Consider the following 72089-nt stretch of genomic DNA (forward strand, 5'->3'; position numbering starts at 1 on the left):
TTTTAGTAGTCAAAAGTGATGTACTTGAAAACAATACTATTGTTGAAACAAAAAATGCTGAATTTTTTGAAAATATTTTTCCTTTAAAAATTGAGAAAATTTCTGATACTCCTATTATTCCAAGTGATAATATTTCACATGTTCCAACTGTTCAAAATGATTTTGAAAGTGAGGATTTAAGAAGAAGCAAAAGACCAAGGAAAGAAAAATCTTTTGGTAATGATTTTTATACTTATATCATGGATAATGATCCTTTAACATATTCTGAAGCTATTTCTTCATGAGATGCCTCATTTTGGAAAGAAGCTATTAATGTAGAATTAAATTCAATTTTACAAAATAAAATTTGGATTTTAGTTGATTTACCTCTGGGAGCTAAATCCATTGGTTGTAAATGGATTTTTAAGAAGAAACTCAATCCGGATGGTTCCATTAATAAATACAAAGCTAGACTTGTTGCAAAAGGTTTTACCCAAAAGCAAAATGTTGATTATTTTGATACTTATGCTCTGGTAACTAGAATTTCCTCAATTCGTATTTTACTTGCCTTGGTTTCTATTTATAAACTTTTTATTCACCAAATGGATGTTAAAACTGTATTTTTAAATGATGATTTGGAAGAAGAATTTACATGGAGCAACTTGAGAATTGTATAGTGTCTGGCCAAGAAAATAAAGTATGTAAATTGCTAAAATCTTTTTATGGTTTAAAGCAAGCACCTAAATAGTGACATGAAAAATTTGATCAAGTATTGATTAATGATGGTTTTTCATCAACTGAAGTAGATAAATGTGTTTATACAAAATGTGTAGATGGTACATGTGTTATTATTTGCCTTTATGTAGATGACATGCTTATTTTTAGTTCTAGCATTGATTTGGTACATAAAACTAAATTTTTCTTGTCTTCTAATTTTGAGATGAAAGACATGAGAGAAGCTAGTGTTATTTTAGTCATGAAAATCATAAGAGATGGCAATAGTTTGATGTTGACTCAAAAATATTATGTTGAAAGAATTCTTAAAAAATTTCATAATTTTGATTTGGTACCTGTAAGCACTCCTTATGATGCTAGTAGTCAATTAAAAAAGAATAAGGGAGATGCTATAGATCAAAATAAATATGCTCAAGTTATTGGTAGTCTAATGCATTTGATGAATTTTACTAGACCTGATATTGCATATGTTGTGTGTAGATTGAGTAAATATACTCAAAACCCGAGTCATGGTCATTGGAATGCATTAGTAAGAGTAATGAAATATTTGAGAGGTACCATGAACTATAGTATTAAATATAGTGGATTTCCCACTGTACTAGAAGGATACAGTGATGCTATCTGGATCTCGGGTTCAGATGAGACAAAATCCACTAGTGGTTATGTGTGCACCCTCGGTGGGGGTGTTGTGACATGGAAATCAGCTAAACAAACAATAATAGCTACATCTACCGTGGAATCTGAGTTTGCGTCATTGGAATTGGCTGGCAATGAGACCAAGTGGTTAAAGAACCTTTTGGTAAGTATTCCACTAGGAATAAAACCAACACCTTCTGTGTTGATGCATTGTGATTGCCAAGCTGCAATAGCTATTGCAAAAAATAAATCTTTTAATGGGAAGAGTAGACGTATCCGATTGAGACATAATGTGATAACGCAGCTGCTGAAAGATGGAATTATTTCCATAGATTATATGAAGTCAGAAGTGAATTTGGCCGATCCTCTTACTAAACCTTTGGGAAGAAAATTAATATCTGAAACATTGAGGGGAATGGGACTTTTGCCAATTTGAGTTATATCACCAGTGATGGTAACCTAATCTATGTGATTGGAGATCCCATGAAGTAGATTCATATGGGTAATAACAAGTCATTAGTTGATCAAATGTGCATTATTAAATTATGTCCCTTCCTATGGTGTGTGTGTATATATAGTGCAAAACTGCAAGGAATACAAGGTTGAGTTAAACTCTTAATATAATAATCCATAGCCTTTGATAGGTGGTGTATTGTGCTGCAGAATACACTTGATGGATGGACCTATATGAGTGTGGAGTGGGGCCTCTCCTATGAAATTTGTGGCCAAATTTCTAAAGCACTCATGAAAACCAGGCGCGCGCATGGCCTATTAGCGCAAAACAGCGTCAAACAACAAAGTGTGTACGGGTATAATGTGATAGATAAGACACTAAATTTACAAAAGAATTCTTGGTTCATAGAAGTTTTAAACTTCACCAATTGTTCTGTAAGTTTAATCTTATTTTATCTAGGTCTGGTTCATAGTCCAAGAGACACCAGATTCGACGCATTATGCTCATTTGTGAAAACCCAACAAGTTATTTTTTTTTTATTTTTTAATATTCTTTTTGAGATATGTGGGGGATTGATAGAAAAATATTTTTGATATCTCAAAAAGAAATATTCTAAAACTATGTCTGGATTTATTTTCTTACTATTATATTAATGAGTCTTTATTATAGTAATTATTTTAAATATATTTGTAACAGAAATTAGTTTAATGTTGAATTTAATTTGGGACAAATAATCTGACCATGAATGTGAAACGTTTCAATTTTTTAAGAGCCTTAATGGCCTTAATTCTTGAACAGTTATGCCAACAATCTGAAGCGTACATTTTTGTATTCAATTTGGATTATAACGTTTGTATATGTTTAATTTTTAACGTTCTTGAAGCTTACGTTTCTAAAGCTTTAAAAAGCCTTTATGGCTTGGACAATTTCATATCAGAAAGTGCATTTCCTTTGCACTATATATATACGTCTTTGGTTTTACTTTAAAAAGGGTGTCTATGAAGTTAAAAAATTTCTTTCTTATTTTGTTTTGAGCTGGATTTAGTTTTTAATCTTTGTTGTTTCTGCTCCTAGTTATACTAGAAGAGCTTGTTGAATCCTTGGGGATACGCTCAATAATATTAATCTCAGTGTGAGCGAAATATCCTTAAGAACAATGTCTTTGACACGCCTCAAGCTAACCTTTTATTCTCCATAATCATCCAATTTTTCCAACAACTACTGCTTCTACTTAAATGCAAGTATGTATAGTTATCTGCAAGGTAGTATGTTAATGGAATTTTTTTAAAAATGATAATATACAAAAGATAAACTCATTTAATATCCATTATAGTTTTGAGTTTTGGTAAAGAAATTCTTTTTTGTTCAGAGTTTTTTTTTCTTTAATATCCTTTTTACGGCATAAATTTAAATTAATCGGACCGATAAATTCTAAATTACTGATAAAGAAAAGTCCTCCATGCTATCTAACTGAACTCGATATGTAGACTATATTACTGTTTCGGAAGATATTTTGCGGATAAGAAGTTTGATATTTGTAGTGTATGTTAGTTTCCTTATCCATTAGTATACAACTCCCTAAGTCGCTATTCTTTTTGTATAGTTTATCTTCAATTTTTATTTCTTTGTTCAAGAAGAATAAACATTTCATTTTTAGAGGACATTTGAATTAAAAGAAAAAGAAAATAAGAAGAAGACTTAGCATTTCAACATAATATTTGTATATTTGAAAGTCACAAACAATGAATTAAGTAGTGAAAACTTTTTTTAGATGACAAATTTAAAGAAGAAAACTCCTTTAAATTCCCTGTATTATCAATTTATCATTTCGTTGATCATTCTTACCTGTTCTTTGAGTGCCTCAAAACTATGTTACGTACCAAAAAATGGCTGGTTTTTGGAATTAATTTATCCTTCTCTAACAAATTTGTTTATACATTTAAAGACTTTTTTTCTCTTAATAATTTAAAAGGCGCAAAATTGCAATGTACATTACAATCTCTAATTTTAGTTAAATTGCATGAAAAAAGTGAAAAGTGGCATAATATGAGGGCATACGAAATATATTTCAGGTTTCATCGTGTAAATCGGGGTTTATTATTCAGATTTATTTTAGCAAAAATCAATGGAGATCATATACTGTAATTTAACAAAAAATTGAAGACCTTCAATTTTTATGACTGAAGGTTAATAGTTATCGGGAAAGAAAAAAGGACTTGCACATGGTGTTTATCGACCTTGAAAAAGCGTACGATAAAGTGCCGAGGAAAGTTTTGTGGAGATGTCTGGAGGTTAGCGGCATTCCGATAGCGTACACTAGGGTGATTAAGGATACGTACGATGGTGCTAAGACTCGAGTGAGGACTGTAGGAGGGGACTTAGAGCACTTTCTAGTTGTGATATAGCTACACCAGAGATCGACTCTTAGCCCGTTTTTATTTACCTCGACGATAGACGTGCTGACACAACACATATAAGGTAAAGTGCCATGCTGCATGCTATTTGCCGATGATATAGTGTTGATCGATGAGACGCGAAGCGGGGTCAACGCAAGGTTGGAGGTTTGGAGGCAGACCTTGGAGTCTAAAGGTTTTAAGTTGAGCGGGACTAAGACTACTACTTAGAGCGCAAATTCAGTGACGGGGCTCATAAGTCACACGTGGATGTGAAGCTTGATAATCAAGTTATCCCCAAGAAAGGTATTTTCAAGTATCTCGGGTCTATTATCCAGGATAATGGAGAGATTGACGAGGATGTCGCACATTGTATTGAAGCGGGATGGATGAAATGGAGGCTTGCATCCGGCATCTTATGTGATAAGAATGTGCCGCCAAGACTTAAAGGTAAATTCTACAGAATGTTAGTTCGACCAACTATGCTTGATGGGGTAGAGTGTTGGCAAATTAAGAACTCACATGTACAGAAGATGAAAGTAGCAGAAATGAGGATGTTGAGATGGATTAGTGGGTATACCAGGAGAGATAAGATTAGGAATGAAGCTATTCGGGACAAAGTGGGAGTGGCCTCCGTGGAGGACAAGATGCAGGAATCGAGGCTGAGATGGTTTGGGCATGTAAAGAGGAGAAGCATTGATGCTCCTATTAGGAAGTGTGAGAGGTTGACCATGGCAGGTTTGAGAAGAGGTCGAGGTAGGCCAAGGAAGTATTGAGGAGAGGTGATTAGACATGATATGACGCGATTTCAACTTACTGAGGACATGACCCTTGATAGGAAGGTATGGAGGTCGAAGATTACAGTAGAAGGAGTAGGTAGTTGTAAGTTCTCCTTTTCCTACCAGTTTCTTTAGCAGCACTCAGGTTTCTATATATGCTTCAGTAAATCGTTACTCCGTCATGTGATTTAGTTCGCCTCCACTATCGTATTCCCTATTTTTAGTGTTTAGTACTACTAATTCCCCTCCCCCATTTATTTTTTTCATTTTTATTTTATCTATTATTATTATTATTATTATTTCCTTTTTTACCTCGTCTTCTTCCTCTTCTCACTCTTTCTAAGCCGATGGTCTATTGAAAACAACCTCTTTATATTCACTAGGTAGGGGTAAGGTCTGTGTATGCACTATCCTCTTCAGATCCCACTTATGTAAATATACTGGGTTTTTTGTTGTTGTTGTACCCTTATCTCCAACAAAAAAAAATCAGTGTATCCCATAAATATGGGGGTCTGGGGAGGGTATTATGTACGCAACCTTACATATACTTTATGCAGGTAGAGAGGCTGTTTAAAGTAGACCCTCAGCACCAAACAAGCATGCAAGTCACAACGGTATAGAGATAAAAATACAGTAGTGTAAAAGTCAGGAAAGCATTGACAATAGCGAGGAACTAGAGCAACCAAAATGCATGCGATACCAGGTAATAATAGAATTTTAATCATATGAAAAATACTAAAATACGCAACCACTAGTGAAAGAAAAATGGGAACGTGCACTGTCTACTAGCTTTCTACCCTGACCTCACCCTCCACGTAAACCTATTACGGGTCATGTCCTCGGTGAGCTGAAGATACTCCATGTATTGTCTAATCACCTCATCCCAATAATTCTCCGGCATATCTCTACTTTTTCTCAGACCCGTCATCGCCAATCTCTCACACCTTCTCACTGGAGCGTCCGAGTACCTCCTCATCACATGCCTGAACCATCTCAACCTTGCTTTCCGCATCTTTTCATCAACGGATACTACGCCAACCTTTTCCCAAATATCTCCATTCCTAATCATGTATCTCCCAGTATGCCCAGACATCCATCTCAGCATCATCAGGTCATCACTTGATTTTCGAGTCAATTCTGTGTTTCGAGGTCCGAGCGTATGTCCGGAAAGCTTTTATGTGAAAATTTGATAAAAATATCAATTATGCCTTTAAAATTGAATTTAAGTTGACTTGGTCAATATTTTAGGTAAACGGATCTGGACCCGTAATTTAACAGTCCCAGAGGGTTCGTAGAAAAATATGGGACTCGGTCGTATGCCCGGAATCGAATTCCGAGGTTCCAAGCCCGAGAAATGAATCTTTGAAGAAAATTGGTTAACTGAAATTTTAAGAGTTTTTTGAAATTTAAATGTATTTGAAATTGATGGTATCGAATCCGTATTTTGGTTTCGGAGTCCGGTACAGGTCTTATATGGTATTTAGGTTGAGCCTATAAAATTTAGTAAGAAATGGACTTGATATGACGTGAATCGAACTCTTGGTTGTTAAAATTTGAACATAGGAGTTATGGAGATTTTTCTTTGATTTTGATGCTAAACTCGTAGTTCGAGGTATTATTTTGGCGATTTGATCGCACGAGTAAGTCCGTATGATATTTTTAGGTTAGTTTGCATGCTTGGTTTGGAGCCCCGAGGGCTCGGGTGAGTTTCAGATAGGCCACGAGATGTTTTTACACTTAGGAAAAGTTGCAGATTTGCTGCTTCTGGTGCACAGACCTTTTGTGCATCGCGATCGCGAAAGGGAAATTGGGACTGGGTTGGATTTGTTCTACGCGAACGCATAGCCTGAATCGTGAACGCAGAGCACTGGGAGGGCTGCTCTACGCGAACACGACCTATTGCACGCGAACGCGTATGGTAAATTGGAGGTCGGCTGGGAAGTTGTCGTTCTTCAGCGCGAACGCGTACGCAGGTCTGCGAACCCGAAGGCCAGAGGGGCCAACCCTTCGCGAACGCGTAGGAGAACTCGTGATCGCGTAAGTCCTCAACCGGTAGCCCTTCACGAATGCGACAGGCCCATCGCGAATGCGATGAAGGCCTGCCCAGTCTTTTAAAAACAGTAGCAAATAACGGGCAGAACTCATTTACTCCATATTTTCGAACTCCCAAGACTTAGAGGCGATTTTCTTCATACAAATTCATCCCCAAAATGTTGGTATTCAATTCTAAACCTTACTCTTTCAATTACCCAACTATTTTCATCACTTTTTAATCAAAAATCAAGAATTTTCATCATAGAAATTAGGAATTTGGGTAGAGTTAGGGCTCTTTGAATAATTGGAATTTAGACCTCGTTTGGGGTCGGATTTTGAAACTAATTGCATATTCGGGCTCGTGGGTGATGGGTGATCGGGTTTTGGTCCGAACCTTGAGTTTTGACCAAGCGGGCCCAGGGTCGATTTTTGACTTTTTGGAAAAAATGATAGAAAACCTATAATTAAACATTGAGTATGAATTCTTTAGCATTTATTGATGTTGTTAAATTAATCTGGGCTAGATACAATTAAACTGAAGGCGAATCTAAAGGAAAAGCGGTGTTTGAGGCTTGAGTTGGCTGTGGAAGTTCGAGGTAGGTGTTTGGTCTAACCTTAGCTTGAGGGAATAGGTATTGTGCTTTATTTGCTATGTGCTAGTGTAGTGTACGACGTATAGGTGTGGTGACGAGTATCTATACGTCGGTGTCAAACATGCCCGTGAGTCTTAAGTTGTAATCGTTGTGTTTCTTAATAAGTACTACAATTGCCTAAATTGTTGATTCTCCGTGTTGAGCAAGACCTATGATTATCTTGTGGTATTTGGTTATTGTTGAGCATTGGCTCCAGTTGAGGTTTTGTTTGTGAAGTTAAGTGTTGGTACAAGTTTGGTTATAGTTGATTCCCTTGCCAGGATGTTGTTGTTGCTATTGTTTGGGTGAGGAAAGAGAGATAAAGCACGAAGGGTGATACCGTGCACATTCATAATTATGCATATCGTGAGAAAAGAGTGATAAAGCATGAAGGGTGATGCCGTGTACATTTTTAGTGATGTTGATGCATATGGTGAGGAAGAGAGATTAGGCACGAAGGGTGATGTCGTGCACACTTATAATACTTACATGGTGAGGAAGAGAGATAAAGCACGAAGGGTGATGTCGTGCACATTTTCATTACTTAATTGTATTGGTGAGGATTGAGAGTAAAAGCACGAAGCGTGATGTCGTGCACTTATTGCCTGTTCATTTTGATTTCTTGCTGTTTTCGGTTCAATTACCTTAATTGTCTTATTCCACTATTACTGTGATTCTTTACGTTGGTATTTTCCCCATATATTACCCATCCCCCGTTACTTTTGAATTGCTTCTATTATTATTATTATTATTATTATTATTATTATTATTATTATTATTATTATTATTATTATTATTATTATTATTATTATTATTATTATTATTATTATTCTGCTATGTACTATTTAACTGCAGGTTATGTTAATTGTTGTGTCCTAGCCTCATCACTACTTCGCCGAGGTTAGGCTCGACACTTACCAACATATGGGGTCGGTTGTGCTGATACTACACTCTGCACTCTTTTGTGCAGATTCCGGTACTGGAGCATACGGACCTTAGCTAGGGGTTGCTGTCTTCAGTCCATCAGGAGACCCGAGGTAGTCCTGCAGGCGTCCGCAGGCCTTGGCGTCCCTGCCCTATCTAGTTTTCTTCTGTTATTTACTATTTTAGAGACAGACATGTATTTATTTTGTTCGAACCCTATTTGTAGTATTCCTAGATAGTCTGTGAGTTTGTGACACCAGTTCTGGTTGGTTATGTTTATGGATTCATCTTGGTATTAGCTTAAATTGTTAAATTTCTTCCTTCGGCATTGTTATTTTTCGCTGTTTATGATATGTTGACTTAAAATTGTTAAGAGGTTAAAAATAAAAAGGGTAAATAAATAGGAATAGTTGGCTTGCCTAGCTTTCACCAGTAGGGCGCCATCACGACTCCCGAGGGTGAAAAATCCGGGTCGTGACACTTTATCTCCGTAACCTTCATCTTTTGGACATGAGAATTCTTGACTGGCCAACACTCTGCCCCATACAATACAGTTGGTCTAACCACCACCTTGTAGAACTTAGTTTTAAGTTTTGCTGTCACAATTTTTTCACACAAAACACCGGATGCATACCTCCATTTCATCCACGCAGCTCCAACACGGTGTGTGACATCATCGTCGATCTCCGCATTGGCTTAGATTACTGACCCAAGGTACTTGAAGCTGCCTCTCTTAGGGATGACTTGTAATCCAGTCTCACTTCCACGTCAGCTTCTTGCTTCCTGGGAGATATCGTTGAACTTGCACTTCAAGTACTCTGTCTTAGTCCTGCTCAACTTGAAACTTTTAGACTCCAGGGTCTGTCTCCAAACCTCCAACCTAGTGTTGACCCCACCTCATGTCTCGTCAATTAGTACTATATCACCTGTAAATAATATGCACCACGACACCTCCCTTTGGATGTGGTGCAGCAATACATCGATCACCAAGGCAAATAAAAATGGGCGAATAGCTGAACCCTGGAGTAACCCTATCACGACAGGAAAGTGTCCCGAGTCACCTCTTACTGTCCTAACCCAGTTATTGGCTCCATCACACATGTTCTTAATCACACTAATATATGCTACATCTACACTTTTCGCCGCCAAACATTTCCATAAAAACCTCTCTAGGGATTTTGTAATATGTTTTTTCTAGGTCAATAAACACCATATGCAAATCCTTCTTCCTCCCCCTATACTGCTCCACTAATTTCCTCATCAGATGAATGGCTTTCATGGTCGATCACCCCGACATGAATCCAAATTGGTTAATTAATGAAACTAGCTACGCCAATAGATATCAAAAAGCTAAACTATTCATCTTAAATCTACTCAAGTTCACTTCCGGTTGTAAGCTAAGATACATAAACTTTAAAGGGGTCGTTTAGTTTGTAAAATAATTAGTTATCTCATGATTGTTATTCCATGTAGAATATCGTATAAAAATAATATCACAATTATATCAAACGTGGCATAACAGAAAGATTATATCCCTTATAACACGAACTAAAACGACACACTTTAAAGGATAAAATTTAATTAGAGTGAGGGAGCTCTACATGATGATGACCTGGAAGTTCTTTTCAGTACTCCATAAGGCTAAGGATTTTCATTAATTTTTGCTCTTGATCGATCTGTTATATCTACTATGGATTAATTTAATTAAAATAAAACTTGAAAGTGTCATAACGACTAACGTTCAACAATTTTGAACAATTACTTGAAAATTTTGAATCCTAAGAAGTAAAAGGAAGCATGATTATTGATGAAAGTGTCATAACGACTAACGTTCAACAATTACAATACTTAATATTCAAAATTAAGAAAAGACTTATCTAATGAGAAGCATAGATATCATTTTATTTTTGGAAAAAGAGTACTACTGCTCTTTGTGGTACATGCATTAATCTTTTTACTTGGCAAAGTGCATCAATTAGTCATCAATTAGTCATCAGGCAAACGTTCAAGTAGTGCTTGACTAGTTGACTTGTCTCACCCCTTAACAATTTGTGAAAAAATAGAGTTAAGTTATATGAATCGTCATATATAAAATATATTTACAATATCAAAAACATATTACAATTAAGCCTTTATATGTAAATTCGTAATTTTAAAAATAAGATAAATTTTATTATATTAATTACCTTATAAATGAACTAATTTTATAAATTACACTATTAATGCATATACGTTGAACTCCTTATAAAATTAAAATATTCTATTTAAGTTAAATGAACACATTTAATACGCAAGTAAGTTGATAATCATTATTTTTATCTCAGTAGCTTGTTACCTGCTCTCTTTCAAAAATATTTTCGCAAATAATTGTCACTATAGGTATTCAAGTAAACTTATTAATTGATTCCCACTATCACCAGTAATATTAAGAAAATAATATTTTTTCTAATATTATTAAGAAAATAATAGTACCACTTTTAAAAGATCAAGAGGAGTTCCATTGCAATTAAAAACAAACAAACTAACCAAGATAACTTTCCAATTACGTTTCTTTCTTTTCTCAATAATCATGATTAACAAGAGCCAATTAAAATAAAATAATCCAATAAAAAACAACGCAATGAATCATGAGGAGCGAGAAAAGGAAAAAAAAAGAAAGAAAAATATGGAAATCGCCGTCGTCGTTTTATAAAATTGTTTCAGACCTCTCCTTCTTTTTTCTTCTTCTTATTATTCATTCTCCTGTAAATTTTCGTCCCTATATAAACTAGCAATTTCTCAAGCAAAAATCAAAAGAAGAATACAAAAAAAAAAGCTGAGGTTTTGAAACTATGGGGGAATCGGTAGAACTTCCGAGTCGTTTAGCGATTCTTCCATTCAGGAACAAAGTGTTGTTGCCTGGTGCGATTATTCGAATTCGTTGCACTTCTCCTAGCAGGTAAATTTCTCTACTGTGGTAATTTACTGTTTTTCTGATATATATTGTTTTTTAAATTATCTGAGCATGTATTTAGCTGGAATGATTTGTTTGAGTGTACTAGAGATGTGAAAGGTAGTTACTTTTTTGTGAATTGGCGCGAGGATTAGCAGGTTTCGTTGACTTTGCTATGTAGTTGACCTTTTTGAAGTTGTAGAATTTGAGGATTGTTGTTTTTAGGTTTGACTTGTTGTGTTTTGCTGTATTTTGTTTTTATTTTTATAGTTTTGATTCCTTTCAAGTTGTTAACTTTAGCAGATAGGATGGCTGGAATTGATCGAGTGAAGAATTACAGTTCTCAGCTACTCTGTGACACACTTTCCTTTTTAGTGCGTCCCAAAATGAATGATATCTTTCTATTTTTGGAAACCATTTAACTTTGAACATATCATGTTTATCCTTAATGGGAGTCTATGGCTTGTTTTAGAAACCCCATGCCCAGTCTAACATCACTATATAAATTGGGATGGAGGGAGTATTATATGTGGAAAGATTACTCGCTTAATTTTACTTAATTGTTTGGATGTCATACACTATAACCACTTGGTTAGTAGAGTATTATTTTAAGCTGATATTGCGCAGCACATTGTGTAAATGATTGTGGCGAAGAGAAAAGATCAATGTATAGGGAGTAATGTTTCTATTTTTCTTAATTATAAATATGTGTGTGTTCCAGTGTAAAATTGGTGGAGCAGGAGTTATGGCAGAGGGAAGAGAAGGGATTGATTGGAATATTACCAGTTAGAGATTCAGCTGCGACAGCCACTTCGGGTACTGCAACATCTTCAGGTGATCTTGCTTATCCTGAATGTTATTGTCTATGTCCCAAATTAGGAAGAAAAAGAAAGGAAGAAAAAGCCTCTTGCTCTAAGAATTCTTATAACGAGACATATATTTGACATTATTGTCAAATATATTTCTTGGCTACTGAAAGCTTAGCAAATTCAGCCTTAGAGTTTACTCTTTTGGTTATTTTTGTTGATCTAGCTCTAGAGTCAAATTGATCTAGTTGTACATATTGATTACTTTGTTGAAAAAAATATATTTCCTTTTGACAAAAAAAACTGTTATTTTGTAAAATGGTAAAGAGGGTAGAAAAAGGTGTCCCGGGAATGCAAAAGTAAATTAAAGTAGTAATTTTGAGGTGGAAACATTGGTTTTGTGTTGAAATGGGTCAAACAAATTAGGATGGAGTAGAAAGGGCAGTTGTACGAGTAAATTGGATGGAAACTGGAAAGAATAGTATAGTTATTTCCTGTTGAATTTACTTGTTGCAAATACTGCAGGTGCGGGTGTAGAATCAGCTGAACGAGGCTTGAAAAATCAGACTGGTATATCAGATACTCACAAGCATGATTCAAAAAATCAACAGGAAGTTATTCACTGGCATAATAGGTACACACATCATGATGCATTCCTTTGTCGTTGCATTGACATAGATGCCCTGGCCTGTTCTGTGCCATTTGATGTAGATTTGGTGATATAACGTTTAGCAGCGTGGGTATTGACTATTATGTTTTGATGAATAGTTCACTCAGTTATGTCACCAATTAGTATGTTCACTATCAGTTCTTTTTTACATGTTTATTAAGGCATTTGTGAAGTTTATCATTTTATCTCAACTCAGGGGAGTCGCAGCCCGAGCTTTACATCTCTCAAGAGGAGTTGAGAAACCAAGTGGCAGAGTTACATACATAGTTGTACTAGAGGGCTTATGCCGATTCAATGTGCAGGAGCTCAGTACCAGAGGAACATATTATACAGCACGGATCACGTCTCTTGATATGACCAAGGCTGGTAAGAGTTCTGTTATTCTTCTTTAGATGATTGGACATACGTAGGATCTGGATGGGTAAAATCATAGCCCTTTTCCTCTTATTTTTTACCCCAGTGTATGAGGGGGAGAGGGGGTGGGGATGGGTGTGTGGATACCAAGAAAATAGGGGTGGAGGTTGGTGCTTAATGTTGAAAATAATAACATATGAGGACCTTGTCAAGACTTCTGAATTGCTAGAATTTTTATTGTCATGATCAGAGATGGAGTTAATTGAGCAAGACCAAGAATTCATAGCATTGTCTCGTCAGTTTAAAGCCACTGCGATGGAGCTCATTTCCATTCTTGAGCAGGTGAAGTTTGAGGCTAACTTTTCTTTACGATGACTTCTCTGCTTTGCTCAATTTCCTTGTTGCACAATTACCTCTTTGTAATGGCTAAAAAGTCTTTAATAATTTCCCAGCGCTTACTGTTGGGAAATGATTTTTATTTTGGGTGGATTAGAAGATGTGTAATTCTGCTTCTGTTACATGTAACAGGGGATAGAGCCTGCATCCAATGTTTCTTCCCCTTATTTTGTTCTTCTTCCCCAACCCCTGATAATAAACATATTAGCAAAACCGGATTAACTATAGAAAACTCGCTGCATCCCGAGAAACAAGATGATTTGTTGCAAGTACGTTGTACATTCCTCTAATAAAGTAGAAATATGTATTATTATCTGTGTGGCATGTGAAAACTGTTACTGTTTGTTATTATAAGCTAGAAACTACTTCTTTTCCATGAAAGGTTTATGCGCGATGGATGATTCTCTAAACCTAAAATGTGAATGAAGTCTTCTTGATGTCGGTAAAATTTTAAGAATGAATATTACCACAATTTTCAAGGATGTTCTCTCTATCTTTTAGATGGCTGATGCATCTACTAATATAAAAGGGAAGCCCGGTACACTAAGCTCCCGCTATGTGCGAGGTTCGGGAAAGGGTCGGACCACAAAGGTCTATCATACGCAGCCTTACCTTGCATTTCTGCAAGAGGTTGTTTTCATGCCTCGAACCCGTCACCTCCTGGTCACATGGCAACAACTTTACCAATTACGCCAAGGGCCGGACCACAAGGGTCTATCGTACGTAACCTTACCCTGCATTTCTGCAAGAGGCTGTTTCCACGCCTCGAACCCGTGACCTCCTGGTCACATGGCAGCAACTTTACCAATTACACCAAGGCTCCCCTTCAATGCATCTACTTATATAATAGCATGAAAAATATTTGAATGAGTTCTATTGACATGGAAGGAAACTGCAACCAGTTTTTGTGTCTAAGTTGAAAAGCAGGGTAGCTGATGATCCATCTAATCTTAGTAATTATGTTTGTCTGATCTTTCTTCAACAGAAACAGAAGACTGGTGGAAGAACAAAGGTTCTTCTGGAGACGGTTCCTGTCCATAAATTGGCTGATATTTTTGTAGCTAGTTTTGAGATTAGCTTTGAGGAGCAGTTATCCATGCTGGATTCTGTTGATGTTAAAGTAAGGCTTTCAAAAGCTAGTGAGCTAGTTGATAGGCATTTACAGGTACCTACTTGGCTGGCATTTGTGTTTGATGGTGTTGCTTTTGATTTCACGTACTTGAGTCATCTTATCTACCTTTTTTGCTTGTCTAGTCGATTCGGGTGGCAGAGAAGATTACCCAAAAGGTTGAGGGGCAGTTATCAAAGTCTCAGAAAGAATTTCTGTTGCGACAGCAGGTTTCTTTATCTGTGTTTTTTGATATTTTCTTTGATATTTTGAAATTTGAATATAAGCTTTTCCCCATTTTGCTACATGATAAGGGACACTGTCGGAATAGTGGGAGTGTTTGCTGTCGACACCTTATTAAATTGTCAACACCAGAGGACTTTAGCATTGGGTTATGGGGCTGGTTGAAAGTTATTGTGTTACTTTCCTAAAACTTTAAAGCAAGGATACGAAGAATACCTTTCAAAGCCTAAGGGCTGTCTGTTTACTCCATGCTTGTTCCCCTTTGCTCTGCCAGTGCTACCGGAGTTTCTTGCGAATTTTACGTTATGTGCTACTATGCCTGCTGACATACTATTAGATTAGGTCTTAATATGCTTATTCTTTTTGTCGTTTTTTCTTCTGTATCCCTTGTCATATTGGCTCAAAGATTGGTTCATCTTCCTCGATACATTGAGGTCTATATGATCGAAGTCTTTCTCCTAACCCTTTGAGAACAGGAATAAATGGTTCTTATGGAAACTGATCTCCTCTTGTTACTTATGTTGCTTCTATTTTGTAATTCTTACTCATCTTACAGATGAAGGCCATAAAGGAGGAACTTGGTGACAATGATGATGAAGAAGATGATTTGGTTGCCTTGGAAAGGAAGATGCAAGGAGCAGGAATGCCTGCAAGTATCTGGAAGCATGCTGTGAGAGAACTAAGGTACAATATTTGAAACTCAAAATGCCTTCCATGAGATTTACACATGTGGGGACCATCCTTATTGCTTTGTCAAAATAAGGAAAAAGGAGAGTGAATAAAATAGCAAAGTAGGAAACGGCGGAAAAGGAGAGAGAAGAGAAAGAAAATGAAAGGGAAAGAGGAAGGAGGACAAGAAGTGCGAAGTAAAGAAGGGCAGGTCCTCACCCACATGTAAGAGTGGATTTGCGGAGGAAATCTGTGTACTATGGATTACCTTGGAGGAGGAGGATGCTATCTTCTTGTGAATAAAATCCTCATTTTTCCCCCCATATGTGGCGATCGTCATTTTTGTCCAGCAAAAGTAGCTTTCATTAAGGGAGTTTTGGTAAGAAAATATTTATGTGGGGAATCACTTGCTAATTATTCACCGGAGAGAATGAATTTTGTGATGTAAATTTTTTTTTGGTGATGCCTTCCGCAGTTATTAGATTGTTGACTCAGATTCTATGAAGTCTTTTTACCATCTTTGAAATAGAAGGTTGCTCACCTCTACTCATGGACCTAGGTTTAATTGACCTAAGTATGTCAAATATTTGTGTTTCCTTTTGGTATCTCTCTTTTATCTCCTGAGATGCTGTCATTAATGTGTCTGTTTTGTAAAACCCGTGCTACACTTGGACTCTGATCAAAACAACTCATTTGATAATGATCCTAATCATGGCTGATAGTATCAGCGATATACTCTGACAAATGGCCAACTGATTGGTGATAGACAGAAGTGTTTACTTCATGAAGTAAGTATGTTTGCGGCTGGCTCCACTTCAATGGATGCTTCATTGAGACTAATTTATGTTGTACTGGAGGTTATGCTTCATTACTTTTTTCTCTGTCAAGATATTTTTGTTGCTGTCTCTAACTAGCACTGCCATCTTGGCACATATTAGGTGTTGCTTAATTTGTTTTTTCTTTTCGCAATTAACTTGTGTTGTTAACTGCTTGATCTTTTAGAATTGTTTTGTGCTTAATTATAATTAACCCGGTGTAGCAGATCATGTTGAGTGCTTGGGTTCTTGGTGGAGTGGTCCATTTAATTTCTAATCTTTAATGTATACTCAAAATTCTTATAACAGGAGACTGAAGAAAATGCAGCCTCAGCAACCTGGATATAATAGCTCCCGCGTCTATCTGGAGCTACTTGCTGATCTTCCATGGGAGAACGCCAGTCAAGAACTTGAATTGGACTTAAAAGCTGCAAAGGAGCGTCTTGATGCTGACCATTATGGTTTATTGAAGGTCAAGCAACGGATAATCGAATATCTAGCTGTTCGGAAGGTTGGGCTCTTTTCTGGTCTTTTCATCATGTTAAAATCTGCCTGATTATTAAAATAATCTGATGCAATTGAACATTAAATGCAGCTCAAACCAGATGCGAGAGGTCCAGTGTTGTGCTTTGTTGGCCCACCAGGTGTTGGGAAGACATCTTTGGCTTCATCTATTGCTGCTGCTTTAGGCCGAAAGTTTATACGCATCTCCCTTGGTGGTGTCAAGGATGAGGCCGATATCAGAGGGCATAGGAGGACATATATTGGTAGCATGCCGGGGCGTCTAATTGATGGCTTAAAGGTGCAGACTTAAGCTTCTGCGAGTTTTGATGATCTCTTTCTGTCATTTCATCTTGTATCTACTGCTTGCCATATCTTGAATACAGTTTAAACTAACAACAGTTTTAGGGTAAGCCATGTTGCTTGAATACGTGGGTGTTCGATATGGGTGTATCGTGTGGATCCAGAAGGATTCGTTATCACCTAAATCTTAGGATTTGGGGATACGGATAGGAATAAAATTTGAATACACGCACACAATTATAGTTAATTGTAAAGTCATTGAATCGAAACTTCAGTAAATAGATTTTGTAAGTACCTGATATTTTATTTAATTAAGTTGTCTTACAGAATAGCATTTATAAAAGAAGAGTTGTCTTATAGAATAGTAAAAGTTTCTAACACAGTCATGTGTGTATAAACACATATATTTAAGCCCAAACTCTAAACAATCTATGCTTCTTGTCCATAGTTGTAGTCTATGCACCCTTAGTGAATTGAACAACTGGTGCGTATTCCACAATGGCACTAAATTGTGTCTGATCGATACGGGCCCCACAGGGTTTTGTTGAAGGATCTGTCTAGCATAGGAAATAAATGATGTCTTTTGCGTTTGACTTTCTTCTGTTACAGTTAGGCTTAGTTGCCTAGACTTAAATCCTATTGTATGCTCCTTCTTAGTTGTCAAGGAATTGCCTGTTCCATCTAGAGCTGGAGTTGTGTTAGTTTCAGTGTATAAGGAACAGTGTCTATAATTAGTGAACCCTAACAAGCTTAGGCTTTGGTTCTGATGTCCAGGACTTTCATGTTAACTTTTGGCCCCTAAATACTGAAGCTGCTTCTCTTGACTGCTGCATTCGTACAAATCCCCTGTATTCTGTCCTGCAACTTCTCTGTTCTTAACAAGATAACAAAGTAACTAGCTTCTTGCTCTTTGGTACTTTACTGAGAGTTTGAAAGCAGCGAAAATATGATGTACTTTAGCTGAAAAAGTGTTTCATGGTAAAGCTATATCTCTACTCTACACTAATTTGGTATAAGAGATACATTGTCTTTCTACTCTTAGAACACGAGAGCTGAAGGATAGTTACTGGCTTCTCTCTGTTGAAGAGTAATTTAAGGTTTTAACTTTCAGAGAGTAGGTGTTCGCAATCCAGTTATGCTGCTGGATGAGATTGATAAGACTGGATCTGATGTGAGGGGAGATCCTGCTTCAGCACTACTGGAGGTTCTTGATCCCGAACAGAATAAAGCATTCAATGATCAGTATCCTTTTCATATTTGTTATTGTATTTTCTTTGTTATTTATTTGGATCCAAATGGTTGTGGCTATGATACATTTGTGTTTTCACTTCTCTTCTCTTTCAAGCATCTTTTGAATTTTGTCTAAGTAATGCATTTTCCAGTAAGTATCATGGTTAGGATTAAGTTGGTCCTTGGAATCTTCTTTTGCCTGTTAATTAGCAACCACAGATATCGATGGCTAATCTTTCCTGGTTATCATCACATTTCTTCTTTCGTATTTGATAAGTTTCGTATGAAGCTACTTACTGTCAGTCTTACCAACTGCTGAAAACGCTGTTGCGTAGGTATTTGCTAATCGATTCATTAGTTTAATAATATCACAAACTTGAGATTACATGTGTGTTTGAAGTGATTCCTTAATTCAAATTTAGCTATTTGAACGTTCCGTTCGACCTATCAAAGGTTATTTTTGTTGCAACCGCAAACAGAGCGCAGCCAATTCCTCCCCCACTCTTGGACAGAATGGAAGTCATCGAGTTGCCTGGATATACACCAGAAGAAAAGCTTAAGATAGCAATTAGGCATTTAATTCCTCGAGTTCTTGATCAGCATGGTCTAAGTTCTGACTTCCTTCAAATACCTGAGGTACTGAAATTGTGAGAAACATTGTCGTGGCATGCTTTTTGTTTCTTTAACTGCATCTAATGATTGCGTACTGGTTTCAACTAGCATGGAATAGTAGTAAATATTTGTAAAGGAAATGTCTGCATATGATATCTTAGATGGTCTTGTTTAATAAAAAACAGTTATTTACATCTTTGTTGTTAGATCATATTAAGGTCATATTTTGTTTGTTAAATCTATACTATCCAAACAAAATGCTAATATATTGACTATTACAAAGATTATGGCATGGGTGGCTTTAAGGATATTTTTCTGTGGCCATATTTTTTCATTTCTCAATTGTCCAATGCGCTTACATCTTTTTAGCATGATGATCTTCCACAAAGGTTTACAAAATTTACGCTCTTCACAGGACGTCAGTCATGTAGTAATGTGTATATGGAAAACTATACAATAACAGAATGCGGTGAAATGATTGCCATTTCCTGTGATCTTTGTTCTTTTTTGTGTGTTTCGGTAGTCGAGGGCTTTCCTTGTCTATCTTCTATACCCTCAGCCACGTGCTCATTATCTTGAGAGATTTTTCTTTCTTTTCTATCTTTTTTGGAGGGAGGTGGGGTTTGACCCACATATTCTGCATAACCTTTTTCTTGTAAACCTGACAACTTGCATGATTTTTGTATTGGTTTATGGTTATCGTAGGCTATGGTGAAACTTGTAATCCAAAGGTACACAAGAGAAGCAGGTGTACGTAATCTAGAAAGGAATTTATCTGCCTTAGCACGTGCAGCGGCTGTAAAAGTTGCAGAACAAGAACATGTAGTGCCCTTTGCCAAAGATGTGCAGCGGCTTTCTTCACCACTGCTGGATGGCAAACTTGCTGAGAGCGCTGAGGTTGAAATGGAAGTTATCCCTATGGGTGTCAATAATCATGATATCTCCAATGAGTTTAGGGTTTCCTCACCTATGGTAGTTGATGAACCTATGCTGGAAAAGGTGCTTGGTGTAAGTATTCTTTTCAGTCCCTCTTAGTTATTTAAATGTAATGATATCTGCAGTATCTCTCTAGTCCAACATTGGTAGAGGAAATGGTTTATTGTTTTCTTATACGATCTTGGACAATCCTCACATCATAAGCTAGCCTTTGGGATCGAGTCAGTCCCGAGGTCCATCTTCTTGTCATGGTATCAGAGCCAGACCTATCCTTATTCGTGGTTTCACCAATGTTATATTGTCCATGCTCTAGGTTTCTAGTCTTGGGCTAGCGCAGGGGAGTTAAGTCTCCCACATTGATAGACGAAATGATTTGTTGTCTCATTGTATGGTTTTGGACAATCCTCAGGCTTCACCTCATAAGCTAGTTTTTGTAATTGAGCTAGGCCTAAAGTTCATTTCTTTAACAGTAATTATAAAGCCGTTTTATGATTAAGTGCTGCTTGAAATACTTGGACACACATTACCTCTAATGTGGCCCATCATGACCATAAATGTTTCTCCATTACTTCATACCTAATTGAAACCAGAAATTATGTCTTTGGATATATGAGATTAACCTAGTGATTTGTGGTGCAGCCACCTAGGTATGATGACAGAGAAACAGCAGAACGAGTTGCCAATCCTGGTGTATCTGTTGGCCTGGTGTGGACACAATTTGGTGGGGAGGTTCAATTTGTTGAGGCCACAGCAATGGTGGGAAAAGGTGATCTTCATCTCACTGGCCAACTTGGGGATGTTATCAAAGAATCTGCTCAGATTGCATTGACATGGGTAATTTTCTCTCCCGCTCTTTGTTTTGTTGAGGAAACTAAATAATACAAGGAACTTGGTGTTGTGCATCCTTTTCATGATTACCTTTGAGAATAAAATGATTAATGTCTTTGTCCATATTATATGATCTTACTGAACTTCATTGCACAAGTTGAAACTTCGTTAAAGAACTTGCTCCAGAACATAATGGAGGACTCTAGTCCTTCACTTGAATGGAACAGACTGATACTGTTATTCAAATATCGTGAAGAAGGAAAAATTATCTTGAATTGATTCATTCTTTAAAAAAAATATATATCTTGAATTGAGTACATAATAATTTGCATGTTTTAGTTTTTCTCTCTCCCCAGATCCCACTGGTGGGATTACATTGGGTATGTTGTTATTGTTGTAGTTTTTCTCTCCTTTTTTCTCTCTGAAGAGATGCATATCACCTTTCACTGATATTTTGTTCCAGCATTGACAAATAGGAATCTTGGTACCAAACTAATATATATTCTTCGTTTCCATGATCCGGAAGAAATTCTTACTTCCAAGAAACATAGTGTAGATTTTGAGAAGAAGAAAAGGCTTGTATTTCCGTGTATATTTACATCCCATGAGCAAGCAATTTATACAAAGCTCCTATGCTAATTACGTAAATAAAATAAATCTGTACAATCAATCCAGCTATCAAATCAAATTAGATCTCCTAAATATAATCAAATCTCCTGAAATCATGCTAATCAATACTTCTAAATCAAGTCTCCTTGAATCATGCTAATCTAACACATAGTTTTACCATTAATACCATTTTTCGTTAACTTTACATGTTCTATGCCTGCAAAGCTAACAAGAAAAATGTTTTCCCAAATCTATTATTGCATTAATGGTTACGCTTGATTCTTCACCATGGTGTGGAGTCAAACTTGGATATTATCCTTTGGATGAAATCAGGATTAAGGTTCTTCTCTTTGCTGCCCGAAAAATTGGAAATAGGTGATAGAGAGAGGGGGTTCATGTTAAATCTGACCTGATCCCCAAAGTTTCCGATCCATCTATTTTAGGTTTGTTTTACAAGGGTAACTTTCTAGCATGTGGTACATGGGTTTGGCTATCAAGGAGTGTAATTCCTCATACATCTGCTTGGACGTTACAGTTAATTGAATCGGTTAAAAACTTTATAGTTGTAGTCTTGTAGATCTAAGCAGTTCTTACTCCCTTTTTGAATGAAATCTTCTGTTTCTATTTATAGGTACGTGCAAGAGCCACAGAACTAAAATTAGCTATTTCTGAAGAAACAAATCTTCTAGAGGGCCGGGATATTCACATTCATTTTCCCGCTGGAGCTGTACCTAAGGACGGACCTTCAGCTGGTGTAACCCTGGTTACATCACTGGTTTCATTGTTCAGTAAAAGAAGAGTAAGAGCAGACACAGCAATGACCGGAGAGATGACTCTCAGGGGTATGGTCTTGCCTGTTGGTGGCGTCAAGGATAAGGTATGCTAACACTTTTGCACACTATTTTTCCACCCAAACTCCAAATATTAGTGGATTTCTTATCGGTGCTTTTGCTCCACCACAATCACCATTTTTGGTGCTCGTGGAGTTAAATATCTTTTGACTGTGTCTGAGAACACCCACATGTCTGCAGCAGACCTAACTGCTACTGGTAAAGAGGAAAAAAAATTGAAAATTACACAACGTGATGAATTCATTGAAGCAAGCATTAAATATGGATAGATATTGAGAAAGAGCGCCAATAATCGTCTTTGTGATTCCATAGAGGCGTGAAGCAATTGATAACCCAGATAGAGAGTTAAATATATGGGAAATACTGGTGCTAAATCATACCTGTTTTTTGATAAGGTGAATAATTTTATAAATGTTGGGAAAATTTCTGTATACAAGCCGTATGCCAAAAAATAGGGTATCTACATCAAAATATGATTCCCTAGGAAAGGTACCCAATCATCTATACAAATAGGATCTCATGGTACACAAAAAAGAAATCAAACACAAGAGGGTATGTTGTAGCTCATTACAATATGAGGAGGCTCAGTTAAGCAGGATGTTAGGAACTGTTCTGTGAAAAACTATAGCAAAACCTTACTATTATTTAGGTTTCTTCTCTTATGCCCTGTTCCTAAATAATATGTTCGATATCACCATTATGTATTACTCACCTATGTCCCTTTTATATGAGTTAATGAGAGATGGTGTAAGATGCTATTTGACTTCTAATATTATTTATTAGAACATGACTTTTGTAATAAGGGTGATATTAAATGTTCAAACAGTTACCCTGAAGGTAGTTTGATAAAGAAACCATCACATCTTAGTTTTAATTTGTGTGGAATAATGTCAAACATGTTTAGACGTTGCATAACAGAAAGAAGTGTCATATGAGTTTGCCAGAATAGTGCTTTCTTGGAGGGGCTGGGCTGGGGGAGGGTTGAGTTTGGAGAACAATGGGCAGTGCAAAACAGTCGTTCACTTTGCTGGTTATTATGATTGTGTACCCCTCACTCTTGCTGGGTCATCTGGGATCCTGGTAATTATGGGCTTATGGCTGAAACAGTTTGGTGGCATATCAGTATAGCAAAATATCAGAGCGGAGAATATAAGCTGCTGTTTTGTGCGTCTGTAGCACAGGTTAATAAACCATTCAGATTAACCAATGTCATCACTGTTATTGGATATTAAGTGAAGAATTGGATTCCCTCCTTGTAGCCATCATTGAGTCAGAGTAATACATGTGGAAATTGCTCTTGGGATGTGGCTTCAGGCTTATGTGTAATCTTACTGCGCCTTCTCTAACTTTGCTGATTTCAAAGAGGCAACTTCATTAGTTAACCTTGTCAGTACAGTGTTTCCTCAAAAGATAAAAGTGGGCCATTTTGTGGATCTTATATGGGATCGCTTTGTCCTATCTAAGCCATGGCAGCATGTCTATATTTATCGTCTCCCTGTTGCTTACCCTACGAAACTACCTTAATAATTAAAATAAAATTCCAAAAAGAATAGAAGGATTGAAATAGGAATATCCACATAGGCACTTGCTGTAGAATATATGGGATAGTTGCTAGTTAAGTTGCTTAGACTTTTCACATCGGTGCCGTACCGGTGTCGACAGGATGCGGGTGTGGGTATGGGACCCGTAATGGATCTGATCAATCGATTGGGTATTTTGACCAAAATTGGCCGAGATATTCGGGACATACAATGATTTCTGAAATCAAAACAAGAGTTAGGGTGAAATTGAAGAAAATGGAATACCTTGTATAGAAAAATTTCTATGTTAGTCCTTTTTCTTTTATCTCCTTGGATTTTCCTCTTGATCAATATTTTCTCCTTCTCGGAATACCTTGTAAGTTTTTCACATAATATCTCATATTTGTACATATTGGAATTATTTTTAGCCGAATTCCCGCACTCGTATGACGTATCTATTCCTGGACTCGTATCCCCGAATCGTAAGATTTAGTTTATGAAGGATCCGACCTCTAGATCCGCAGCCGTATTGGACACTCGCACCCGAGTCCAAGCAACTTAGGTTGCTAGTGAGTATTGGCATATGATATCTTTTCTAGTTTCACAAACTTCTGGACTAAGGTGTAATTCAATACTCAATATTAGATTATGAGAGGTCTTATCTTGACTAGTGTCATTCACTATGAACTCTGCAGGTTTTGGCTGCTCATAGGTATGGAATTAAACGTGTTATACTGCCAGAGAGAAACTTGAAGGATTTGGTTGAAATCCCAGCAACTGTGCTTTCAAGTCTTGAGGTAATTTGTTTGCAATAAGTACAAGTCTTTGTGGAATTTTCATGTTTTGTTTTTGTTATACATAAAAATCCTTTGTAAAGTTGACTTTTAAAAGACATCTTCTCAAAGATGAATTACAATACTTTGTTAATTTTCCATACAGATTAATTTTCTCTCAGATAGCATGTTTTAGTAACGATACATATCATTACGGGGTCATGATACTACAGATATAGTGAGCTAGGTCGAAGTGTGTTCGTGTATGTGTTTAATTGATCTTTTTGCTTAACAGATAATACTTGCTAAACGAATGGAAGACGTACTGGACCAAGCGTTTGAAGGTGGTTGCCCATGGAGACAGCACTCGAAATTATGATACTTAACAGACTTCCTTTAGCTAACAGTGAGAGACTCTGCGAACAAACAGTTCGGGCATGTAGATCAGAGGCCAGAGCTCATGCCTAAAAGGAAATGTTAACACGATTAACAGATGACGAAGATCCAATAACATACTTAACAGACATCTCTGAAAATATTTACTGTGTATTATTCTTCGCTCTTATTCAGCTCTGTATTTATAAGTGATTATTCTTTTTTTTTCTTTTGAATATTTGTCACAATTCACGCTCTGTAATAAGTTTTTATTTAATTCAGCAAGGTCAGACACTTTGCTGCTCGCTTTTCCAAGCATTCATATGTAATTTGCGACTTACTTTTTTAGTTTGTAAATGTTGGTAGATACTGAGAAAAAACTTCAAACCACTATTTGGTTTTGCTTCCTCTTTTTCTTTTGGAGAAAATAATGGTTTCCAAATATAGTTTCTCAGTAGTTAGCTTTCGACTTCACCAATTAATAGCCATACTTTATTCTCACCTTCCTTTGTTTTGCAATTTCATTAGGTAGTTGAGTGAACGATGAGCGATCGTGGGAGGGAACATGGATGCATTAAAGTGGAAGGTGGGATTAAGGCAGTTAAAATCGAGGAGCTTAAGTCATTAGGTATTATGGACCACGCTCTCTATAGCCTTCTGCAGTAGCAGACGTATATACAACGACGAACTAGTAGTGGGGTCTGGAGAATGTAGTGTGTACGTAGATCTTATCCCTACCTCGAGGGGGTAGAGAGGCTGTTTCCTCGAGACTCTCGGCTCAAGAAGACGAAAAGGAACAATATATCAGTATCATCAATAAAAATCATAGAAGAAAATAACAGCATCACAAGAATCAGAAAATAATTGAAAAGCAAAACAATAACCAGTAGATAAAACCCGGCACTAAGAAGAACGAAAGAGTAGTGAGAACTCAATCCTAACACTAGCAGTCTAAGACTAAATCCTAACAAACTAGCCTCACTCTGGCACTAGCAGACGTACATAGTAATCTATAAATCATGGTTAAATTTTTTTGAATTTTAATGATATTGTTTGAGCTGAAAGCAATAGTGTATGCCTATTTGCTTCCCAAGTAGATGGATTGGCGGAGAGACCATGCACTTGGTAAGAACTTCGTTGTAGCCAAGCTTAACGGTAGTCTATTGGCAAGAGCCAAGCTTCAACTGCGACAACTTGTTGGTTTTGGCCGACTTATTCTGTTACTCGAGATCCAAGTCAGCACTGGCAAAAATCTCTTAATTTCTCGCGGTCGGGCTACAATCTCCTCTATCCACATGACTTTTCCAAGTAAGCTCTATATTGGAAGTCTATATTCGAAAGGGCTCATCAGTCACCTCGATTCATGTATTCAGATTGGAGTATAACATATAATTAAGATGAACTTGGTACTTTGGAAATCTGGAAGTTTCCACTTCCAATTGTTGATGATGCCTTGAGAAGAAGAGTGTTCTTAAATAATGTGTATCAATGTCCGTGCAAGAACAGAAATTATACCAAAGTATTAAAAATATAATATTTTGTATTTGAACCTGTGAGCTATGAACATAATGGATAACCTCAGCCGAAAAGATTTGAGGACGAGTTTAATTGAGAATTTTGGTTGAATATGACTGCTTTGATTCATGTATTCACTTGGTTTCTTAGTTTTCTGCCTGAAGAACTAATTTTGTGTCATAAAAGCCAACAACAAAAAAAAGGAATGTTTTCTGCCTGAATAACTAATTTTGTGTCATAAAGCCACAAAAAAAGGAAAAAAAGGGACAAAGAACAAAAAAGCCTTTGGCTCTGAAATATCACTATCAGAGCCAGGTTTCGATCCTGGGACCTGTGGGTTATGGGCCCACCACGCTTCCGCTGCGCCACTCTGATTTTGTTGTTTGTCAACTGCTACAAATATTATATATAATATGCCTTTAGTAAATATTTTTAAATGACCGAGTAGTTTTCAGGATTGACCTAACTAGGCTCACTGTTCGAACTCCTCTAGCTTAAAAAATAAATGGACGTTCATTTATTTTGTGTTTAATTTAGATTTACCGACACTATTTGACGATTTAGTGTCTTCAACATAATTAATTTTGGGAAAATTGTTTTCTCTTTGCACTTTTCATATTGCTTCTGTTTAATCATTTTTATTCCGTCTCCTTAGGTTCAAAGTCCATTATCTTAACGTGGAGGCATTATAATCAGATCAATCTTCAATATATGGTTAAGTGCATGGGTTGAAAGTCCCCTTATGGTCTCGGACAAATCCTCATAAATTGAATTACCTACTGAGATTGAGCTATGCACAATGACCATTATCTTGTTCTAACCACATACAATATCAAACAAGAAAATTAAGAAACAAAGGTAAGTCAGTGTGTTCAATCTAATCTCACCAAATCTAAAATATGGTGTAAGAAATATTTTCACTGTCAATATACATAACTTAAATCTTATCCAAATAAAAGGAATCAGCACCCCCACCCCACCCCACCCCCCCCCCCACCCCCACCCCCAAAAAAAAAAACTCCCACCAAAAGGAGATATTTTAGAGATCTTTGATCAGATTTGCACCATTTTACAAGCAGAATTAAGGAGAACAAAATTGCATTACGTTTCACTATTTTTAGGAGTAACATTAAGTTGAAAAAAGAAATACTTGCTCCTAATCCATCTGTGCTCTCTCAAAATTATCTGTAAATCACCTATACATTCTCCTCTACTAGGAGAAAAAACTCAATGAAAAATTCCACTTTCTAAACCTATCATCTTTGTTCTCTTCAAACACTAATTACATCAAAGAACACTGCACATGTATACCAATGCTTTTGTACTGATTTGGACATATATACAGGTCAAAATTCCAAGAAGTGCCATGCCAAAAATTTGCACAATTTCTCCATCCTATCCAACGTATTATATTCTTCATGTCAAGAAGCAGCTTCATAGGCCCAAAATGTATCAGGATCCGGACTGAAGAGAGAAAAATCTTGAACTTCTAAATTTGCTATATGCCAATCAACAAATCGAGCTTGAACCGACTTAAATAGCAGCAGGATTGTAGGAAAAAGCCACCATTTGTCATCTTCCCTGACAATACAAAATGCTCAAACTTGTTCATACATTTGCTAACTAGTTTTAGAATGCCGTTGTAGTTGATAAATATAGCTGAAAATGGACTACAAGTGAATATATTGATTTCAGCTGTGTTTTTCTGCCACTATTCCACGTCAGACACTGATGTTTAACCATGTTATATGAAACGACTGCACTTTCATTCTTATAAGCTCTCACTGGTTCTCATTTGGGAACTATGATACAAATATTCCTCGCTTTAGATTCATTTTTTATCTCCCACGCATTGACTGGATGAGGTGAGAAGTGAGACAAGTTTTGGATATAGTAATATCAAAATTCTCACCTTTTCATACCCCACATGCTAGCCTCATCAGGGGGCTTCAATGCAGAAATTCCATAGTGGATTAAACCACATATAAAGGCAACAGCCTGCAGGAAGTCAAAAGAGATTCTGTCAAACAAGTAAAATAAGTTCCAGATCTGATCACCGGGACTCCTGTGCGTCAGCATCTACAATCAGCCTATCATTTCGGTCTAAATCATATGTATTCATCCTCCAAGTTCGAAATTACTTCATTCTTGATTCAACTACTTTTCTCATTCTAGAATTGGACGCCTTCATAAAGTTTCAACGAAAAGAAAAAAAATTGTTTTTAATTTTTTTTTGCCCCTTACATGGAAGCAGATAACCATTGTTCTTTCACTTCAATTTTACACGTGCCTTCACAAGCCTTTTCAGTTCCTAGCTTATAATTTCCGGGGGGAAGAATAAGGATGAAAAGCATGAAAAGCAGATATTTACTTCCGAAAGACATCTTGTTTGGCGCTCTTAACCTCTCTAAACTTTAAACCAGAAATCAAGGTCACCTTTTTCTAGGGGCGTATGCAGGATTTTGGATAACCGGTGTCACAATTTAAAAACTGAACCAATGAAAATTTACTATAATAAGATCATCTTAATAAAACACATCAACTACATTAATGTAATTGTTTTCGAAGATACAAGCGAATCACAAGAAAAAAATATATAGCGAACAATTTTTCATATTATTATTATTAACTTTTTCTAAAATGCTCTTTACTAAGCCACGTTTGTATGGTTTTATTTAATACATATTTTTCTGAATTTCACTGAATAAACTTTGCTGAATAGTTGGGGCTTTGCTTAGTGTCAGTTTGAACTTGGAACCATTAAGAGGGCAAGGATATTATGTGACCACTGGCTGTTTGGTAATTTTAGTGGAAATTTCAAGCAACACGGTGTCGGATGACACACTTGCATGAATGTAAGTCCGCCCCTGCCTTTTTCTTGATGCTTAATGGAGGCAACTCCAGTGAATGTATCAAAATTAAGCTCTTTTCAGTCTATTTAAATGAGGAAATGCTATATGAAGATAATTAACTCACATAACAATGAAGTTTCGATCTTGGTAATCCAAGAAACCATTTGAGTAGCAAATGACAGGAAAATTGACCATTCTTTTTCAGTCAATCATTCAATAAGCAACATCTCAAACACAAACTAGTTGGAGTCAGCTATGTGAATTCTATCCATTCCACTCTATTCTGGTCTATTTTATCCAATACTAAATAATTAGTCTTCTAAGAAAAATAAGGTGTTAATTAAAACTAGAGGTTCTTAAATTACAATTAACCATAAACAGACATATATGTCATGACCCGCCACACCATCATGCCACATAGGTGCCACTTGGCATATATTTTTGCTATATGGAAGGGTTACATAAGTTAGGGAAAAGATCTTGGTGGAATATTCTAGAACTATGGAGAATTTCTTTAGAAAAGTTCTAGATATTTATGCATTTGTAGGAAGGTTCTAGAGAAATATAGAGGTTTCCTTAGGAAGACCTAGAACCCTATAGAATTGTTAGAAAGTCCTTAGAAGAATCTAGCTGTGTAGAATATTCTAGAGAAGGGACTTAGTTGTAAATATGGAAGGACTTGTAGAATAATTATTATTTACATATTAGCCCCTAGGTGATTAGTATAAATAGGGGGCATTCATTTGTAATTCATCAACCAAGCAAAACAATCAAGTTCTCTCTGCTACAAAAGCTTCCTTTAGCAATTCTCATGTGTTCTAACATTTCTTAGCGATCTTGAGTGTAGTAAGGCTGACTTGGCATAGCAAGAACGTGAGCAAGTTGTGCAAGATCGTGAGCGAGTTGCCAAGTGCCGCACATGTACTTAGTTAATAACTAAGGACGTGACATATAAGTCTATAAAAAAACTAAAAACACTCCTAATAAATACCGGACCTAGTGTACATAGTGTACACTAGAGGTTCTTAAATTACAATTAACCATAAACAGACATATAAGTCCATAGAAAAACTAAAAACACTCCTAATAAATACCGGACCTAGTGTATATAGTGTACATGTAACACCTTATTGCAACAGCTCTCTCCGTGTGAGTTTAGTCTACCTCATTTCATTAGCACCTTCAGTTGTCATAGTATTGCACCTAAGGACTAGTTTCCATTGGAGGCTGCGAACGACATGATCAACTTATGTTTTTTGATAAGGGACACGATTGACTTATATTTTTCGATAAGGGACATGATCAACTTATCTCAAGTAACCTTGTTTAGTTTTATCCTCTATGGGTGCTACTTGTACCATCTTTTGGATGTGATTTTTTGGGGTTATTGTGTACAAGAAGCCTAATAGTGACACTTTGCTCCCTTACTAACTCGAACCTCCAACCACTAGGTATAAAACCAAGCTAGTTCTTTGTCGCCCTTATATTGTCTTTATGTTCATAAGTCAGTTTTCCCATTTAAATGTACTCACATATGACTGACAAAGTTTAATACCATGACAATTAGAATATCTATTCTTACATATCATAACCAAGGCATTCTCTCTCCACTTGTTCAGCATCTTTCGTCTCATTGATATAAATAACATAGAAAGCTACTTGGTCAGCCATCTATTCTGACCTATCCGAAGTACGTACTTCTAAAACTTGACAACACGATGTTCCAACACATACATTTCATGACATCCGTTACTTAAAAAGGCCTAATCTACAAGTATAGTTGAGGTTTCTCTTTGTTAGTATGTAAGAGGATTTGTAGATTTATCTTGTGACTGTGATGAACAATCAATAAACATAGCATCTACATCTCTTTTTTGATCTCACTATGTGTTGTCAAAACTTAATGGGACTCATCTTTAATAAGTTTAACTTAGTTCAAGTCTTAGTCCAGAAGTTTTTGCCCACCCAATGTTAATTTTTGCCAGAAGTTCTAGAACAGTTCTATTGTAGAATGACATCATCATGTCATCAGATAGTATCATTATATGACATCTCAGTTAAATTACGGATGAAGTCAATCCATGCAAAATTTGATAATGAAGCATGCAATGTGTAATGCATCCATAGAGAAACTTACAACATTAGACAATGAGGTAGCATTCCATAGTGCGTATACTCGAGCAAGACTAGCTCTCTTTGGACCTTTGCTGAACAAGGCATTCAAACCGGCTGGAAAAGGCGAAAGCAAAGATAGAGGAAGGACAAGCAGTACAGCTAGAAAAGTCCCAAGAGATACCCAGTAGAATAAAACTAAAGTAAGAAGGGTAACAAATAGATCTGCCAATAGTAAGATAGTGATCAGCAGCTGTACAGTGTCCTGAAACACGTAATAAGATGCAAGGTTAGATTAATGATTAAATCAAATTCTCAAATTTTATAACTTCACAGTACCTGACGACCAACTGGGCGGGTATTGTGCAATAGCAAAGAAAATGGGAAGAGATAATCCCTTCTAACATCCAGGGATTTCACAGTAGTATCATTAATGAGACCACCATTCATTCCACCAGTAATCTTTTTGCGGGATAATGCATGACTTGCACATTGCTGGCTTTCTAGAGGTTGCCTAAGACTCCTCCTTACTATTGTTGCAACGTTCCTGTAAGACATACAATCAAGGATGTTATAACAGAAGTCAGTCTTTCATTTCACTGCTTTTGAAATTTGTTAGTATGATAGCAGAAGAAGCCTAGCATCTGTAACCAGAAATTCCTTGTCATATGCACAATGCATAAATCAGAGCGTACACACAGAAGCATCTTTTTTATTAAATAAAACAAATTATAGACAAGCTCAGCACTTTACTACTCAGATCCATCTCCTTTCAAGAGTCAGCTATCCAAATTCTTTCGGCATCATCTAATTCATCGTTCACACCCAAGAAAAAAGTTTGCAATACTTTACAAGTGGTAGCATATGGTCTAAGTTAAGACAGCACTTACATGAAACTTCAAGGTGGGAACATATAAAGCCAAAAGATTTGGAACAATTTAGGAAGTTTCAGAAAGAGCATTGCAAAGATTTTAGTACAGAGGAAGCTTCTACAGTAATCAACAGGAAAAAAAGAGCAATATTCAGGGTCTCATCAAGACTACCTAGAGAAGTCATCACAGCTTTCTGAGACTTCAGATTGTGGGAGATCATAGAGAGAATGATCACCAGCCAGCACCAAAATACCCAATTGGTAGTACCCGCTAGCGGTTGCTTGGAACCACCCAAGCTCGATCTTAACACCATGAAACTCAAGCTGGGGGTTTCCATGACTTCTAACCCAATTCAAGACAGGTAGGAGCGCAGAGCGGATTGACCCATGCCTCACAGTTCTCAACTGGGCATTCAAACCAGCTACCAGCCGATTCCAAACAGTTGAAGGTACATGCTGGAAACAAATAAGATCCCTTGTCTTAACAATCAAGAAACCAGATTGTGGCAACTGCTAATACAAAATCAACGCACAAGAATGTCAACAGACCTGAGCAAGGAGATTTGTCAATAATGTGTCGCTGTGAAGATTATATGGTGACATGTAACTTCCATCACCACCGAAGATAATGCACATGGGGAATCTCTTCTGTATACTTGCTACTATGTCTAAACGTTTCTCATCACCACCAAGGAAGAAATCAATATAAGCAACCATCAAGTCAGGTGTTGCTCCAACCTGTAACACTCATTAAATCATGCAACATAATTTGCAGCTAAAATGCAAATCCTGTCCACCAAATTGGGAGGACTGAGGTTTCCATGACATAGCACATCTACAAGTATTATATCAACAGATCTTTATTTCATGCTAAGTTCTGTGAAAAACTAAAACTTGATTATCTGAATTAGATGCTCCAAGAAGTCCTACAACCTACTTCCTGTAAAGTATTAACATGATGGAGGTTTAAAGCCACAAACAAATGGATGCTTCAAATCTACCATATCCAGTATACTCTCCCACCCCGTCCAGTTCCTTATCCTTTTTTTTTAAATTTAGAGGGCTGGGGGCCTTAACCTCTTACTAAAAAAAGTTCGCATTTTGTCCAAAACACAAGATGCAATAAGAATCTGATACTTCGCACAGAGACTTGAGAAGCACGAGAAAACATTCTTAAAGAGAATGCAAAGAAAACCAAAATCCACCACATCAAACTTGAGATAATCGCAATAAAGGCTACTAAAGAAATAAAGTTAACAGACAAACCTTCATTCCTTTGTATAAAGCACGTGAACGGCAGGACCGTAAACAAGAATGATCATATTCTGACTTAACATACTCCTGAAGGCGATGAATTTTGCTTCTCCTCCGCCATTGTTTCCAAGACCATGCGCAAGGATATGCAACGACAGAAAGTATGCTATGCACTGAACCCTCCCACCAATCATATGCAGCAACTGAATTGATCTCATCTATGAATCTGTTAAAAGCATCTTCATACCTGTAATTTCATGTCAATAAAGAAATGTTGAGTTAGTGACGGGGAGCTATTGAGTATTCCCTAACTGATATGGCTAGCTAACAAGTCAAAATACTCTCAGAGCATCAGAATAAAGTTCATCTTACGAGAAATATATGTATCTGTTCAAGTGATATACTAAGTATGTTGAGTGATCATTGATTGATACCTATAATGGGAATATGGCCTAATAGGAGTTTCATGTTTACTATTATTCTGAATCAAGTACATATTAATTCTTACACAATCTCAATAATGGCATCAGGGGGTGAGTAAGGAAGATGCCAGGGTCCACGGAAGGTATTGGGGCCCATAAAATACATCCTGTGGACATGACTCTGAGTTTCGTCTGTTCTAGCACCTCGGACCTTGAAATTAAAAAAAAATTAGAAGATGAAGAACATTACCAAGAGAACATACAACTTTTGAGATTTTGACAAAAGATAAAAGAACATACAAATGCTCCGAGTTTTGTACCTCGGACAAGGATAGGAGATGAGGGAAATGGTGATGACTGTGATGGTCCATTGAATTTGAAGTGTTATAAGAACTCCCTGATCCTACTAGTTTGATTCGCAAAGTACTTAATAAAAGAGCCAGCAGCACAACGATGCACGACAGCAACAGTGAAAAAGGCCATGGGCCTCCAAATGTGTATATGAGCTCCTCCAAAGGTGTATAGCAGTTTGGCATCCTATACTTATCAGTGATACATTTATAGGGGCAAGGTGATTCAGTTACTCCTCCTGCAGCAGCAGTTGAGCCCGTTAATCGACTTCAATACAGCATACTCTCAAAAGATTTGAGAAAGCAAACAACATCTTATCGAGTAACCATTCAAAAAAAGAAACTGAAGAAGACAACACCATTACCTCGCCTATGAATGAAATAAGCACGTCTAGGAAGGAGCTCCATGGAACAGGGAATACACAGGGAAGGGTCTGATCCTTCAGCATCTTTGTATGTTCCAGTAGGGCATTCCTGATTAAATTTAATGGGGATGATAGCTATAATCACAATTGACCGGATGGAAAATATCTAATTTTCATAGGGGATACTAATGTAATAATCGCAACAATATTATGACAACAGATTGCTACTGAGAACTATAAGATAAAGCTGAATAATGATAACACTTCACAGTTGCACTTGGTCCAATCTACACTTTACAAGCTGCAGGATTCCAACCTCTTTAAGGCACTAACATGTCCAGAGAGAAACATTTTGTAGATTAGGGGCCTTCATCAACTGAACTTAAGAGAGAAGATCGACGAAGGCTTTGGATTTCCTCCTAAAGGAAAGGTCGAAAAGGACTATAAGCCAAGTCATAAATTCATGGTCAAGCGCTTCAAGATCATGAGTAATGCCAAAACATTCTTCACTGGCCAAACAAGATCTATATCCTCAGGAGAAATATAATAGGGTAAGGCACAATTCTTGGCAGGAATTTCGCCGCATCCAATCCCCAATTCTTGTTCACCCCGGATGATCGTGTTCGGTGAATTGTGACTTTGTAGGATCGTGTCGGGTGAGCAACAGCCGCTTCGTCACAGTACTTACTTATGGGCTAACAGGTCACACTTGGTTCATCTACCGATCAATTAATTTCTTAAGAGTAAAAATTGTAAGTAAGCAACAGATAGGGTAAAAGGTATTGATTAAAAAATATAGGGTAAAGCAATAACAAAACAACGTAGTAGGAAAATTACCGTACAGAATGTACCATACAAGCCCTTAGGACACTTCCTTCCAGTTACTGTGCCTTTCTCTCCACGAAGACCACCACCATCACCGGTACCTCCACTGTAATAAATTGAGAAATACACCAGTTTAATGCCAACAGACTATTTACTGATGCAAAATCTGTAAACTTATCATACGCAGCTTTTTAAATCATAACATCACTTTTCTTTTGATCGGTTGATCATAACATTATATAAAAACCAGTTAAAATTGGAGGACACTGTAGCAGGAAAGAGCATTTGGCTGATCAGGACAGCCAGAAAAACCTATCACCAGGTAGTATCAACATCTTCCACCGTTAGAAAAATGAGTAGTCAGGTATACTGTAAAAGGAGTTGCATTACTCCCTCTGTCCTACTTTATGTGGCACAGTTAATATTTGGAGAATCAAAGGAATTTTCTTTGACCGCAATTTTTTCATTTACCTTTTGAATGATTTGGATTATTAATTATTGTGACTCATAGTAATTTTACGTAGTTTCTAAAGATATAAATTTTATTTCAAAAAGTTGAAGATTCTACATCCAACTTTACACCGAAAACTAGATAGTTTGACCCTCGTACTCTGAATCGTGTCACATAAAGCGGGAGAGAGGGAGTAATACTCAAGACACATCTCTTTTCTTGGCTGGTTTAAAACTCACCTCTCTTATATTCATTAAGATAGCTCTTTTGACAAAATCATGCTACTTATTGAAGAATGTATACTCACCTCTACTACATGCATACTCAAAAGAAAAAGGAAAAGCTAAGGAAACGGAACATCCGGCAAATAATTCACGTGAAGACTAAAGAACTTAAGAAATACAAACTGTAAATTGCACAAGTACCATGAACACAACCTACCTATGGTCAATGGTTCCATTTACAGTTGCAAGAGGGACATACTCCTCACCCATGTTTATCTTAGACCAATGAAAATGAACTCTGCCACCACCACCACCTCCTCCACCCAGTGGGCCACCACAGCCTCCAACAACTGATAAAGCTGAGTTGTCCATAAGGGAAAGAGCTTGAAGAAAAAGTAGAATTGTTCCTCCAGAACCACCACCAACTCCACCAGCAAGAGTACCATTACTGTTTCTGCTTGGGGTACGACAACTTTGGCCATCAGCCCTCATGGTTCCGTAAACATCAAGTTTGAAAAGAGGCCACTGGCTGGATCCCAACACTGGCAAAGACGAAAATAACACTCAAAAAATAAGCTTGTGAATAACAGACCATACACATCTCAGTCATTTCTGAGAACTTTATACACATTTGTGCATTATTACTTTTTATTAGTCTCCATTAACAAACTATTAAAAAAGAAAACATACACTTGGCAACATTATATAAGTGAATATGCAGGGAGTACTAGAGAAAATGGTGCTAAACCCTGTGATTCCCCCCGGTATCAACCAGCCTAGGCAAGAACTTGATTAGGTAGTAACGTGAACTGCTAATTACTCTTAGAATGGAGGATTAACTGTCCATTCTTACCCTTTCTTTTCTATCTAATCTATTGTTGGGACCATAAGTCTACATGCTTTTTTTAACCAACTAAAACAGATAGAGAGAAGAGATGGAGTCTGCAGACAACAAATTTAGCAAATGTTTGTTGTATTTGAACTTGAAATACAAACTTAGAAAGCAATTAGAAGTTGAAATATATTATTGGGAACCCATTCTTCGAAAACAGTCCAAGAAGGATTCATGCTGGAATCTGACTACATTGTCTCACTGTTAAGAGCCCCAAGTTCAGAATATGACATTGGGATGACTTCTATAGAATCACCATCTTAGACATCGCATAATCAGCCAAGGAAGACACCAACCACACCACATAACTAGTATGGAAACCCATATACATTAAAAAAGAAGTTTAAAAGTCCCATAACACTAGCATGCGAAGAACTTATTTTCTTGATTGAAGAGGAAAAAGACAAGTGGAGGAGTACTTAATACCGATTAATCTGCAAAGGATAATGTGGGATTTGCGGAGTAAAACTATTTTTTAACTATACATTAATTTCTCATTGCATTCTATTTTAGTCGTCGATCTCAACCAGATATTTGACGCATTCCACCACATTGGGTTCTTCAAATAGATTACTGATAAGTGATAGCTAACCTACTCTCCACCCCAGCACTTATAACCCAAAAAAAATTAAGCAGGAATTCTGGAGTCCACTATCTAAGCATCATAATTCAATTTCGCTGCACATGACCTAGCAGATAAACAGTAAACTAGTGGTTCAGAAACCAAGAAAAAGTGAACAAAAAAGGAATTTGTTAATTTGATGGAAAAAAATGTAGAAGAATGTGCTGATATACCAGCGTCCATAAAGCATAAGATAAGCTTAGTAATAAGTAAAATATGTTACCAATTATCCCCCCTCCAATAACAGGTCCATAGGACTGGCCTGGACCTTCACTCCCACTGCCCAACTCGCAGGGAAGATCAGCACTGCCGTATCTTTGACCACCTTCACTCAGCCTCCCATTGAAAAATCCCGAACCACCTCTTCCTCCATGTCCAGCACCACCACCTGCTCCATTTGAGTAGTTTCCCATGCCAACACCTTTACTGCAACCTGAAAGTGAACCACAAGATGAGACATTTTAGAATCCTCTCTCCTGCTCTTGGGGGCTCAGCACAGGAGCAGAGTCAAAATAATCAGAAGCGCCCAAGAAAAAAGAAAGCCGAAAAATGAAAAATCACTGGCAAATGCTAATAATGCTTGAACGTCATGACCTAATTCAGAGGCAGTTATGGCCCCATCATTGTCCACAATGACAGTTCTGGCTCTGTGAACATGAATAATGCTACCCCTGATGATGCCCGTGACAAGAATGTCCTCCACTCGACAAATCTGCCATTAGCAGACAAGGAAATGAAAAATTAGCCCCAAGCAAGACAAGGAAATGATTAATATTCATTTCCTAGGGATACGAAAAAATCAAGGAGTGTGAAAGCATCACTAATATTCATTTAATCCATTTTCTATAATCCTAAATATTAATATATTAAGACAAGGAAATGAACAATCAATCTCAAGAAATGTGCAACTTTTTTGGGGGCCTAAGAAATCGAAGAGAGCAAAAGCATAACAGAATTCAGCTGGCTTTTCTGTGAGCCTAAACAGGGCATCTATCCCAATTGACCATTGTTAGCTTTATCAAGCAGAGTAACAGATGAAAACTGTGTGATATACCAGAACGAATATATATGTGTGTGTGTGTATGAGTTGAGTTAAATGAAGGGAAAGAGAATTCATATGGCCGGCCCCAACTTGTATGGGACTGAGTTGTTGTTGTTGTATGTGTGTGTGTGTAGTGCTGACCAGCTTGTGCACACCTCGGTAGTACTAAATAGCTCTAACCACCAAAGCTTACGCAGATGGAAAGAAATTACCTAGCTATGTTTTGTCTCTTCTGGAATTTGAAGGTCTCCGAGGTTATTACCCACTTCATTGCCACACCCTTGGGTGTAAAAAAAAATGAAATATTGACATAATCCAAAAAGAAATATATTTTAAAGAAGTAAAGGAAGTGTGAATCCTCTCAATAATTTTGTTCCATTTCATAGATCTACCTTCTAATTCATGGTCATCTCTCCAATCAATCTTCTATGAGGTATAACTCAATCATGCAAGAAAATGGGGAATCTCGAATTAATAAGAAGATGCATTTTTTAGATACATTTTTAATGTATAATCATACATCTAAGCCACACACATTATTGGCAGTAGACAAAGTACAATATAAGTTTCTCTTACTTGTAGCGAAAAGGACAGTGTGTAATTGACATGGCAATCATCAGGTGGAGTAATCAAATCCATCGGACAGCTCGTGCTATCGCACAGAGATTCAGTCACCCTATTTGGAGTCAAGGAGGTTAAAATGCCATAAATGAAACAACAAAAATAAATTGCACACAAACAATACAGCAGAGCAAGTAAGACATCATACTTGCTTCTACTTCTGTTGTCATCCAAGGGGGCTTGAAGTAGAGATCCTGGGCCAACCTAACAATTAAATGATTATAAAAGAATTACGCAGAAGTATAACAATCAAAATAAAAATAAAAATAGAAAGCCTTCAGAGCTTGAGGGGAAACAACAGTACTGAGAAGGCAATTAAATCCAAGGAAAATGTTGGAGAAAAAAAAGCACTTGCTCTCTCATACTAAAGTCCAATTGGAACAAGAAATTGCACAAATTCCACTACGATGGTATGTTTTGTCAAGCTCCAAGTCTTAAGAAAATGCCGGTTTACCCATGTTATTTATGTTTTATGAAGATTCTCCTTTCTCATCTTTTACTCCCTCTTAATTTTGGCACAAGATGTTTAAAATATCAACATCTTACCGTAATATTATAGAATAGTGACAAGGAAAGCCTCTGGCCTATGATTGCATCCCCATCACCAGTCAGCCTTAGAAGTCCCTGACCATATAAAGCCAAGTTTGCATTTGAACTGATAACAGACTTTCCCTACAAAAGAGGAATGTACGGAAGCGTTTATGTTAATTTACCAGGAATCTAACTATGTCAGTATCAATGTATCAGGTAGACCTCTAATAATTACCTTCAGAACAACAAGATTCCGGACTTCAAGGACAGACGTAGTAACAACTGTGCTTCCTCCACCATCTACTTGGATTTCAGATTGCAACATGAGTAACATCTTCACAGATACTCTAAGTGCACCATAAACCTTCAATACAGCATTGTCGGATTTGAAGCAGGGAGAGGAGGACAGTTAATACAGTTTGTGTATCTCAACAAGATTTTTTTAGAAAAGAAATAAAATATTAGCAATTAAATAGGAGGGGTCACAAAACTTGTCCAACAACTTGCTAGCTAGTGACTACTGAGAGAAAAGGGAAACTATCAAATTTTAGAGAGCATATAAGATCCTCTCATGAAGCTTTACCTTTATTATTGAATCACTCATTAGAAGTTCCTCTGCTACAAGCTCAAATTCAGAGACTGGATAATTAGACAACCCAAAGATGATGCTGCTTCCATAAAGTAGACTAATTTGGCCCCTCACCTTTTTAAAGAAATTATGAACAGAATTAATACTTTGTTCACCAAAAGAAATACAATCATTTGCTTGAAAGTTAGAATACTTGTAACTAGTGATATAGCAAGAATGATGTGACTCTGGGAAGTCATCGGATACGAAGAATCATGAAAATCCGAGTCCACGTTTTCACCATCACACACAAATAATAGATAATCTTGGGAAGAACAAGATACAGACCTGAACTCGTGACCAAAGTAGAGGGACCAAAACTTTAGCATTATTCTCGACGTAAACATTTGTCCAGAGAGGGGAAGTAGAAAAATCCAGCAGAGGAGTTTCTGTTTCTGTTGTTATATTGTCATTGTCCACCCGTAAACTCAGTACATATGCATCATAGAAAGTACCTGCGGCCCCGGCATTCTGAGGACAACCAACACTCCAGCCACCTGCCAAACGACCAAATATAGATTATTTAGCTTAAAGAGACATCACAAAAGTGGACAAGAGGCATTAAACACTAGGACAAGGGTAACTTTACTGTCAGTGGGAGTAGTATCCATTTTTCTCCATTAAACTTAAAAATTCCCTCACACCCACTCAACAGGTTCAAGATCATATTAACATAGGGGGTGAGAGATTACGTCCATTCAGCATTGCCAATGTAGGTTGTGGACTGAGACACGTATAAAAGTATGGCAGGAACTGCAATGAACCTTTGAAATATGGAAAAAGAGTTTTTTTTGTTTCTCACTTCCATTGGGCGTTGCAGCAGGAGCCATGAAAATTTTCTGAACAGCTTAGGTACTTCTGGAATTCCCACAGTTCTTCTCAAGCAACCCACAAATTAATAGGTCAGAGGGTCTATAGGTTGTCAAGGTATTCCGCGGAACTAGTTCCATTAAGTTTCATATATAAAGGGAGGGAAGAGTAGGTTCGTTTATCTATATGAATGCATTTGAATGATAAAACTATTTTTTCAATACCAAAGACAACATTTTGTGATGGCTTTAAGAGTTTAGAAGACACTGAACCCTAATCTATACACCATTTCCCTTTCTTGACCCACTTTTTGTTTGGAAAGCCTGAATCCTATTCTTGTGAGTAGGAGAAAGCAATATAAGATTGCAGAGCGTGCATCAGATAGAGAACCCATTTATCCACACAACATTGAAAAGCTTAGCAGTTAACATATTGCAGATTAGTAGAATGTGCCAAAAACAAGTATGATCAACACAAACCATGCACGGTAACTTTTACATCTTCTTGTCTGCTGTAACAGTTCAATGAGATTCTTCCACCCCCGCCTCCACCCCATCCGCTCCCACCAGCTGCGCTTATTTCTCCAAATCCTTTCCTGTCCAGGTATCCAGTATTGAAGTTAGATACAGGGCAAGTACTGTTACTAGCTATTCAAATTGTACAATAGAATGAGAAAAAGCAGCACTTTAAGACTGAAATCAAGCCAAGTTTACAGCTATATAGGTCGATATTTAGGTTCTTACAGACTCCAATTAAAAAACAAACAAAGTGACAATTGGGAACAACTAATCACAGTCTAAGCAAGAAAACAGGGGGAAAACGACAGATGCTAAAGTAGCAAACTAACAATGCCGAAAATTGAGTACACAGGAATCTCTGATTGCAATTATTAGCTATCAGTACTTAATGCATCATAAGGAGAAGATATTAAATAAATAAAAAGGTTGAATGGGAGATGAGAAAGGTTATGCGATGATTAAAAGAACTTGCAAATTGACTATGCAAAATCAGATGTAAGGTGGGGTTAACTAGAAAAGTTTTACTAGATACCATCATCTTGGTGAAAAGAGAAAGAGAAGTACCCTTTTAATATGACAGTGAATCTGTGAAAGAACATTGTTAGACAAGCGAATTACTTAAGTTACATAACTAATTTAATTAAATAATGCGCCTATCTAACAGCTTAGACTTTTAAGTCCCCAAAATTTCCACATTTTAATATGACAGTAGAGCAAGCACAATTCTTGCTTTCAAGCCTCACTCCATTGCACATCAAGATATTCTCATGTACACGAGAGGGAGAATGTTGATGTCTCAATTTGATAAATAAATGTGGCCAATATAAAATAAATTAAGGGGTCATTTGGTTCAGTTATGAGATATCCCATGGGATTACCCATCCCAACTCATATATGGGATAGCTAATACCACCACCACGGAGGAGGAGGAGGATGAGAAGGAGTATCACCAAACGGATAGCCAATACCACCATTTTGGTATAAAATTTATACCAGTATTAGCTAATACCCACAACCAAACATGGGATAACTATAAACCCAAATTTTATACCAGGATTAATATTCTTATCCCGGTAACCAACAACCCCTAAGATTCTTAATTTCTTGATGAGGGGATTCAGAGATTCAATGCTTTAACCAGCAAACAACCTTAATGAACAGCTTATCACTGTAACCAGATAAAAATTTCAAGAAAGAACAAACATCCCAGAACATAAATAAGGAAACTTGCAATATGAATACAATATTATGAGGAGTTCAAGGGGTTCTAATAATGGATGTGCATTTGCGTGAAAATTGCTTTGGAATGAAGAGAAATTCACAGAGCTTTCTGTTTTGGATGGAATAGCACTGCATGGATCCTACCTTACACAGGATAGTTTGAGGAAAAACGGATTCAGTAAAGGTGATACATGAGCGAAGGGATATGGAACACCAATAATCTTGATCTTACATTGTGCAACAGCTAAGGAAGTGTAGGACTTGTTCCTGAATTTATTTAGATGAAGTGCCAATGTCAAAGAGACTCAGGCCTGATTTTATAAGTTGGCATGGAAGGAAGACAATAAGTCCATCAAGAAGACATGATAACCATCCATGGCTTTATTTTGTGGACTTACTGACGAAGAGGAACCAAAGATGGTTTCAAGGAGTTCTTATTCCTGCCTGAAACTTAAAGTGTTTTAAAGTCATTTAGAGTATTTAGTTTTTGCTAGTTCCCTTCATTTATACAAAGGGGTGTCAGTATGCCGCCTAATTTAGTAATGGGATATACACACTGTTTTTGTCGTACAAATATGCATCTATACGGTGCCAAATTTAATAAAATTGCTTACCTTATCATAATTTATGCTATAAAGCATTTGCACCAACTCATGTATCTTCCGTTTTCTAAAAGTCATATTGTTCATATTACTTCAAACAATTAAGGAGAACACTGTGTTGGAAACTGAAATAGCTTTTTCTCTGCCCTGCAAAGCAAGACTAGCTGTAAGTCTGACCGTTTCCAACGACAGAATTAATAGATGCTACAGAAATTGCTAAGCCTGGGAGAGCAAATATTCGGACTGATGCTTCAGCTTCCAATGTTACTCTGAAACTACACACTGCTTCACGTAGCTTGGGCACCCAATGACAAAGTGAATACATGATTGACCTCCAGCAATAGAAGGTTTTTTTTCTGATTCTCATGTCTTACAATCTAAGTCCTGGTAGATGACTTCATCCTCATGTTCTGCAGAAGAAGAATTTTGGTCTTTAAGGAAGGAGAATTTGCCAACACACACTCGATTCCAGTTTTGGGGAGTGGTTTCATTAAAACCTGCATCTGAATCTTTTTCTTGCTAGGACGAGCTCAAGCTTCAAAATTGACTTTTTTATCATAGCACACTCTGATTGTGGTGCCGAATAGAAGCACATTCAATGGACCAAACACGAGGTACCCTTCAACTTTTTAGACCAGCAGCTATTGCACCTTTAACACAACCAATTTTATTTTTTTTGAATAATACTCTTAACTAACTTTAATGTCTTGACCAACCTTATCACTCTTAACCATTTATCTTCCTATCTTCAAGGAATAGGTGAGATACTTCAGCCACAACCCTGAAACAGATACTAACTTCTTATGGACTCGAACAGATTCTGTTATTTTTTGTTTGAAGCAGCTATACCAATTACCAAAACCTCAAGGAACTATTCACAACTGAAAGCTGTTTACTGCCCAATAGATGCTTTTATTATTTTTCCTCGTCAATCATTATATACTCAAGCATACATTGGAAGGTTAAGTACATTTTTTCTTTATAACATGATTTCATTTTTCAAGCGATAGGGTTCAAGTATGTCCGAAGAATCTTCCACTTCCTGTGCACGAGGAGAGTGATCACCACTGGATTCTGAGTCAATAGAGTTGTCAATCTATGTTGCTCAGATCCTTCAAAAATGTCTTCCCACCCCGGGGGGGAGGAGAGGGGTCTCAGATCCTCCTAAAATAATTCATTTTCGGAGGATCAGACACGGGTGCGACAATATTCTTGGAGGATATGAGCCACATAGTTGCGAATGGAGCCACTCGATTTGATATATTGTATTAAAGAACCGGTTATAACTTATAATTAGCTTGTTTTAGTCGTACTCATTGTGGATTATGATCCTTCATTGGAGGGACTTTAAGTTCAAGAGAACTTATTACATGGTACCATAGCAAGGTTCACGTTCCAACTGTCCAGCCCTAGGCGTACGGAGTGTGTTAAGTGTTCTAAGTTGGTTGAACGAAAACGCAACAACTGATATGGACTTGCACAATCCTCACCTCATTAGCTAGTTTTTTCGGTTGTGTTAGGTCCAAGGTGTATTTTCGTAACAGCACCTAGACTACGGTATAGAGCATAGTAGAGCATATCCAGTAGAAAGATGAGAAGCTTAATGCACACGCATTTAATGTCTGCAAAAATTGTTAGTTAGCAGGCATACAATGCACAAGCAGCTAAAAACAAGAACCTTAAGTACAAATATATTGCCATCACATTTTAAAAATTAAGAAGAGAGATGGTAACTATTAATGCATACTTTTCAGTCAATAGCTTTAGCAATCTGCAGCCTCAAATTCAATATCCAGACTATATGGTTATGCATGGGCTTTGAATGTTCGATTACTTGAGAAAAGTTATAGAAGTAAGTCTTAGATGCAGTACTAAGGAAACAAACAAGTGCTGCTGATTTATACTGCAAGTCCAAGCAGAAAGTTACTCACAGCTTTTGAGCATGAATAGAAATGCTTCCACCGGAACCCCCACCACCATTTGATCCTCCATCTCCCCCGTCTGCGTGTATGGATCCATTTATATAAAGGAGATCTTTCATATCAAGATAAACACGTCCTCCCCCACTTCCTCCAAACTTGTGTTCACGAGAGGTGCCACCACCCTTGCTTCCATAAGACCATGGCTTTGACAGAGAAGACCAAGCATAAACGTCACCACCCCAATTATTTGTCTTGTTAGTTTTCAGGCAGGATGCACCTCGTCCACCATGCCCTCCACCAGCGCCATCATACCCAACTGGCGTCCCACTAGTCTGAGAAGGTGGTGCTCCTCCCAATGAAGTAGTATTTATAGAAGAATTGTGTCCCAACGTCAGACTAAGAGCAGAAAAAATAACAGAACCAGCTACCACAGTTGCATCTTGCCCAACTTTAACATTGCCAGACAAATTGAAACTTAAAATGCAGCCTTCTATCGGACAGTAAATAGAAACCTGGGGAAGTATCTCCAAGTTTCCAGTACCTAACACATACAAGTCAGAATTTATGTACAAGTTTGAATTCAGCAAGCAAGTGGTATCAAATGATCCAACTCCTTCAAGGTCCTCACAAGAGACTGAATTGTTAGTCAAAACTTGAATTCTTGATTCTTGATAATAGGACGTGATATTGATTTCGGAAAAATGAATCAGAGGTGATCCAGAATAATGATCTATTCGCTTCTCAAATGCAACAGGCTCACCTCTATACTCCCCTAAACCAACGGAAAGCACAATTATGAAGAGCTGACCGGATAAAATGCACCAGTTGAGAAAGCATTTCTTTAGCATTGGACGCATCACCGCCCAAGGCAAAATAGACTTATAATCTCAAAGCATGAGATTGGACTCAGAACAGTTGTGTTGGTAAAGCCAGAAATGAAGACAATACACAAGCTCAATCGTCTCAATCAGTTTTTATCTCATCCAATTTGCTTCATTTCAGCACAAAAGAGAGTTTCAGCTCCCGAGCACAGTAAAGTCAATGCCAGCAATGTAAATACACTATCTCCACAAATGCTGTTTATCTGTTCAATTTTCTCTCTTTTGGCCCAAAACAGGAGTAATCTTTAGTACCTCCGCCCTGAGAAAATTACATAAGCCCCTGATGTCCTGCATTTCCAAATCACAACGTGTTGCAATTACTCTTGACCAAAGGGAGAATAATCAGAAACTCTACAATTACAAACTGAAAGTAACTAAACTAACTGACATTTCATACTTCGAGAGTAAACCAAATTGCACAATAATTTATCGTGTACTCTGCTTTAAAGACTACCTTTGTATTGTGAAGTTGTGGTAATAATGATACTTGTTACATTTCTCAAAATTAATTCTCCTCAACCAGGAAAAAACTACTCAAACAATCATCAGCAAAAAAGACGATAATTGACTATTCATCTTAGAGAAACAACTACACATCAAACCCGAACAAGTTGAAAAGTAACTCTTGAAGATTCAGTCAGAAATCAATAATAAAGCTGCTGCCTTTATATCTTATATATGCAAGATTCAATTAAGAGTGCTGAAGATCGAAGTAAAAATTCAATTCTTTCTGCAATGTACACACAGAATTCTCACACACTACACTACATAGTCCAACATCTACCGACAACATTCATACAATCATTTTTAATAAAGAGTCAAAGAAAACCCACCTGCAGATCACTATTTAAATACTACATACCCAATTTAAACCCTCAATTCACTAAGTTACACTCGAAAAACAAATTGATCACACAAAAAACAGAAGGTGAAACATCAACTGTATACAACACATTTATATACACTAATGACTAAACAAGTTCAAAAAGGATTAAGAAAAAGGAAGGTTTAAGACTAACCAAAGAAGGGAAAATTCAGGAGAAATTTCCACAATTGAAATGATGCAACTATTTTTGGACAATCTGTGAATGATAAAAATATCAGTAAAGTAAAGCAAAGTAGTGTATAAGTAGCTTTCACTGGCGTTTTTCAATTCCAATTTTTTTTGGTTCGAAAGTTTAGCTTTTAGCTGTGAATGTGGTAATGGTGGATGATGATGGAGTTGATGTTGATGGCTGCTAGTTTTGTTTGTATGGGAGCAGTGAAAATGAAGTGAAGAGTCCCCCAAAGAGAGTCACTGTGTGTGTGTGAGAGAGAGAGAGAGAGTTAGCATTCAAAGTGAAGCGAAAGGTGATTTTGAGTATGAGCTGGACTCCCGTTGAGATCCACTCTCACCGTTACGAATTTCACCTTTCCTTTTGCCTTAAACTCCGGAAATGCCATTGCTTTGCTACCTTAACAGCTAAGCACTAGCACCAGTTTGCCATTTTCAGTCTACACATTCTTTTTAAATAAATTACATAGCGGATTGAAAGAGGAAAAAAACGAGGGTAGTGAAAATCAAACACACACTTATTGTTATAGTGAAAACAGTAAGGCTAACTATTTTCGGACCGGTAATTGAAAAATAATCAACGTTTATAAAATCATATAGCTACTATGTTGCTGCAACACAAAAAGTTTTAGCATAATATACTGGAGATTGGTGCACTTGTGTATGAACTTCCAGCATATTGTGCTGGAACTCCATCACACGGAAAGTTCCAGCATAATATACTAGAAATTGGAGCACATGTGTTCTAGAACTCCAGTATATTATGCTGGAAGTTCACATGTAAAAAATTCGAACTCCAGTATATTATGCTGGAATATTTTTCGGATTTTGAAAGCTTTTAGAAGAAAAAATTGCTTTTGAGTAGAAGCAACAAAAAAAAAAGCTTTTTCCCAAAAATACTTTTTTAAAAAGCAGTTTAGAGGAAATACACTTAAAATTACTTTTTAAAAACATGGTCAAACACTAATTACTGCTCAAAAGTATTTTTTAAATTAATTAGTCAAATGTTATGAATAGAATTCTATTTAGAGTGAATGTCTATCTTGTAGAGAGTTTTACTTTGTGGCTAAGTCATTTTTCCCCTATAAAAAGAGGGGTCTTACCCCATTGTAAATCATCCCAAAATTCAATAAGAATTTCCTCTCTCTTTTTCTCTGCAATATTGTTCTTCTACTTTTATTGTTTTATAACACGTTATCAGCACGAGACTCTACCGTCTCAATAAGCCTTTGGGAAGACTAAGGTATAAATTTTCTCCTCTTTTTAACTGTGACTGATATTATGAAAAGAAAGTTCGTTGCCCTTGAAATTTCGGGCAAGAATTATATGACATGGGTGTTGGATGCTGAAATCCATTTAGATGCAATGAGTCTTTGAGATGCCATTAAAAACAAAACTAAAGCATCCACCCAAGACTGTGCTAAGGCCTTGATTTTCTTGAGCTATCACCTTGATGAAGGGTTAAAAATAGAATATTTCACAGTCAAAGATCCATTTATTTTGTGGAATGGATTAAAGGAAAGATATGACAACTTAAAGTTGGTCACTGTTCCGCAAGCACGATATGATTGGGCTCATCTGAGGCTCCAAGACTTTAAGTCTGTTTCTGAATATAATTCTGCGATGTTCATAATTACTTCTAAATTGAAACTCTGTGGAGATACTATCACTGATTATGATATGCTTGAAAAAATGTTTACAACGTTTCATGCATCCAATATGGTCCTACAATAGCACTACAGAGAGAAAAGTTTCAAAAATACTCTGAGTTGATTTCTCTTCTCCTTGTGGCTGAACGAAACAATGACTTGCTCATGAGAAATCACGAAAATCGACCCACCAGGTCTACACCATTGCCTGAAGTGGATGAGGTGTATTCTCATTATGCTAAGCGTGGAAAAGGTCGTGGTCATGGTCGTGGCCGTAGACAAGGAAGAAATTTTCCTGGTGTTAATCACCCTCCAAAGAGAAATAACCACCAAAAGTGGAAAAGGGCATTGGGCAAATATTTGTCGTGTACCAAGACATTTGGTTGAGCTTTATCAAGCATCTCTAAAGAATAAAGACCCTAAAGCTAATTTTGTTTATGACAATGAATTTGACATCACCCACTTAGATGTGGCAGACTTCTTTGAGCGCCCTGATGGAAAAATAGACCACTTGATCGGTGATGGATCTGTGGTTAAAAAAGATTGAATAGTTTGATTTTGCTTATTTGTATTAGCTAGTGAATAAACATCATGTAACCATAGTTCTTTACATGAGTAGTAGTCATTAGTATTATTTATTTTATAAAATAGTATAGCTCATAGAAAAAGCGTCATCTTAACTTTAGTAATGAATTTTCTGAAAATATAGATGATGATTTCACAACTAGTGTTTATGTGTTCTAATATGATAACACTGTCAGATAATGGTATAAACTGAGATGTTTGCTTGCAATTAACGTGACTCATCGTTTTTTTTAATGTGACTTGTATAATACAACTCTAAAGTTGTAGTATTTAAAAACAAATATTGTTACCATTACATTGTTGTGTGATTAAATAAGTAGGTAATTTGGTTTTATTAATACTTAATGCAATTTAAATAAATCATAGTAAATATTGTTTCAAATCGGAGTGTGCATGTGATATTTGATACATGACATTATCATGTTTAACCTATAAAGTAATTATAATATGATGTATATATATTGTCTATATTTTAAAGAAGTTTTTAAAATTAATAGCAATATTTTTTTTATGCAATTCTTAATTAATGCTTGATTGATGAACAATGACTTAATAGAATATATAAACACATTCATAAACATATTCACATGCACGCATGCAGCTCTGTGTGTATGTAGAATAATTAAAGAAACAAAATTAAAAATACAAAACAACTGTATAATTTTTATTTGCTTGACAACTATATTATCAATGTTTGACTTGTCTTGTTGTAATTAAGCTGTTATTTTGTTATTAACAGTCATATGCATAAAAATTATGTAAATAATAACATACTCACTGAATAGTTCATAGTACACTATTAGTTGCGTAATTGTTATTAAGATGTCATTATTTATCATAGGTTTAACTTTGTTTTCTTCCCATTTTCTCTGAAAATACTAACGCTTATTCGTATATTTCTTTTGTATGTCAAAATATGGGAAGTAAATATGGATATCTCACAAAGCAAATATGGATCAACGTTCAATTGTAAAAATATTTGTTTAGTTGATTCATGTACGACACATATAATATTTAAAGAGAAGAAATATTTCTCTCATTTAAGTATGTGTAAGGCAGATGTTACTACAATTTCTGGTAGTAGTAAATTAATTGAAGGCTCTGGAAGAGCTACTATAACTCTGCCTAAGGGAACAGTACTTATCATAGAGAATGCAATGTTCTCCTCCAAGTCCAAGAGGGACTTGTTGAGCTTTAAAGATATCCGCCGAAATGGATATCATATTGAGACAATCGATGAGAATAATCTTGAATATCTTATCATTACCAAGAATGTCTCTGGCCAAAAGAGGGTTATTGAGAAGTTCCCGTCTTTATCTTGTGGCCTATATTGGACAAGAATTAGTGCAATTGAGGCACATTCTACCGTAAACCAAAAGGTTACTGATTTCAATACTTTTGTACTTTGGCATGATCGATTGGGACATACTAGATCAATTATGATGAGACGAATTATAGAAAACTCAAATGTGCATCCATTAAAGAATTTAAAGATTCTTTTAAATAATGAATTTTGATAAGTTAATTATTAGACCATCACCAACAAAGATTGGAATTGAGTCCCTTGCGTTTTTGGAACGTATACAAGGGGACATTTGTGGACCTATTCACCCACCTAGTGGGTCGTTTAGATATTTTATGGTTTTAATAGATGCATCTTCTAGATGGTCTCATGTGTGCCTATTGTCATCTCGCAACCTCGCATTTGCAAAATTAATGGCACAAATAATTCGATTACGGGCACAATTTCCCGATAATCCAATTAAGTCTATCAGACTTGATAATGCTGTTGAGTTTTCATCCCAAGCATTTAACGATTATTGCTTATCAATTGGGATAAAAGTGGAACATCCTGTAGTTTATGTTCACACTCAAAACGATCTTGCAGAGTCTTTAATTAAACATCTGCAATTGATAGCAAGACCGTTACTCATGATAACGAGGCTGCCCACTTCTGTTTGGGGTCATGTCATTTTGCATGCAGCAATGCTAGTTCGTCTCAGACCGACAAATTATCATAAATATTCCTCGTTGCAACTAGTTTTGGGTCATGAACCTAATAAATCCCATTTAAGAATTTTTGGATGCGCAGTATACGTGCCTGTAGCACCACCATATCGCACCAAAATGGGTCCGCAAAGAAGGTTAGGAATATATGTCGGGTTCGAATCGCCCTCCATCATTCGTTACCTAGAAACATTGACAGGGAATTTGTTTACTGCACGATTTGCAGACTGTCGATTCAATGAGACACTTTTCCCAAAATTAGGGGGAGAAGTTGGTGAAACCAAACGGGAAATTTTGTGGGAAAATCCATCATTATCTCATCTTGATCCACGTGCCTCTATTTGTGAAAAAGAGGTGCAAAAGATTATCCATTTACAAAGAATCGCAAATCAAATGCCAGACGCATTTACGGATTTGAAAAGGATAGCAAAATTACACATCCCTACAGAGAATGTTCCAATCCGTATTGATGTCCCTATTGGACAATCTTCTAGTGTCATAGCTAATGTGTCAAGAGCATGCCTAAAACGTGGAAGACCATTAGGTTCCAAAGATCGAAATCCTAGAAAAAGGTAAACAAATGATCAAAATGACACTACGAAAGAACCTCATGAAAAAATCCACAATTTAATAAATTCTGAGATTCATGAGAATCCACTAAGCCCGAGGCTCAAGAAAATAAGGAACTATCAATAAATCTAATCGATATTGAGACAAAGTTGAATCGAGTGGATATAGTGGTGGATTATGTCTTTGCATATAATGTTGCATCTAGCATTATGCAAGAAAGTGAGGATCTTGAACCTCAATCTGTTGGAGAATGTCGACAAAGACTTGATTGGCCAAAATGGCAAGAAGCAATCCAATCAGAGTTGAACTCACTTGCAAAACGGTAAGTTTTTGGGCCTGTAGTTCAAACACCTAATGGTGTTAAGCCTGTTGGCTATAAATGGGTTTTTGTACGCAAGAGAAATGAGAAAAATGAGGTACAAAGATATAAGGCACGCCTTGTTGCACAAGGATTTTCACAAAGGCCTGGTGTCGATTATGAAGAGACATATTCACCCGTTATGGATGCTATAACTTTCCGCTATCTCATTAGCTTTGCTGTCCATGAAAAGCTTGACATGCATTTAATGGATGTGGTTACCGCCTACCTTTATGGCTCACTTGATAATGAGATATACATGAAAAATCCCGAGGGATTCAAAATGCCTAAAGAAAATAATTCAAAGTCCCGGGAAATGTTTTCAATCAAATTGCAAAGATCGTTGTATGGTCTAAAGCAATCAGGACGAATGTGGTATAATCGTCTTAGTGAGTATTTATTAAAGGAAGGCTATATAAATGATGTCATTTGCCCATGTATTTTTATAAAGAAAACAACATCAGAATTTGTTGTACTTGCCGTATATGTTGATGACATAAACCTTATTGGAACTCCTATAGAACTCCAAAAGGCAATTGATTATTTAAAGAAGGAATTCGAGATGAAAGATCTCGGAAAGACAAAATTATGTCTTGGTTTGCAAATTGAACATTTGGCAAATAGAAGTTTTATTCATCAATCTGCCTGCATAGAAAAGGTATTGAAACAGTTTTACATGGATGGAGCACATCCATTAAGTACTCCGATGGTTTTTCGATCACTTGATGTGAATAAGGATCCATTCCGGCCTCAAGAAAAGAATGAAGAGCTACTTGGTCCTGAAGTACCATGTCTTAGTGCAATCGGTGCACTAATGTATCTTGCTAATACTATAAGGCCTGACATAACTTTTTCAGTTAATGTCTTAGCAAGATATAGCTCTGCTCCTACAAGGAGACATTGGAATGGAATCAAACACATATTGCAGTATCTAAAAGGGACTACCGATATGGGCTTATTTTATGACAATAATTGCAGTCCCGATCTTGTTGGTTATGCTGATGTTGGGTATTTATCTGACCCACACAAGACTCGATCTCAAACAGGTTATGTGTTTACCTGTGGAGGCACTGTCATATCTTGACAATCGACTAAGCAATCAATTGTGGCTACTTCATCTAATCATGCTGAGATAATTGCTATTCATGAAGCAAGTCGAGAGTGTGTATGGTTAAGGTCTATAATACATCTCATTCGAGACAAATGTGGTTTGAAATGTGACAAACAACCCACAATTTTGTATGAAGACAATGCAGCATGCATAGCTCAATTGAATGGAGGATTCATAAAATGAGATAGGACAAAGCACATTTCACCAAAGTTATTTTTCACACATGATCTTCAAAAGAATGGTGATATCAATGTACAACAGATTCGTTCAAGTGATAATATGGCGGATTTGTTCACCAAATCTCAACCGACGTCAACCTTCAAGAAGCTAGTGCACGAGATTGGGATGCGAAGGCTCAAGGATGTGAAATGATGCTCTCATCAGGGGGGTCAATGCGCGTTGCACTCTTTTTCCCTTACAAGGTTTTGTCCCACTGGGTTTTCCTTGCAAGGTTTTTAACGAGGCAACCAAAAGGCGTCTTATTAAACATGTGTACTCTTTTTCCTTTTCTAGAATTTTTTTCCCATTGGGTTTTATTTTAGTTAAGGTTTTAGTGAGGCACATTACTTATCGCATAGACATTTAAGGGGGAGTGTTATGAATAGAATTCTATTTAGAGTGAACGTCTATCTTGTAGAGAGTTTTACTTTGTGGCTAAGTCATTTTTCCCCTATATATAGAGGGGTCTTACCCCATTGTAAATCATCCTAAAATTCAATAAAAATTTCCTCTCTCTCTTTCTCTACAATATTGTTCTTCTACTTTTATTGTTTTATAACATCAACCAAATTATTTCTCACCAAAAGTATTTGTCAAAAAAGCACTTTTTAAAATAAGCATTTTAGAAACTTGGCCAAGCAAACTATTTAACTAGTTAATTTATTAGGTTTGTGTAAAAAATTACAGCATTTAATCCAAAAAACTAAAATATTAATATAACCGTTTATAGTAAGTTAGAAAGCTATATGACAACAAATTTAACTATACTTTCATGGCATAAAACCTAAATTCTCTTTTATGGTTAAATCAGTTTATAGCATATGGTCAATTATGACTATAATTCTATTAGCGGATTGTGGAAAAATCCTTATAAAGAGATATTCCTGCATTTGAGAGATTCTATTTAGCTATTTTTGTTTTTTTAAGTTATTGAGTATCTATGAAATTAGTGTTGCAAAGATTTTTAATGGTATATAATTCCTATTTTTATACTCCTATTGATATCTTTCCTTTATCGTTTGTTTGGATAAAACAAGTAAGAGACGTTACATCTTTGTTTTCATAAATTTTGTTGTCTTGCAAGTTTTATCTTTTTGTCTTAATTTTGGTCTTATTAATAAACATTTTAAGAGAACCTTATTATGTGATCAATATTGTAATATAAATGTTTCTCATCATTTAAAGTAAAAGTAGTCCATACTTGACAAAAATCTTGGCTACAAGCTCCAACTTTTGTGAATATGAAGTGTATTAGTTCGCATTTCTTTGAAGGCTAAAGTTTCTATTCTAATGAAAATGGATACATTGAAAACAATATGAGCTTTCCTATAGTAAAGTTAATTTGTATTATCAAAAAAAAAAAGTTAAATTGGTTTAAACTTTTTTTTGGTTAGGATTGTAAAAACAGCCTCTTTACCTGGGTAAGGTCTGCGTAAATACTACCCTCCCCAAATCCTATTTATAAAATTTCACTGGGTGTGTTGTTGTTGTTGTTGTTGTATAGTAAATCAATCAATCAACTTTAGATCAATCTTAAATTTGTCGATGTCAAGTATATAATTCTCTATTTTTTTATAATTAGCTCCATTCAAATATATTTCATTATTAACTTATTATTTTAACAAGTAAACCAATAAAAAGGAATGATTTATGAAAATATTATTTTAATAAAATTTATACATATCCGTCATACATATTATAATATATATATTGATTTAAAACAGGTGGTTTACTGCCATTTGAAGAGAGCATTCTTGAGCAAGAGGCAAGGAAGGATGTTTTGGCGTCTAAGGTTGAGATAGTTACAAAACATTATCATTTGATGAGGGGCCAAGAGGGGAGAAAAGAAGATACATTTATTACTATATTCTCATTTCAAAATAAAGTACTGTATTCTCTTTTCAAAATCACAAAGGCATTAGGTGAAATTTCGTTTTTGGTCCCAAAGAATAATTATTTAAATTAAATAAAGGTATTAGGTGATCATTTGACATTATACGATTAATATTTAAATGTTCCAATGATAAGACAAGAGCTTAGTGGGACTATAGTATTATCTATCTTGGATGTGGATAATGAAGTTTCCTATCTTTTAGTTCTACTAGTACAGGACTTTGTAATTTTATTTTCAAAAAATCACACCTTTATCGGTGCCAGCAAAAATAATTTGGAAACTTTAACAGTATAAAGTATTTAGTTTCATTACTAGCCATACTAGAATGAATGAAGCTACATATAAGTCGTACGAACAAAAGTAATATATTGGTAGATGAAAATAAAATATATAATATTTTTAATGGTGTGAAATCTTTGAGTTGGCTGGCTCGTACAACGGATTCCTCTTTCTTTTCTAAAATTTCAACACAGTATATTCGCCAAAAGCAGATTTTCAATGGCAATCCAGGACCTAAGTATTCTGTATTTTCTTTCATTTCTCATGTCTTGAACTTCAAATATTATTCAAACAGGGAATTTAAATCGCAAATAGAATATCGAATATCAATCCATATATGTTTGATACACGGGAAACAATTCTTGGTTATAATGAAAATGTTACACTTTTTTTTGGATAAGGTAATGAATTTTTTCGTTTATCCAAGAAAGATATAGTGGAATTAAAGTATGAAATCAATATATCTAATTTTTCGTGTACATTCAAACAACTATCCACCGGAATAAAAATTATCCTAAAATTTTCTTAAAATAACATTCTAATAATTCGAAAACCAGATTAAAAAGGTATGAAGAACGCGGTTCTTTTTTTATATCTTACAAACTATTATCGTAAGAATGCCATTTTTTTAGTCAAAGAAAATAAATATTATGACACATTTAGAACTAACATCAATAAAGGTAAGAGTCTATAGGAAACAACCTCTCTACCTGCACAATGTAGGGAATAAGGTCAGCATATATATTATCCTCTCAAGATCCGATGTTGTAATAATATATTGAGTATGTAGTTATTGTTGTTATATCACCAATAAAGGTAAGAAGATCATGTAGAAAAACGAAAAAAAGAGAAGGTAAGATTGTATGAAGAAACAAGATCATGACAAATACATTTATAGTTTATAGAGAAAGAAATATAAGTAATAATTTATTGATCATGCATAGCTGGACAGATCTAGTAAATTCATATTTGCAAATATGGCCCCTAATTATCAGAGAAAATAATAAATATAGTAAGAAATGATTGAGGACAAAGTGAATTGCAAAATATTGGTAGACCAGTCCACCACACTACTTGTCTTGTGCTCTTAAATTGATGAACACAATATACAATTTTCCCCATAATGTACGTTACGCGTCATATTCCACTATGATTTAATCAATTTATAGTCGTCTTAATATGTTAATTAATAAAACCTTAATTAGTCTTATTAAGTGATTAAACAAATATATCACGTCATAATCTGGATTTCAGTTTTAACACGAAGCTGTTCAAGATTACCACGTCTCTCGTTATTTATGAAAATGACTTTTATTTGCATAAAAAAGTTTAAGGATAAATGTTACTCTATTTAAAAGAAATCGATTTGTTAACATATTAGTCGTGATGCAAAATAGATATACGGCAATATTGTTCTTATGTAATTAGCTTTCTCAAAATGAATGTTGAGATCAATATTTTTTTTTCAAAATATTTTTTTTATATTAACAAATAATTTTATTTTGTAACGAATCAAACAACAACAAATTTAGTGTAACCCTACGAAGCAAGGTCTAGGGTGAGTGTACGCAAATCTTACCTACCTTGTGAAGGTAGAGAAGCTGTTTTCGATAGACTCCCGACTTAAAATAATAGTAAAAGAAACAGATACAACACATAATAATATCACCAAGATAAGGTGATAGGGAAACAAGGTGATAGAATAATCTAAGCGAAAGGATCAACATAAAGTAATAGAATATTCGAAGCTAAAGGATTAACATAAGGTAAAAGAAATATATGAATATGAAAGTATAAAAAAAAGATTAATATTAATGCTGCTGACATGAAAATGAGACACGCCCGCTTATCAAACATGTCTTTTTTATTTTATTTTTTTTAGCCAAATTGGCCCTAATTAATACCTTCAAATAATCTTAGGGGTCGTTTGGTAGGATACATTAGATAAAATAATGTATGCATTAGCTTTGTGTATTAATAATACATTGTTTGGTAGATATTTTGAACCTATGCATTAGTTATGCAAACATTAGTTATACATCCTATTTGGTATTACCCTATGCATAACTAATGCATAGAAAACAATGATATTAGCAATGCAATGAGTTTTAATGCAAGCATTAGCTTAGTTAAAGACAAAATTGTCCTTCAACATTTATGCTTGATTAAAATATGCTAGTTATTATATTGATGGAAGTTTAAAATAATTCAAATAGTGAGAAATAAAATTATAGCCCTAGTAAATAAATAAATACTTAGCATATTTCTTTTTTTATAAATAAATATTTAGTTCTATTTTACAATATAGGTAGACAAATTAAATAATTTTTTTAAAACTTTTTCATATAAAAATATTTCTCAACATATGTTTCATTTAGAAAGTTAAAGTGATGGACTGGTTTTGAGGGCATTTTTGTAAACAAACAATTCTTTTAGAAATTGCACAATGCTTTAATACATCAAACCAAACAATGGATAAGAAATATGTCAGCATAACTAATACCAGCATAACTAATGCAAGCATAACTAATATCAGCATTACTAATACACCCTATTCAGCATTATTCTTATGCACCCTACCAAACGACCCCTTACACCATGAGGAAAAGAAAGGCGGTGGGGTAAACCCGAAATTAGGAATAAGAAGAAGGGTATTTATGGAAGAAGACATTATAACAGAACAGTTATGGAACATATTTTCTGCGAAAGTTCAAAAGGACCCTACAATTTCTGATCCACCTGCTACACGGCCCCACAATTGTCAATTTTTTATATATTATTTATCATATATAATTAATGTTTCTCATTTCCTTTTTTTAAAAGCAAAGAAAACGTTGAATCATAAATCTTTTCTTTCATGAAAAAAGAAAAATAAATTATTATTATTTTTTTAATTATTATATCGTCTAAATGTATAAAAAACAGATCAGCTAATTGGATGTAGACATGCGTGTGGATACACGTGCTCTGTACCTCATTATTCTTTCTCGTTGGCTCACCTGTGTTTGCCTTATAATTTTATTTTTAATTTTAATCATTATCCTTAGATTTGAAAAGATTATGCATTTCCTCCTTAAGAAATAGTACTCATTTCGGGGTCGTTTGTTACGAGGTATAAGTAGGTATAGGGGTGGTATATAAATTTTTATACTATCTTAATACTTTGTTTGGTTAGCAAACCAGGTATAAGTTATTTCGGTATTAATTTTAACATCGGGATAACTTATACCTTATAGAGGGTGGGGTAATTAGCACCGGTATAACTTATACATTCTTCTTATAAATTATGCAATTGTCATTCTTAATACAACATACCAAACAGTGAATAAACAACAATTCCAGCATAACTAATCTCAGCATAACTTATCCCAACATAACTTATACCAGCATAAGCCGTATTTCACGACCCCTTAGAATACAAAGGTTAAATATTTTATTTCTCCATGTTAATCTATAATAGCTCAAAATAAAGATGTGTAAGTTATATGGAATAGCTAAAAAAAAGTTAATAATATTTTATGTTAATGAATGTTGAGCCATTAAAGTTCAACATGTGCACAAGACGGTGACTTTGAGGTACAATGTCAAAATGAATATACGATTAGAAACAATTACATTTCGCAAAAGTTGCAAGACACATACATGAAAGAAAAAATGAGAGAAGATTGCTGGAGATGGTTTGGTCTTATAGTATGCGTTGACCTTAAAATTTGTGATACAAAACTATAGTGATTAAAAATATTAAAAAGAGATACGATATACCGAAAATCGCATAATAGAAAAATTCTTATAATCTCTAAGAATCCATGCGGAATCATAAAAAAATATATGTCAAAATGAAAGTAAAAGATTTATATGATTGATAGATATAAGTTAGGATTATGTTTTGGTTATGTTAGTATGTTTACCTTAGATGTAAAAAAAATTCTAGAGTCTTTTAGTACATTTAAGATTTATAGTAAAAAATGTAAAAATATAGAATGGGTCTAGGATGAAACTATATGGAGAAATATGTTCCGCGATGATTTATATAACTGACTCGGACTTATTTAGAATTGTGGTGTAATAATTGGTATTATTAATTTATGATATCCCAATTTTTTAAATTGAATTGATATATTTTTAGTTTTTTCCCTCGTTTACCTCGGTATGTCTAACAATATGTTCTAAGTGAAAAAATAGCTCACAAAAATTCATCGACGACGTGACTAATAAGAATTATATAGAAAATTGATATTGCTAAATTGCTTAATTTAGTACAAATAAATAAATATTCATAACTCAATTTTGCCTTATTATAATACGCTGGCATCCGATCAAAGCCAATTCACGACATCTGGACGTTTAAGAATTTCGAAAGCGATTCTCTTTTTGTCTCCCTCAATCTCAAATTTTCGAATAAAATGAATTGGAAATTTTAAATTTGAATTAAACATGTTTATTTAATGATTTGGATAAATGACATCTATAATTTAAGAAGAAACAATTAAAAATTAATGCCACGTTCAATTTGATTCACTGTTGGAATTGAGGATTGAGAAAGAAACGGTGTTTAGCTCTTTTGACTGAATTTAATAAGAGGGGATTGTAATATTAGTAAAAAAATTGTGCACTCAAAAGGTTGCATTTATTCATTGTAATAAATAATAAATTTCATACATTCAGCGCTAAAACTGGTCCGTTATATCTTGTCTGTAAAATTGGAAATGGATTCTTTGAGATACATTCATGTGCTGTAGTCTGGTATGTGCCATCGGCTTTTTATTGGCTAAGAACTGAGTGCTTTTTATTGCTCATATCTATAGGGAGGTTAATTCGATAGTTGATGGCTTAGCCAATTGACATTTAATTAAGAGCTGGCATGCGCTTGCATCTTCTAACATTTCTTTGCGTATTTCTAGCTAATTTATTTTCAATATAAAAGAAATAATAGAATATATTGGATAATTTATATTTACCAAAATGGTCATCCAACTCAACCTTAAGGGTCAGAAATTTGCCTTGTAATATGGTGTCCCTTCACATCTTTAAATGTCCTAAGTATGTCATGCAAAAGTAAAGTATGCATGCAATCTTACCCATAACTTGTGAAGGTAAAAAAATTGTTTTCGATAGAACAAAATTTAAGACAAAAATAAAATAAATAATTTATCTCCACTAAATTTGAAATATTTATGATTTGAAATAACGTGTAGACTATATTCTTCGATGCTCTTTTAAAAGTATTGTCGTTAATGAATGATTAAACAGTATAACCTGGGTGGTCACAACTCACAATTTGCCTTATCAGGTGGCACGTTGGTCTTTGTTAAGTCACGATTGGTGCAACGTGGCAATTTACGGAGAACAGATATCTTGTGACCAATCAGAACTAATTATAGTAGCGTGCCTAAATTGAGGAGGCTATGACATCAAATTATTTTTCTTTCTAAAAAATAATTCTTTAATAGGATAAAGAGACAAAAGTCGAAATGCCTCTTGGAGATTTCATTGTGTATAGTCGATGTCTTGATTTGTTTATTTTTTTCAATGGTTATTTGCTTTTTTTTTTAAAAGGTGAAAAAGGCTTCAGAGAAAAATATATAATTTTCTCGAAAGTATATATTATTGTGACCATTTTGTCACTAACATGATAGTGTCGTAACTTTTATGTGATAAATAAAGTTGTGTAATTTTTATGAAAAGAAAATATATAGATATGTGAAATTTACTATGTTATTACTCTGTATTCTTGATTATTATATCAAAATTGTTATTAAGAGCTATCTGTTATTATAGATCGATTGAATTTATTAAATAAATACTATACAATAAGGGTGTGTGAAATTTAGAATCTTATACCCCTACAATTTAACTATATTTTGACACTTGAACGGTTGGAAACCAAAGCTCAATGTTTTATATCATTATATGTTTTGACGTCTCCAGTCAATTAAATTTTCTGTGGGGAATGATTGAAGAAAAAAATCTTTTATTATATTAAACGGACGGTGTAAAGCTTGTGTACTCAAAAGGTTGCACATATCATCAGTTAATTGTAACAGTACATTTAATTGTTTATAAAAAGTTGTACGCATTGTTCTATACTATAACGTCAAAGATAGTTGAGCCTCTAAAGTTGCTGAATTGTGTTAATAGCGTCTGTTAAGAGTTTTAAGTATTCCCAAGAAGACACATTTATTTATAATTAGAATTGCGAAACAACATTTTACATGCAGATCTATTTTGGTTGATTAGAAGGAACACGGATGAAACTCAAATTCAGAATCTCTACATCTCGGATACTATGGTGCATTTTTTTTTATTTTTTTTTTATTTTGCATAAATCTATACATTTAAAATTCTATACTATTAAAGAAGGTTTAGTTATTTATATTTTAAGGTATACAACAACGCTGACTGTCTAAAAAATAAAATTTATTCAAACAGTTGACATCGCTGCTCACACAATTTGCAATTTGTAATGCAATAATAATAAAGTAAAGGGTTGTCATCGTTTTCTTTTATTTTGCAACTCTAAACCTTCTTAGTTCTCATTCATTGGTCATTGCTAATCACAGACATCCAGTTGGCCCTCTCTTACTCTTTATTAACTATAAAATATTAAGTAAAAGCCTCAATAAGTTGACGAAAATAATGTATTGAAAAAGTTGGCTAAGTGCCTAAATTAGGGGAAGTACACAATTAGTCACTAATTAGAGATGTCTTTACTCTTTAGCCACGGTTTAAAATATATTTACTCTTTAGCCAGTGCTTAATAAATTTTTACCTGCCCGGAAGAAAATACCTCTTTGCTAGACATGAGTGTTGTGTAAATATTAAGGACATGGTATACTTAACTAGTTAACTTCATGAATGTTGTGTAAATATTAAAGACAAAGTATCATGTATTGCACCATCCGTTATTAAACTTTAGGACATCATGTCCTTAACGTGTAAATGTTAAGGACATGACGTCCTTAACTTCTTATGTGCAGTGTAAATATTAGGACATAATGTCCTTAACTTGTATTTGCACCTATTGTTGTTATACTTTAGTACATCATGTCCTTAACTTCATATGTACAGTGTAAATATTAAGGATATGACATCCTTAACTTCATGTGCGCAGTGTAAATATTAAGGATACCATGTCCTTAGTATTTACATAGCACTCATGAAGAAAGGGTAAAAACGTCTTTTTGTATTAATTGTAATAAGTAATGGCCATTTTTGCTCAGCATTAAAAATACTGAATAAAAACTAAATACCATGTTAAAAAGTGGCTATCCCATGCCATTTCTACCCTAAATTATATATCACTAGATAATAAGAAAGTAAAAATAGCACGAGCTAGCCAGTTTTCGGATTGGTCATTGAAAAATAGCCAGCGTTTGCAAAGTCATTGAAAAATAGCCATTATTTTGCTGTAACACGGAAAGTTCAGCATAATATACTAGAGATTGATGCATATGTGTATGAACTTCCAGCGTATTATGCTGGACCACTATATTATATCGGAGCTCCAGTATATTATACTGGAAGTGTAGTATAATATACTGTACTTCCAGTATATTATGCTGGAATATTTTCCGAATTTTGAATAGTATTTTCATTCAAATTTATCTTTACATGAAAAGTGGCTAAATTTCAATTGCTTTTGAAACTGTGGCTATTTTTCAATTATTACTTGTAAATCTGGCCATTTTTTTATTTCACCCAATAAGAAAGTACTACAAATTTCATGTTAAGGGGTCGGTTGTATGCGTAATACTAGTGGCCCAATAGGCAATACAAAGACCAATTGATCTATATTTAACTCCATTGGTTTGCTCCATTGCCCAAAGAGAAGTGAATCGCCACTACTAACAGCTTTTGAATCATTCAAATGCACCATACTAACAAATGACCACATTGGTAAAGATAGAAGCTGAAGGGAATGGTCAGATATGCACCTAAGATTTAAGACAATGCATATATATTATCGATATACACCATTTGAACTTAGGCATAATATTACTTTGAAAAAGAATGCAATTGCATGGATAGATCGAGCTAAAAGCAGTATTTGACTTGCAATAATTGCAAATACAGAATCATCGACTATGGAATAATGGGAATGACTATTGGCTACACCCAGAGACTCAGTGCAAACGCTATGTGAATATGTTAAGTACTTTCATTGACTATACCAGCAAGTGCTTTGACAGACCACCCAAAAAAATGACACAACTACTGACTCATTCAAATTAATTTGACCGAAAGGCTGACACCCCAAGCTTAGGTACCTAAAACTCTATAACAGCAGTGGTATACTGCTGCATTATTGACAAACACATCCATCAGTCTTCTACATAATAGTGAGAATTAATTACATGTCAGGATGAGCTGAAAGGGTTAGGCTGACATTTGCCAAAACGCTGTACAGGACGATAGTACTAGCAGCTTCCATGCCCAGCTGTAACAACAACCAGCATCCTCCGACTAATACCATGCCATGTAACTTGCTCTACTGAATAGACAGTTCACCTTCCCTTGGGCAGTACACAACCTCAAGCAGATAACAGCTGTTATTTTGCCTTCCTCAGCAACGGTTCAGCTGCCCGTGCTTTTCTTTACCAGAGGGTTCCTCCACTCCATCCCTCGGAATCAAATCATCATCCAGAATCATCAGGTTGCCCAAATTGACCTGAATTTCAGCTCTCTACTCCATCTTACACAGATAATACAATCACACACGACAGCACAAACCAAGTTGCTGGATGCAAAACCATAACCCGTTACACAACAAGCCGGTGGTCTTTAACCGTTGTAATGGAGTTTCTGATTTTGTGAGCCTTGGACTTGTGGGGCTTGCGGTTGATGAGGTTGGGAACTTTGCATGTGCAACGGTTGGGTGTTGTAGGGAGCAAAAGGCTGGGAGTACAGTGGATTGAGTAAACTCTGGAGAAAAACAGAAACAAATTTGATAGTCAAAGTTAGACAGGTGAATTAACCAATAAAAAGGAACACTTTGCAACAAGTGAAGTCCCCTAATCTTGATACTGGTAAAGAATGAATTTCCCAGTGGCTGTAGACTTCACGTGATGCATATCTCATATTCAATATTCTGCTAATTATCAAGCAGAATTAATAAATGCAGTAACCTGAGACTGAAGAGGATTTACATTGGACATGCTAAAATGGTTTTGTGAACTGTCATCCTGTGATGGATCATTGTATCCAGCTTGTGTGAAGAGACCTTGGGATCCATGAGCCATGTAATCCTGCATAGCAATCAAAATGATGAGATTAGAAAAAGACCCAGGTAACAGGAAGAAGAGAAACAATACCGAAGAAAACCACATCAGGTGGAGTTATTCACCACCGATGAAGAGACCCGTGAAACTTTCAATGTCCCCTAACAGACCTTAGAGAGCAAGAACTGAAGGGGCCATAGGAGTGGACAGCTTACCTGTGACATAAATTCATTTCCTGAACCGAAACGTGAGTATCCAGCTTGTGAATTCTGGATCAAAAAATTTCCTGGAAAACCAGCCTGTGCTCCCTGATTTACATAATCGACAGCAAATCCGCTTTGAGAAGCCTGAATGGCAGTGAAACAAAGCTGAGTTAGTACAACTCAAAAAAGAAGAAAAAAGGAAAAAAATACAACACACGTACAAATTAGTTGGAGAGTGGTGGGAACATCAAGATACTATGCAAATTACGGCAGTAAATAGCAGTTTCAGATGATGAATGGCCTGCTAGAGACCGTGTAGGACGGTACCTGTGTAGAGAAGTCAGCAACATTATATGGAACATGGGATCCCTGGCTCTTGAAATCATCTCCCAAGAAGTCCTGATAAAAATTATTAAGGGTAAACATGGTATTCGGTGAAACAAACCTGAAATAACAATCGATGAACAAAATCATTTACCTGTGACATGCCACCCATTGAAAATCCATCACGAAATGTCTGGCTTGGTCCTTGAACGGCCATCTATCATGTTTGAGAATAAAAATTCACATTTACTATGGCAACAATAAGTAAATGATAGGATAGTTAAAGAATTAATAGATTTACTAACATTAGAAGCATATCCAGGCTGAGATAAAGGTCCTCCAACTGATGGCTGAGTGTTCGGATTTTCAAGTGCAGGAAAGTTGAAGTTAGGCCCATGACTTCCAATAGGTTGCTGGGAGGCTTGCTGGTGAGAAAGATGGCTACCAATTGGAGCATTGGCATTCCCACGCCCAGCCCCAAAACCCTGGCCACCTGGCTGTGGACCATGAGGAACAGCTCCAACAGGCCCGTGTATAGCACCACGAGTAGGAATTGCATACGGTTGGGAAGAGCCACTGTGGTAAGGAGAGGCGGGAACTCGAGGCATTGGATAACCAGAAGGATAGACACCGGGTCTCTGAGTACCATTGGGTGGACCAGGTGCCATGTAAGAACCTATAAAAGGACAAAAAGTTAAAAAGCTAGCAATAAGACAAGATTAGATGTATGAACACACTGTAATTTCGACCGATAACATATGCTTCCAGTTTTGTGGCACCAATTTAAGAATACTTTGCAACGAAAGGAGGTAGCTCAGATTCTAAGACCTATCAGATGAAACCTGCTCGACTTGGAATCATCAACGCTGCACAAATGCTTTCTACATATTACGAGGATCATTTTCTTTTTTTGTAAAGTGTTTAGCCTACAGGATTCCCATTGACAACTGGGTGCCTTTTGTAGATAATCACATTCTTATCTAACTCCTCTACTTAGTATACTGCGTGTATACGAAGTTCCTGATCGCATCAATATGATACCTCATTGGGGGAAAAACATCATTTCAAAAGAAATTCCAGCAATTAGCAATTTTACAGGAATCAGGCATGAGTAATGAGCAAGGACATGGGTATGGATTTGACAAAGGTCCCTTAACTTTTAGCAAACTCCTAAGATGTCTTGAAGGATCCATATGGAAATTAGTCATATCCATATCATAACAATACCAAATATACACATCAAAACTACTGTAAGAATGTAACATAAGCCAGGAGAACAATCAAACCCAACATACCCCTAGAACGACTATTCCGCCTGTCAGCATTGGGGTTTGTCGAGGCAGCAGATCCATAATTATCACCAGGAACTATTCCAGGTCCACCACCAAAGAAAAGCCTGCGGTCATTGTAGATCTGCAAAACCAATGATACATAATTATGCTGAGGCACACACGCACAAACATCAAACTTAGAAAGAATGCATATCCACCTATAAGTACCTTTTTTGGCTTCTGAAACTGAACCATGCTTTGTTTTAAGTTATTTAAAGGACCTTCTACCAAGCATTCATGCTCCTGACAGATATGTTAAAGTATGAGTATCTCAAGACGTAATACACTAAAGAAAAATATTGAAGCGACTCCAAAGTGTAAAACAACAATGATGTCATCAGACAAACTCATCAATACAACACCCTCTTCCAAAGAGGATTGGCCCAAATATAACACGCAACGAACGAAATGTCAAAATTTTCAGTTCAATAACACCTTTTTCTTGACATGGTAAGTTCAATAACAGCTAGTGTAGAATAATCGTGAAATGCAGCCTATTATGCAATAGGCATTTAAAACCACCATCAGAACATAAAATATTGATACAAAAGGTCCTTAACATTCTTTTCTCAGAAATATTTAAGAAATTACCTTGTAATGTTTCAACAAGCCATTCCAGAGAGGCTGCTTGCTCAAAACTTTAGGATTTCCTAAAATAACAATTCCATAACGAGCACGTGTAAGAGCAACATTAAGCCTGCGAGGATCATTAAGAAACCCGATACCCTGAAAGGGCAAGCAAGTAGCAACAAATCAGCAGTTACTTATAAGACACTGAAAAGAGGGGTAAGTTTTGGCCAGCATGTTTATCAGTTACATGACTTTATGGCCAGAACAACCAAATAAAAATTCAGAAACTCAAGTCCACCTCTTGCACACCCAAATCAAAGAGGGTGAAACTAGCCTTTTCACATTTTATAATGAAGGAATTCAAAAATTCAAAATGGGGAGGAAAGAGTTTTTTTTTTTTTTTTTTGCGGGGGGGGGGGGGGGGGGGGAGCAGCTAACATCACATCAAGATTATAAACTATCAACATACTGAACCAAAATGGTATCAAATTAACATGGACAGTCGATGAGAACAGATAATTATTGGATATCAATACCAACCTGATGTTCATTGCTCCTGACACAAGACAAAATGATATAATCTTTTTCCCTTCCTTGAAATGAATCTACACTTGCAACCTGAAGAGAGGAATTACTCTCACTTTATAGGAAGAATTTAAGGAGAACCATAAGTAGCTCTTTATTCACACCATACCTCAATTTCCTTGTAAAGCTGCTGCCTTAAAGCACCATTTCTAGACATGTAATTTACGATGTATGCTCGTTGACCCTCATATGGTGTTATAACTCCAATCTGGCAATTTACATGTAAAAATAGTTACATACAAATGACTTAAACTCTTAGGTACTTTTGATTTCTGAGAAAAGGAAAGGACAGTATCAAGGAAGCTTATGAGAGTTGGTGTTCTTGGAGAGTTGGGAAATCCATCAAAAAGACTTGGTCAATGGTACCTGGTGCTATTTTTTGGAGTATTTGGAATGAAAGGAACCGTAGATGTTTTGATGGGATTTCAACTCCCAACCACACTCTTAAAGCCACTTGTTTAATTCACTTATTTAGTTGGTTCAATCAGGCCCCTGTAACTAGTGTTGAACTATTTCTGGATTTTGTCTTGTATATGAGCAGACAATACCTTTATTTTGTAATTTTTGCTATGCATCTTCTAGATGACATTTAATGAAATTCCCTTACTTCATCAAAAAAAGGAAAGGGTGAGTGAAGTTTTAAAAACTTAGTGATAAATTAAGTCTTGCAAATTTTGAAGGAGCGTGGTTTCTCTTGAACTTCCCTTTTCCTTTTAAAGGGAAGATATTAAATATATGCTTGAAAATGATCTTCCTATCTCTACTTTTTATTCTGCAGAAATTTTGCAGCAACTTCCTCGGCATCCAAAGGACAAGTTGAATAACTAAACACCATACCTGACTAGGGACTACACCACTCTTGAGGAATGTAGTCACTATCTTTTCAACGTTGGCCGCTTCTGTTCTATTTAGATAGGAAGTTCCACTAGCACTTATCTCCTCTTGTCCCATCTATAGAGATTAACAACTGAGTATGACTTCATACAACAAATACACAAAATAGAAAGCAGAAAAGAAATCGTCAACCTAATTTCTACAACACTTAACCCTTAGTATCTTCATGGCCATAGCAGTAATATCTAAGATAATCAAATGAGAACAGAAACAAAACCTATCTTCTTCTCACTCCAAAAAGGACAGCAAGAAATCAGCTAGACCAATAGAGAATACCTGGACATAAAAGAACATGGGACGGTTGGGTACAGGCCAAGGAAAATCAATGCCTAATGATTGCCTCTCGTTGATGGTTACACCATTTTGAAGAGTACCTTCATAAAAGCTATTTGAGGGAAACTCCGAAAGTGCAGGATGCATACGGTATTGTACCTGATATTGCGTTTTAATGGAAAGCAGAACCAACATTATATATCATTTGAGGAAAATATAAACCCTGTTGTTACGCAAAAAAGAGGAAGCAGAAGAGAAGGTATAAACAAACAGTAAAGAGGGGTCTGAACGGCATACACGATAATAAAGTTAACAGTAATAAATTCAAAGAGGAAGGAACAGTCAATCAAGAAAAGTAACATAGCCTACTCTGAAAAGCTAGTAAAAAAGGTTCTTTTACTGTCAGTTCATTCTATAAAATACTAGATGTTGTTCAGCTGCTGCAAGCACAAAAGTGGCATTGGCAGATGATCTGGAAGACTATAATCCCAATAAAAGTGGCCTGTTTTGGTTGGCTAGTATCTCATGAAGCATGCCGGACTCAAGAAAATTTAATGAGAAGGGGTTGGATAATGCGCAGCAAATGTTATTTGTGTGAGAAAGCTTGTGAATCTGTGGACCATAATTTTGTGCATTTAGAATCTACGTGGCAGGTGTGGACCATGTTCATGGCTAAATTTGGCATCCATTGGGCAAGTCCTAAGAAATTCAGGAATGTGTAGAGTGCTGGGAAACTACATGTCCAGAAGCATCCCTAAAGATCTGGAGAGTTATTCCTCTTAGCATAGCTTGGACAATATGGAAAGAAAGAAATAAGAGGTGTTTTGAAGGCAAGTAGGAGCAGCTGCAGTCTGTGAAATATAGTTGTTTGCATTACTTGTACTATTAGAAAGATGGACATGTTGTCAAGAATTTACATAACATGCTGGACATGCTAGACTGCTTAGGATACTAATGTTTTTAAGCCAGCACTATCTCTGTATTTTCACCATATCATCTTGATACAGTTTTTAATAAAATCTTCACCTTATAAAAAAATCAGAAAAAGTAAGGCAGCAGAGTTAACTATGACTGTTTTTGTCGGGCAAATGAAAAAGGCTACAATTGAATAGCATAGAAACTCAACAGCAGAGTTGTAAGTTTAAGCAGGATAGCAACTTGCTATTCCGCAACACAATTTGGTATGAAGCAGGGGGGAAATCACAAACCCTTAAAACTAGAAATATTTTCTTTTTTTATCCTCCACATATTGAAGAAAACAGTGTCCCATTGAAGAAATTTTGAATGCTAGTGTCCCTACCATCCCACTCACAAAAAACATTTTAAAAAAGAAAGAAAGAAGAAAGAACTGAGTCTTCAGAAAATACGTGGGCGCTTTAAATCTCTACACAACATTAGGAGGAATAAGGCCAAAAACTGGAACACAATTCAATCTAACCTCATCAATCCCAGAAATGCTAATATAAAAAAATCAGCCTGAAAATCACCTGCAACCTAATTGGCTTCACTCCCAGCAAAACAAGGCGTTCAAACAGAGATTGAGCAAGTCCAGCACGAGCAGCTTTCTTGCACATAATGACAGGTCCAAGCTGGCAGTGATCACCAACAAGGGTGACTGATTTTACTTCCCGGAATCGCTGGAATTTATGCACAGCGATAAATCTCTCACGATAGCTCTGATACCATGTGAGAAGGCACGGGAGAAAATATGATATATTGATATTGTATGTGATGCAATACAAGAGGTGCTATTTATAGCTACTCTATACAAAGGGGATACTACTCCTATTCCAATGTGGGACAATTACATAGCTATCTCTAACACTCCCCCTCAAGCCGGAGCATATAAATCATATGTACCGAGCTTGTTACATATATAATCAATGCGAGGACTAGTGAGGGACTTGGTGAAAATATCTGCAAGTTGATCATTCGATCTCACAAACTTCGTAGTAATATCTCCTGAGAGTATCTTTTCTCTGACGAAGTGACAATCAATCTCAATGTGTTTAGTTCTCTCATGAAACACCGGATTTGATGCAATATGAAGTGCAGCTTGATTATCGCACACAAGTTCCATCCGACTGATTTCACCAAATTTCAACTCCTTGAGCAATTGTTTGGTCCAGACTAGTTCACATGTTGCCATAGCCATTTCTCGGTATTCTGCTTCTGCACTAGACCGAGCAACTACATTCTGTTTCTTACTTTTCCGGGACACCAAATTTCCTCCTACTAAAACACAATATCCAGACGTAGAACGTCTATCAGAAGGTAAATCCTGCCCAATCAGCATCCGAGTACCCAACGATCTGCTCATGACCTCGATCCTCAAAC

The 72089-nt window shown here is 35.9% G+C and overlaps 3 protein-coding genes across 3 annotated transcripts in view; 1 reads left to right on the top strand and 2 right to left on the bottom strand.

The window, feature by feature from the left end:
* Nucleotides 1-11179: 11179 nt before the first annotated feature.
* On the top strand, nt 11180-25539 carry LOC107799448 (lon protease homolog 2, peroxisomal). Its single transcript, XM_016622564.2, has 17 exons — nt 11180-11504; nt 12220-12332; nt 12830-12938; nt 13171-13340; nt 13579-13670; nt 14710-14889; nt 14979-15062; nt 15632-15759; nt 16869-17070; nt 17155-17361; nt 18475-18605; nt 19016-19229; nt 19911-20213; nt 20781-20975; nt 22210-22455; nt 24645-24746; nt 25018-25539. The coding sequence occupies exons 1-17, from the start codon at nt 11398-11400 to the stop codon at nt 25099-25101; spliced, it is 2667 nt and encodes an 888-aa protein (XP_016478050.1). The 5' UTR covers nt 11180-11397; the 3' UTR covers nt 25102-25539.
* Nucleotides 25540-27679: 2140 nt separating this feature from the next.
* LOC107799438 (uncharacterized) lies at nt 27680-47980 on the bottom strand. The gene is made up of 23 exons (XM_075249339.1): nt 47648-47980; nt 45757-46916; nt 41964-42079; nt 40963-41171; nt 40630-40749; nt 40282-40410; nt 40062-40187; nt 39664-39719; nt 39471-39570; nt 38447-38564; nt 38076-38285; nt 36556-36880; nt 35676-35769; nt 34839-34947; nt 34444-34712; nt 34210-34334; nt 33714-33948; nt 32997-33185; nt 32620-32903; nt 31916-32123; nt 31602-31841; nt 28525-28610; nt 27680-28193 (listed from the first exon to the last, which is right to left on the bottom strand). Exons 2-23 carry the CDS (start codon nt 46602-46604, stop codon nt 28034-28036), a joined length of 4356 nt encoding a protein of 1451 aa, XP_075105440.1. The 5' UTR covers nt 46605-46916; nt 47648-47980; the 3' UTR covers nt 27680-28033.
* Nucleotides 47981-64352: 16372 nt separating this feature from the next.
* Nucleotides 64353-72089, bottom strand: part of LOC107803906 (regulator of nonsense transcripts 1 homolog) — a 19898-nt gene continuing 12161 nt past the window's right edge. Inside the window, exons 17-30 of the mRNA XM_075249352.1 lie at nt 71240-71367; nt 69756-69911; nt 69423-69536; nt 68695-68793; nt 68541-68618; nt 68022-68156; nt 67599-67673; nt 67395-67512; nt 66405-66775; nt 66254-66316; nt 66103-66174; nt 65788-65919; nt 65480-65599; nt 64353-65276 (exon numbers count right to left, since the gene is read on the bottom strand). Coding sequence (XP_075105453.1) covers nt 65136-65276; nt 65480-65599; nt 65788-65919; nt 66103-66174; nt 66254-66316; nt 66405-66775; nt 67395-67512; nt 67599-67673; nt 68022-68156; nt 68541-68618; nt 68695-68793; nt 69423-69536; nt 69756-69911; nt 71240-71367 — 1802 coding nt within the window. The 3' untranslated portion in view covers nt 64353-65135. The remainder of the gene's footprint in view (nt 65277-65479; nt 65600-65787; nt 65920-66102; nt 66175-66253; nt 66317-66404; nt 66776-67394; nt 67513-67598; nt 67674-68021; nt 68157-68540; nt 68619-68694; nt 68794-69422; nt 69537-69755; nt 69912-71239; nt 71368-72089) is intronic.

The sequence above is a fragment of the Nicotiana tabacum genome, chromosome 1, assembly GCF_000715075.1.
Source record: "Nicotiana tabacum cultivar K326 chromosome 1, ASM71507v2, whole genome shotgun sequence".
NCBI lineage: Eukaryota > Viridiplantae > Streptophyta > Magnoliopsida > Solanales > Solanaceae > Nicotiana > Nicotiana tabacum.

Coding starts and splice junctions, on each gene's coding strand:
- LOC107799438 (XM_075249339.1), bottom strand. CDS start 46,604: ATGCGTCCAATGCTAAAGAAATGCTTTCTCAACTGGTGCATTTTATCC. Junction 39,571..39,663: donor GACAACAGAAGTAGAAGCAA/GTATGATGTCTT, acceptor GACTCCAAATAG/GGTGACTGAATCTCTGTGCG. Junction 34,335..34,443: donor ATCTCCTATCCTTGTCCGAG/GTACAAAACTCG, acceptor TTTAATTTCAAG/GTCCGAGGTGCTAGAACAGA.
- LOC107799448 (XM_016622564.2), top strand. CDS start 11,398: ATGGGGGAATCGGTAGAACTTCCGAGTCGTTTAGCGATTCTTCCATTC. Junction 18,606..19,015: donor AATAAAGCATTCAATGATCA/GTATCCTTTTCA, acceptor ATTCAAATTTAG/CTATTTGAACGTTCCGTTCG. Junction 24,747..25,017: donor CTGTGCTTTCAAGTCTTGAG/GTAATTTGTTTG, acceptor TTTGCTTAACAG/ATAATACTTGCTAAACGAAT.